This window comes from Marmota monax, unplaced genomic scaffold (genome assembly GCF_021218885.2).
Source record: "Marmota monax isolate L192 unplaced genomic scaffold, Marmota_monax_Labrador192_F-V1.1 WCK01_AAM20220418_F8-fsc00151, whole genome shotgun sequence".
Classification (NCBI taxonomy): domain Eukaryota; kingdom Metazoa; phylum Chordata; class Mammalia; order Rodentia; family Sciuridae; genus Marmota; species Marmota monax.
The window spans coordinates 1,590,877-1,662,965 of record NW_026694226.1 but is presented as its reverse complement, the minus strand read 5'-3'; the positions used below and the strand labels follow the sequence as shown (position 1 = coordinate 1,662,965).

The 72,089-nt window shown below is 38.1% G+C and overlaps 1 protein-coding gene and 1 long non-coding RNA gene across 4 annotated transcripts; one reads left to right on the top strand and one right to left on the bottom strand.

Annotated features, from left to right (window-relative positions):
• Positions 1 to 11,608: 11,608 nt before the first annotated feature.
• Positions 11,609 to 17,304, bottom strand: LOC124108315 (uncharacterized). Its single transcript, XR_006856645.2, has 3 exons — positions 16,966 to 17,304; positions 16,571 to 16,637; positions 11,609 to 11,735 (listed from the first exon to the last, which is right to left on the bottom strand). It is a non-coding gene; the product is annotated as an uncharacterized LOC124108315 (long non-coding RNA).
• A 3,468-nt stretch (positions 17,305 to 20,772) lies between these two features.
• Atp23 (ATP23 metallopeptidase and ATP synthase assembly factor homolog) lies at positions 20,773 to 35,139 on the top strand. Of its 3 annotated transcripts, XR_006856644.2 has the most exons (7): positions 20,773 to 21,124; positions 24,074 to 24,119; positions 25,234 to 25,315; positions 29,775 to 29,912; positions 31,609 to 31,692; positions 31,910 to 32,048; positions 34,456 to 34,593. XR_006856644.2 is itself a non-coding variant. In XM_046466790.2 (6 exons), exons 1-6 carry the CDS (start codon positions 20,938 to 20,940, stop codon positions 34,657 to 34,659), a joined length of 741 nt encoding a protein of 246 aa, XP_046322746.1. In that variant the 5' UTR covers positions 20,777 to 20,937; the 3' UTR covers positions 34,660 to 35,139. The 3 variants fall into 3 exon arrangements, 2 of the variants coding, with proteins under 2 accessions (XP_046322746.1, XP_046322747.1); XM_046466790.2 differs by lacking the exon at positions 31,910 to 32,048 and having other exon boundaries at positions 20,777 to 21,124; positions 34,456 to 35,139; XM_046466791.2 differs by lacking the exons at positions 20,773 to 21,124; positions 24,074 to 24,119; positions 25,234 to 25,315; positions 31,910 to 32,048 and adding an exon at positions 28,852 to 29,677 and having other exon boundaries at positions 34,456 to 35,139.
• Positions 35,140 to 72,089: the final 36,950 nt, after the last annotated feature.

Genomic DNA, 72,089 nt, shown 5'->3' with positions numbered 1-72,089 from the left:
GATGATGGGAACAAAACAATGGGCCTGTATTCTTAAAAAATGTCACTGTCACAGTCAGGTTTAGTGATGCATGCCTGTAATCCTAGCTACTAGGGAGGCTGAGGTAGGAGGACTGCAAGTTTGAAGCCAACCTCAGCAACTTAGAAAGACCCTTAGAGACACCCTGTCTCAAAATAATATATAAAAAGGACTGGGATGTAGCTCAGTGGTGCTTTCACCCTTGGGTTCAATCCCCAGTACCAAAAATAAATAGATAAATAAATAATAGGATTTTCTAAATATTTCCTAATTTTGTGGTTAGTTAAGAGAATGTTCTTGTTCCTAGGATATACATGCCAAGGTGATATGCCAGTTAGTTTGTTTGATGCTCAGCACCACGTATAAATAAGTAAATAAATGTCCATCATTAAAAAAATAATTAAAAAATAAAATAGAAATATAAGGCAAATATTATGCTTTTAAGGCTAAAAGTAACAAGTTCCATATCTTTTTACAGAAAGTGGGATATATGAGTCCAAATTGCTCTAGTTGGACTCATTTATTTATATAAAAAAATAGATTCATTCTAGCTACTTCAAACTAAAGATGATGATAATAACAAGAGTGTTATGATTTGGATCTGAAATGTCTCCCAATGGCCACGTGCTAAAAAGCTTGAGTGCCAGCATATGGCAATATTACGAGGTAGTAAAAACCATGAGGTAGGGTCTTGTTGTTGGAAGTAGGTCATGGGAGTGTGATTTGAAGAGCATATTTTGTTCCTGATCTGTTCCTCTCTCTCACCTCAGGTCCAGAAACAATGGAGCCCAGTAGTCATAAACTGAAATCTCTGAAATTAGGAGCCAAAGTAAATATTTACTTCCCTTAAGCTATTTGTGTCAGGTATTTTGTCACAGGGATGGAAAACTGACTAACACAGAAACTCGGTATTGAAAAGTGGGGTCATTACTGTAACTACATCTAACAATATGGTTCAGAAGCCTTTGGAGTTGGTGTTTGAAAATGTTGGAGAAGAAAGCTAGAGAAAGCTTAGAATGATGTTAGAGGAAGTTATTAGGTAATCAGGTGGGAACTAAGAAGACCAGAATGCTGATAGAAATGTGAGAATAAAGGTCAGTCTTGTAAGGTTTCAGACAGAAATGAAGACTCTATTAGAAATTGGACTACAGCCCATTTGTATTACATTCATGCCAAGAACTTGTTTAAAAATTATTCATGCCCTGAGACTTTGTGGGAGGTTGAATTTAAAAGTGATGGACTAGTTTATCTGTCAGGGGAACTTTCAAGACAGTACAGTGGCCCAGCTGTGGCATGATTTATTATTGGCTGTTTTTAGCTAAATTTACAGTGAAAATTGGGAGTAAGAGGCAGGGCAGAAAAATTTGAAAATCTTGTAGCTGGGCCAGAAAAGAAGTTGTGGCTAAGGAAGGCATGGTTGTTAAAGAGATTAGCACCATCAAAAAGAAGCCAAGTATTTTTCATTGGGACAATAGGAAAGATGTCTTGAGGGTATTTTAGGTATCAGCAAGACCCCATCCCTCCCAGGCTCAAAGATGCAAAAATATAAAGATTTCATTTTAGAAGAGAGCTTCTGGATGACCTGCTTCCACAGGGCCACTTTGGAAGTTGTTTCCCCAAGATTTGTTTCACATGTTCAACCATTCGGGCAGTCAGAGGCTGCTGCAGCAGTGGTCCAAGTGGCCCTCACTACTGCTTGAACTGAAGGCAGACTCTGGTGTTGTCCCTGAGGTGCATAGGCACACAGAATGAAAGATTTGTGGGGTCATAGAGGCTTTCACCAAGATTTCAAAGGAAGGCCTACAAGGCCAAGCAGTATGTGGCTGGGTTAAAGTCCCTGCCAGCAGTCTCTGAGGGGTGGGGCAAAGTTCCAGGCAGTAAGGCCATGGAGTGGGGCTGCCCAGGCCCTTTGAAGCTGATGTTCTACCATTACCATTATGTGACCCAGATGCTGAATATGGAGCTATAGGACTTTTTTTTTTCTTCTTTTTTTTGTGGTACTGGGAATTGAAACCAGAGGGCACTCTTACCACTGAGCTATATCCCCAGCCTTTTGTAATTTTGAGACAGGGTCTTGCTAAATTGCAGAGGCTAGCTTCAACTTGTTATCCTCCTGCCTCTGCCTTCCGAGTGGCTGGGATGACAAGTATGCATCACTGTACCTGGCCAGAGCTACGGGATTTAATGTTTTCCCTCCTGGGTTTTGGTTTTGCATTAGTCCAATACTTCCTTGCTCTTCTCCTTTTCCTTACTTTTGGAATGGAAATGTTTACCAAGTGCTATTGAATGTTGGAAGTATATAACTTTTGTTTTACTTTTTATTGTTATAGGGGCTCACAGCTAAGAATCATATTGAGTCTCAGAGGAAACTGGATTTGAATTTTTGATCAATGCCAGCACTGCTAACTTTGGGGACTCATGGAGATGGACTGATTTTGCATTATGATATGGAAATGTACTTTTGGGGATCTGTGGCATAATGTTGTGGTTTGGACCTGAAATGTTCTCAAAAGACCATGTTCTAAAGGCTTGGTCACCAACTCATGGTGCTATTAGGAGGTGATGAAACCTTTGGGAGGTGGGGCCTAGTTGGATGATGTCAGTCAGTCCCTGGGGTTGGTCTTTGAAGGGTACATTTTTCCCCCTGGATACTTCCCCTTGCTCTGTCTCTCTTTCTGCTTCCTGGCTGCCATTAAGTGAGCAGCTTGCTCTACCATATCCTCCCCACCATGATCTTCTGCCTCACCACAGGCCCAGAAACAACAGAACCCAGTGACCATGAAATGAAACCTCTGAAACAATAAGCCCCAAATACATTTTTCCTTCTCTTGTTTATGTCAGATATTTTGTCAGAGTAATAGAAAACTGACTACAAAGAGGGACAAATAGACAACATACTGGGATTATACCTCAGAGAGACTCTAGCTGGAGAATGGTTCTGGATTTAAGCAGATATGTGTTGGCCTTGGCTCCATGCTTTGGCATTAATGTGATTGGGGGATGCTGTACTTTTCTGAGTCCAACTGTTCAGCCTAGTGATTGGCTGCTCTTGAGTAAGGTTATCTGATTATATTGATGTGATGCTCTTGGCTAAAAGAAATAGAAAACCTGATTCAAAGTTGTGTAAACATTATCATATATACCATTAATCTGGAGATGGGGCATGTCCCCTTTGACCTCATCAAGGGCTCAGGTTCTTTCCATCTTTCTGTTTGCCATTCTTAGCCTGTTGGCTTTTTCTCTGAAGTTGGCTTCTTTGATGATTCCAAATTGGCTGGTACAGCTTCAGAAATCACAGGATTGACAATACTGAGAGACAAAGTTAACTGTCTCTATCATGTGTTCCTTTTAGAGAGCAAAGGCTTCCAACAGATTTACGCTTGTATCTTATTGGCAGACTGGGCAAGGGAAATGGTACTTATCATGACTGACTTAGACTAATCAAGATTCATCCTTTTGGGCTGAAGAGGTTATCAGGCTGGCATAATGCATTTGATTAAAATAACAAGGAAAGTTCCCACTAGAAGAAAGAAGGGAAAGAATACTATTAGATGTAGTGCCACACTCCCTGGCTAATCATTGATGGTGATGATAAATGGTGACATGGTCCAATAAATTGCCCTTTAGGGAAAAAATATGTGCACAAAAAGTTCCCTTAGAAGAAAATGTGGGTTGCCAGATGTCCATAAAAGAGAATATATGAACAAATTATGGTATACACATATAGGATTCTATGTAAGCAACAAAAAGGGAAAAAACCATAGGACATTTTAAAAAACATTTTAAGTTAAAACAATTAGACACAAAATGGTACATACTGTAAGTATGAGCACATTTACATTAAGTCCAAGAATAGGTAAAACTATCAGAGGGCTGCCTAACCCTTCCATCTTTTTTGCCACATGAAGACACAGTGTTTGTCCCTTCCACCATTTGAGGACATAGCAAACAGGTGCCATTCTTGGAAGCAGTGAACCTCTGATAGGCATTGAATCTGCCAGTGTCTTGTTCTTGGACTTTCCAGTCTCCATAACTCTGATAAATAAACTTTTATTATTTAGAAAGTACCCAGTTAAGTTATATTGTTATTGCAGCATGAATAGACTAAGTCACTATCTATGGGGATGGCAGTGAGAAAGTAGTTGATTCTAGGGGTGAAGGGGAACTGACTGTAGAGACTCATGATAGAACTTTCTGGGGTGACAGAAATATTCTATATCTTATTTTGGGAGGAAACTACATGAGTATACACAATTGTTAAAATTAATCAATCACTTATCATCTTTGCATTTTAAATTTTCATTATAACTTAATGAAAAAGGTAAATAGAATTTATATATCTCTTGGTGGGTGCATACAACATTGACTTACCTATAAAAGATTGCCAGAAATGTTGAATCTGAATCTGATAAAGTTTCTAGATCTATGCTTCAATTTACAGGAAACAGAGAGGAAAAAAAATTAATGACACCTTGGGGTTGTGATTGGCAAAACTCAGACTGTGGGTAATTTTACTGCAGTACTTTACTGCAGGAAAACACCCCCTGCTCAGGGCCTCCTCTGGCTGTGCCTCTTCAGATGGGGAGAGATGTCCATGGGACATATCCATTTAGAATTGGTGCCTCTTCTTTCAGACCATGGTCTAGTACCTAGAACCTGAACTTCCTGGTCTACACACACTCCGTGCCTATTTCCAGGACCTGCACGGGCCCATTCCGAAGTTTGTTCTCCCAAAGGTGGACTGTCTACAGAGTCCTCTCTGTTTGCAGAGGTTGTTGACTGAGCTTGGACATGTCCTTTTTTTAAAAAAATTTTTTTGTGGTGCTGGGGATGGAACTCATGGCCTTATACATGCTGGGAAAGCCTTTATTGCTGAGCTAAATCCCCAACTTAAAAAAAAATTTGAGAAACTGGAAATCCATATGTAACAAAATGAAATTAAACCCCTATCTCTCACCATGCACAAAACTTAACTAAAAATGGATCAAGGACCTTGGAATTTTGGAATTAAACCAGAGACTCTGCATCTGATAGAAAAAAAGTAGGCCCTAATCTTCATCATGTAGGATTAGGCCCCAACTTCCTTAATAAGACTCCTATAGTGCAAGAATTAAAACCAAGAATCAATAAATGGGATGGACTCAAACTAAAAAGTTTCTTCTCAGCAAAATAAACAATCTGTGAGGTGAACAGAGAGCCTACATCCTTGGAGCAAATTTTTACCCCTCACACATCAGATAGAGCACTAACGAAAGGATAAAGAACTCAAAAAGCTAAGCACCAAAAAAAACAAATAACCCAATCAACAAATGGGCCAAGGACCTGAACAGACACTTCTCAGAAGAGGGTACACAATCAATCAACAAATGTATGAAAAAATGCTCAGCATCTCTAACAATTAGAGAAATGCAAATCAAAACTACTCTAAGATATCATCTCACTCCAGTCAGAATGGCAGCTATTGTGAAGACAAACAACAATAAATATTGGCGAGGATGTGGGGGAAAAGGTACATTCATACATTGCTGGTGGGACTGCAAACTGGTGTAGCCAGTATAGAAAGCATTATGGAGATTCCTTGGAAATCTGGGAATGGAACCACCATTTGACCCAGCTATTCCTCTCCTTGGACTATACCCAAAGGACTTAAAAACAGCATACTACAGGGACACAGCCACATCAATGTTTATAGCAGCACAATTCACAATAGCTAAACTGTGGAGTCAACCTAGATGCCCTTCAGTGGATGAATGGATAAAAAAAAATGTGGAATATATATACAATGGAATTTTACTCAGCATTAAGAGATCAAAATCATGACATTTGAAGGTAAATGGATGGCGTCGGAGAAGATAATGCTAAGTGAAGTTAGCCAATCCCCCCAAAAAAAACAAATGCCGAATGTTTTTCTGATATAAGGAGGCTGACTCATAGTGGGGTAGGGAGGGGGAGCATCAGAGGAATAGATGAATTCTAGATAGGGAAGAGGGGTTGGAGGGCAAGGGAGGGGGCAGGGGATTAGCAAGGATGGTGGAATGTGATAGATATCATTATCCAAAGTACATGTATGAAGACCCAAATTGGGTGTCAAAATACTTTATATACAAACAGATATATGAAAAATTGTGGTATATATGTGTAATACGAATCATAATGCATTCCGCTGTCATTTATCTTCTTTAAAAAAAAAAATCAAAAAAATTTTTGAGGCAGTGTCTTTCTAAGTTGCCAGGGCTGGCTTGGAACTTTCCTAACTCTTGCCTCAGCCTCCCCAGTCTCTGGAATTACAGGTACGTACATCACTGTGCCTGGCTTGGGGTATTCTTGGAATCAGGATAGGGTCAGGGGTGGGAAGAAAATGAGGACATTCTGTGGGCCATGTGCCAGCTCTCTGGGCAACCACAATCTAAAGAGGAACTCCAAAGAGACTAGATTCTAAATTTAAACCTGGTCTTCCGGGTCATAAAGAATACATTTGTCAAGGTAGAAATCCAGAACGTATTATAATGTTAGCTTGAGTTATAACTTTAATATATTTAGATATGTAGTATTTGGGCTTCCTTTGTACTGTTGTTGTCCTAGGCCAGTCAATGTTAGGAGTCAGCCAACTCCTGAGTTACATGAAAAAAAGGACACATAACCTAGATCTTAAAAATATATGAAAAATTTTAATATATGAAACTCAAATATGTAAAACAATTCAAAAGACAATCAGGAAACTGTAAATCCTGATCAGAAGTAATTGATTTTACTAAGGCATTGTTAAGAATTTTTCTAGGTACCATAATGGTATTGTGTTAAAAAGCATCCTTATCTTTTAGAAGGATATATTAAACTGTTTACAGATAAAATGTATTGGATTTGCTTAAAAATTAGGGTAAGGAGGCAGTAGCTGGGAATACAGATGAAATAGGATTGTGTATGAATTGAAGCTAACTGAGAGTACATGGGAGTTTATATATCTCCCCCACCTCCCCCCAACACCCACCTGCAGTGATGGGGATTGAACCAGGGCTTTGCATGTAAGAAGAAAGAGAACAGTCAGGAGGGACATATGGGCAAGTTTTCTCCCACTGAGACATATCCATAGCCCTTTAAAATTGTTTTTTAAATTTCAAAACAGGATATAAGTTGCTCAGGGCCTTGCTAACTTGCTGAGGCTGGCCTCAAATTTGTGATCCTCTGTCTCAGCCTCCCGAGTTGCTGAGATTACATAAATGCTCCACTATGCCTGGCTTCCATTATTAACATATTGATAAATATTATGTGTAAGTAATCACAGAAGTAATTTACATAAATAAGATCACTGTAAAAGTCAATGGATGGATAATTTATAAAAAGAAAGGTTTATTTTGACTCATAATTCTGGGCCAAGATTGAGGGTCTGCATCTGGTGACTGCCTTTGTGCTGGCAGTCTCAAGATGGCATAGTGCATCATATGTCCCTCCTGACTGCTCTTTCTATTTTACATAACCACTAGTATTCGTTCAATCATGGGAGCTTTACCCTGATGATCTTTTCTAATTCTAATCATATCCCTAAAACCTTACCTCTAAACACCACTGTTGGATTGAGTTTCTATTCTCTTAATACCTCACAATGGAGATTTAATTTCAACACAGGAATCCTTGGGGGACATACACATACCATATTCAAACCATAGCAACAAACAAACAAAACCCGAAAACTCCCCAAACCAAAAAACCCCATGTTTTTTCACACAAAAGTTCTTATTTATAAGCCTGTTAAGTCATTTCCAATTTTAAACTAATATTGTAATGAACATTTTACATTTTGTGATTCTGCCTTTGGATAAATTCCTAGGTGTATCTCTGCTGTTCAAAGGTATGTATATTTAACATTTTGATATATGTTGTTAAATTGTACTTCAGAAAGACTGAATCTATTTTTGTTTTTGAAAGTTAAATCCAGGGACACTCTATTACCAGGCAACACCCCAGGCTCTCCGTCTTAAAAAAAAAATTTTTTTTAAATCCTCCTTCCTTAGTCTCCTAAACTGCTGGGATTATAGGTGTGTGCTACTGTGCTCAGCCAGCCTCATTTATTATTTTTTATTATTAAAGTGCTATTTTAAAAATGTAGCTTGGTGCAGGCCTGTAATCTGAAGTCTTGGGAGGCTGAGACAGGAAGATCTCAGCAACTTAGCAAAACCCTAAGCAATTTAGTGAGACTCTGCCTCAAAATAAAAAAAAAAAATAAAAATGGCTGGTGATGTGGTTCAGTGGTTAAGTACCCTGGGTTAAATCCCCAGTACCCTCCACTTCAGATGTAAACATTATACACAGAATTGAACATTTTTGTAATTATTTTTTTGTACTGAGGATTGAATCCAGGCTATATCTCCAGCCCATTTTAAAAATTTGATTTTGATACAATCTATCAACAAATATATGAAAAAATGTTCAACATCACTAGCAATTAGAGAAATGCAAATCAAAACTACATTGAGATTCCATCTTACTCCAGTCAGAATGGCAATTATCAAGAATACAAGCAACAACAAGATTTGGCGAGGATGTGGGGAAAAAAGGTACACTCATACACTGCTGGTGGAACTGCAAATTGATGAAACCACTCTGGAAAGCAGTATGGAGATTCCTCAGAAAACTTGAAATGAACCCACCATTTGACCCAGTTATCCCACTCCTCAGTTTATCCCAAAGAACTTAAAATCAGCATACTTTGCTGACAGTCACATCAATGTTTATAGCAGCTCAATTCACAATAGCTAAACTATGGAGCCAACCTAGGTGCCCTTCAACAGATGGATAAAGAAACTGTGGTATATATACAAAATGAAATATTACTCATCCTTAAAAATGAAATTATGGTATTTGCTGATAATTGGGTGGAACTGGAGAATGTTATGCTAAGTGAAATAAACCAATCCCAAAGAACCAAAGGCTAAATGTTTCCTCTGGTATGCAGATGCTAATTCACAATAAGGGGCAGGTGGGAAACAGAGGTAATTTGAATAGAGGGGAGTGAAGGGAGGATAAGGGGCACGGGGTGTGTGTGTGTGTGTGTGTGTGTGTGTGTGTGTGTAGAAATGATAGTAGAAGGTATTGGACATTATTACCCTATGCGCATGTATGATTACATGACCTGTGTAACTTTACATCATGTATAACAAGATAAATAAGAAGTTATACTCCATTTATGTATGATGTGTCAAAATGCATTCTACTCTCATGTACAACTAATTAGAACAAATGAAAAATAAAAACAAAAAAAAATTTTATTTTGAGACAGGGTCTTGTGAATTGCCTGCTGGCCTTAAACTTGCAATTCTCCTACCTCAGTCTCCTGAGTAGCTGGGATTACAGGCGCACCATTGCACCCAGCCATTTTTTGTAATTTTAACCCCAAAGAAAAATACCATTAATCCTTTTGTTTGTACTAACATATACTATACAAAGGAATTATATTATGCATTTTTTAAAGAATTGTTTTCTTAAAACTTAATGCATCTTACGTATTCTCTCTTGTAAATATACAGAATTCTACCACATTTTTTTAACAGTTGTTGGTACTGAACTACATGTATCAGTTTTTCTCAGGCTGTTTTATTATTTTTATCTCCATAAGGAGAATTTTTAGATGTTTCTTCCTTAATCACTTCCCTATAAAGTTCAAATACCACATACATACTGTTTATGTTTATGTACTTTATGAATACTTATGCTTTATAAAAAAACAAGTTGTTTTTTTGTTTCAAGAATCAATTTTCACCCCTGAACATTATATCTATGATATAGATGTTTCAAACCTTAAGTTTTTCCACATGTACTATGTTTGATATTCTAATGCTATATTGTTAATACTTATCTTTATAAATATTTTGTTTCTGTAGGATAAATTTCTAGAATTGAAAATTGTATTAAAAGATATTTAAAAATTTCTTCAATACTGCTAAGTATTCTAATACTATTTTTCAGCATAGCAAAAGTTATCTTGGGGTCATAAAGATAAATATAAAAATAAAATAGGTTATTGAACATGAAAACATATTGAGAGAGATTAAATAACTGGCATTGAACAACATTGAGAATCAGACTTCAACTTTTACATTTAAGTAATAAATCCATTCACAATTTATTCTGTAATGATGACTAAAGTGAGGATTTAATTATTTTCTCTCTTAAATCTAGCTAATTGGCCTTAAACACTTAATTTACCGTATATTAAATATGGTGAGCTAGGCATGGTGGCACACATCTGTTATCCTAGTTACTTGGGAGGCTAAGGCAGGACAATTCTAAGATTGAGGCCAGACATGGATTAATACAGTGAGAACTGAAGAATATAGAGTACATTACAGAGTAATACATTTAAGACAAGACACAGCAGAAAAAGAAATGATTTAATAATGCACAGCTCTGTTTTCAGATGTTTTGAGTAGTAAATGACAAAAAACTATGTAAAATCTAAGTTTAAGTATAAAAGAGAGTTTATTGGCTCATTTAATTGGGAAGTCCAGTGGTAAAGCTAGTTTTTAGGCATGTGTGGATCCTTGGGCTCAGACAATAGGTTATTGAACATGAAAACATATTGAGAGAGATTAAATAAATATCTGGCATTGAACAGCATTTATGAGATAATGCTGATTCTTGACAAATGACTTCCTTCAGTTTTTTGGATTTCATTGATGTTGAATTCTCTAAAATCTTGCTTTATAAATTCATTATGTTTTACACATAATCTCTCCTAGCTTTTCCCCCTAAAAAAAAATCAATAAGCCTCTCAGTACTGCTCTTTTCAGCTCCTCTCCTAATATTCATTGAACAACTAAAAATTGTTTAAAGTTATGATTGTCTTAATCACTAAATGCAGTGGTCTTGGATCCTCCTTGATGACTTGTTGTTTCTGTAGTATTAGTGCTGACTGACCTTTCCCTCTTGTCACCTGGATTCTTAGTTGCTGTGAAATTCATTCTTCTGATGTTTCTCTTTCTGATGACTTCTTCCCTGTTTACTTTGTCCATTCCTCCTTACCTTCTTTATATGGGGGTGATTCTCAAGGTTCTGGCTTCAAACTGTTTCTCTATTCATTCTTCTTGGCAATCTCAAATACTTCTCTCTCTTTTTTTTTGATGCATGGTAGGGGGATTAAATCCAAGAGATCTCTACCACTGAGCCATATCATCAGCCCTTTTTAATATTTTATTTATAGACAGAGTCTCACTAAGTTACTAAGTGCCTTGCTAAATTGCTGAGGCTGGCTTCAGCCTCCTGAGCTACTGGGATTACAGGCATGCACCACCACGCCCAGCCAGCCCTTTTTATTTTTTGAGACAGAGTCTTGCTAAATTACCCATGGTGGTCTTGAATTCAGAAGCTCCTGCCTAGGCCTCCTGAGAAGCTGGGATTATAGGTAAGTACCACCACACCCAGCATTATAAGCTTCTCTAATTAAATCCTGCATTTCCTATACTACAAAGCACTTTGTCTTGTATTTTCATTTGTTAATTCAACATACATCAAGTACCAGATGCTGGGTAAGTGGTGAAAAAATGTGTTTTCTGCTCTCATAGGGTTTTAAATTCCATAAAATAACAAATTCATAATGTGATATATGTCTAATAAAACTTTATTGAAAGAGTGAGTCTTACATCTTTGAATTTTCTTTCATCTTTTCTTTCCAGACTTCTGTTTTACATTCTTGTATCCGTTCTCCAGATAAATCCCACAGAGTTCTGAAATTCAATAGTTAAATTTGGACACACAAATTAAATTTGTGGACACACATTAATGATAAATTTTCCCCATGCTCAACATATCCTCATTACCTAGGGTATATCTTGGTCCTTTTTAATTTTTTCCTCTCTCTTCATATTTAATTCTTTTAACTTAAACACTTATCACTCTTGTTTAGGCCTTTTCACCTTTGGTAAAAGTTTAAAATTTGTTTGTTCTGTACAATATTCTTTAAAATATGACTTTCCTGTTTCTCCTGAAAAATCAGAAAATCTGACAAATACTATGTCTTTCTGTGAGAATGGACTGAAGTTTTAGATGGAACATTTAAACTCAGCCATAATCCTATCACTCCTTATTTTTCTTATATGTAGTCCATTTCCTCATTTATGAAACCTTTTTAGTCCCTAATTTAGGGACATGCAGTTTCTGGTCTAGATGATCACAGAATTAGTTCTGAAAGGGATATTAAGAGTTATAATCTTATGCCCTTTACCCAATCATTTTTTTGGGGGGTGAAACTAGGGGTTGAACCCAGTGGTGCTTTACCACTGAGCTACATTCTCATCCTTATTTTTTGAGACAGGCTATCACTAAGTTGCCTGGGCTGCCCTCAAACTTGCAATCCTCCTGCCTCAGCCTCCTGAGTTACTGGGATTACAGACAGGCATGGCCACCATGCCTGGTTTACTCAGTTTTATAAAGGATTCTATTATATGCAATTGGACCTCCCACTCCACCTGGCTGGGTTAAGACTCCAGTCTAGTTTCACTGTCAAATCTGTCACCCATAGCTTTCATATAGAATTTTCAGGTTCAAGATCTTTGTGCTTAAAACTCTGCTTTTTAGGTACCATATGCCTAAAGAATGAGGTGTTTATCAGGTAAGCTATACCCTACACAAGCCAACTTTCTGTGAAGTTCTGGATTATGGTTCTTTTTTTGGGGGTGGGTTGGAATGGTGGCTGGGGATTGAACCCAGGGGCACTCTACCACCAGGCTATACCCCCAGTCCTTTTTTATTTTTTTGACAGGGTCTCTATAAATTGCTTAGGTGGGCCTTGAATTTGTGAGCATACTGTCTCAGCCCTACAAGATTATGATTCTTTCTTTTTTTTTTTTCAGTTAGATAAACAAAAGTTTATAATATACTTTGCCACCTACCACGTACTTATACTTAGGGCTTATATCATCCACTTTATTTCTTTTAAGGAACACCTAGGGAATGTTAATAAGATTTCTTTAAAATACATAGAAATATGCATAGGAGAAAAGTGCACCTTAAAATATTGGGAAAATATCTAATATTTAATGTGTTTGAAAAATCATCTTGAGTCAAAAATAGTCCTGTGATTGAAAAGATTAGTAAATATTGGTACATTTCAAGGAAATGTACCTACAATACTTGAAATTTAAGGTAGGAAAAAAACCTACAATACTTGAAAATTACATAATATCTAATAATTCTTATGCAGTATTATTTAAAAATAAAAAAAGACAAACAATAAAATATTAAATAGTCTCAAGAATAGAAAGTTCATACAAATGCATGCGTGCACACACACACACACGACATAAATGGAAGTTCCTAATAGTGATGAATTCTGATTTTTTGGGGAAGTACTGGGGATTGAACTCAGGAGCACTTGACCACTGAGCCACATCCCCAGCCCTATTCTGTATTTTATTTAGAGACAGGGTCTCACTGAGTTGCTTATCATATTGCTTTTGCTAAGACTGGCTTTGAACTCAAAATCCTCCTGCCTCAGCCTCCTGATCTGCTAGGATTACAGGCCTGTGCCATTGCATCTGGCTGAATTCTGATTTTAATAAGTGTTGTGCATAATTAAATATTCTAAGAAACAATTTTTCTATTAAATTGGTAAAAAATCCAATGACTTTATAGTATATTCTGCCAAAGATTATGATTCTTTTTTTTTTTTTTTGTGGAACCAGGTATTAAACCCAGGGCTCTCAACCACTGAACCACATCCCCAGCCCTTTTTATATTTTATTTTTGAGACAGGGTCTTGCTAAGTTAATTAGGGTGTTGCTAAGGCTGGCTTTGAACTTGAGATCCTTCTGCCTCAGCCTCTGGAGTTGGTAGGATTACAGGTATGTGCTACCATGCCCAGCTGATTATGATTCTTAATAGCTTAAACCAATAAGTCTGTGTGAGAAAGATTACTAGGTTGACATTGTTACAATGTCCTTAAAAATATGTCCCCAATCTTTTTAGCTTTATTCTCCTGTGTTCACCTGCATATATGCCATATTACTGAGATTTTTGTGAGGATATGTGTGCTGTATCCAAAACATAACCTATGCTTTTCCCAGTTTTTGATTCCATTTACTGCTCTTTTCTCTACCTCAGTTATCTTTCCCCAGTCTCTACTTGGCAAATCTACTGGAATGCTATCTCTTAAAAATAGTAGTTAAGAAAGTGGTGGATGGAATAGACTTGCTTAGAAATCTTGGTTCTTTCCTTTAGCAACCAGCTGATCTTGGACAATTTATCTAATCTTGGTAAATGTCTAGTTCTTCATCTGTAAAATGGGATAGTATCCCCATTTTACAAATGGTTGTTTTGAGAATTAAAATGAACTAATGAATTAAAGAGCTGAGCATTGTATAGGCATATTACATGCAAGAAATGACAACCATAAATATTACCTTACTGATTGAAAGTTTTTATGTACTGTAAAATCCCATCTCACTTTTTTTGACTAAAATACTGTTATTCAAATTAGTTACTCTAGTATTTATCATACTACCTATTCATCATATTATACATATAATAGTTGACATCAGGGACTTTGTCTTACATGTGTTTTAATTTTTCACAGTACTTGCAATTACTTAGTTAATTGATGATTGTAACCTTTCTTGAGATGTTCCTAAGTTACAACAGTAACAGATGAATCTTGTATTACTTCCTTATGAGAACCTTGTGATTTTTTTTTAAGTGCTAGAGACTGAACCCACGGCCTTGCACACAATACACAAATACTCTACCATTGAACTATGCCCCCGGCCTCTGGGAGAAAAATTTTGCAAAAAAGAAAAACCTTATGGGCCACATCAAAGTATATTTTCCTTTTGTTTTAGCTGTTAGGATCCTTAAGAGTTCAATTTGTGCTACCCCTTTGGTACTTACACAGGAACTTTTGGCATGAGTTTTTGGGAGTATAATATATGCCTGGCTTTATTTTGTTTTCCAATTATCTTCTGTCAATCATTTTCTCCTATTTTAGTGTATATCTTTTTCTAAGCATGTCAGTCTTTTGTGAGAGACATGGGTCATCAACAAATAATACAGATCCATAAAACATTTATAATAGTTATTAGAGCTGGTTAAAGCTTTTTATTTCATTTGATTTCCTGTTTCATAGAAAGTCTGTCATCTATTTCAAGGCAGGATCAATTCCCAACTTTCTGCCCCAAAATGCTTATCTGCATCTTTTAAAGAACATTATTTGTCCTAACAAAATATATTCATTGATTAAAACACAGATAAACAAAAAGCAGAAGAGCTATAAGACACTGTGTGGTAAGAACCATTCTACACACTGATTTCATACCCACTTTTCTCTCTAATCAGTGTATCTCATAAGCCTTTTCTTATAGTCTTCTACATCATCATTTCTAAAAAATATTTTTTAGTTATAGGTGGACACAGTATCTTTATTTTTATGTGGTGCTGAGGATCGAACCCAGTGCCTCATGCATACTAGGCAAGTGCTCTACCTCTGAGCCACAACCCTAGCCCTACATCATCATTTTTCCATGGTTCAAAGCATCCCACTGACTGTGTACTAGAGTAGCAATGAGATTGCATCTCCACAGAAATATCAAGGATACTCTTACTTAAACTAATGTGAGTGAACTTCTCTTATCTGAAACTATCATGTTTAAGGAGTATGGGTATAAAATATTTAATCTGTCTTTTGTTGGCAGACAATGCTGCAATGAACTCTACACAGCTCAATATATATTTTCAATTTTGATTATTTTGAGAAGTTCCTACAAGTATACTTACTTGTCTCAGTATGTACACATTTTAAGGATTTTGATAGCTCTAAAATTCCTGGGGGTATCAATTTCTGTTCCCACCTGCAATGCCTGTTCCACTGAATCCTTGCCCAATACACATTTTCTTTTTAATCTCTGACAATTTAACAGGCACTTAATGTGACATTTACATTTACTAATAATTCAGCTTGATATGTGCATCTATAGCTCTTGTGTGTGCATATTTGTGTTTCTTTTTTGAGACAAGGTCTTACTATGTTGACCAGTGCCCTGTTGGTCTCAAACTTGTGGAATCAAGTGATCCTGACTCTCATCCTCCCAAGTAGCTGGGACTACACCACTACACCAGACTATATTTTGATATATTTTTGTTACTCTTTTGCCAATTTGTAATAGTTCTTTAATTCTGAACAGTCATGCCCACTTTGACATCCTCCTACCAAGTTCTATCTCCAATCAATTTATGTACTTGATCTATGGATCTCATTTCCTCTTGTTTATATATATATTTAGTTGTTAATGGACCTTTATTTTATTTGCTTATTTATATGTGATGCTGGGAATCAAACCCATTGCCTCACACATATGAGGCAAGCTCTCTACCGCTGAGCTACAACTCCAGCTCCTCCTCTTGTTTCTTTAGGGAGTTAGTCAGTCAGTTATCCTCCTTTTTGGCAGTATCTAATCTCTTCCAGGTTACCAATTTTTTTCCTCTTGTATTAATACACATCAGTAAGTCTCTTTCCTATTCGGGAAAATTTCAACTTCTTTCTTTCACTTGCCATTCTCCTCTGGCTACTAACCTTCTCTCTTTTCCTTTACAGCCAAACTTCTTGAAAGAATTGTCTTCACATTCTGCATCCAAACTCACTGCGAACAGATTTACATTAAGGCCTCAATACCTTCTTGTTGCTAAGATTTTTAACATCACAATTAATATCATTCATAGATTGAAAAAAGCAAAATGGTTTTCGCCAAGTCAATTTGACTATGTAAAAAAACAAACAAACAAAAAACAAACCTTAGGCAGAAAACAAAAATTGACAGGTAATACATTAAAAATTTAAGCTACTTCTGATAGCTGGATTACTGATAAATTATTTTTTTCTTTTTAAAAATTTCCATAGTTACAAAAACAAGAATAACTTACTTTCACATTAAAACACATTATGATGTAGTTTAGAAATTCTCAACTCACTTTCTAAAAGGAAGCGGAAAACTAGAGAAAGGACAGGGAGAAGCCACTGGACTGCACTTCATTTCGCCTCAATACTCAAAAGAGGGCGCGACCCAGATTCCCACGTCCAGCACTCCCGCGGTGAAACGCGACCCGGTAACCTCCCGATTGGATGATCTTCTTTGAGGAGGGCTCTCTTGGCCCTTTTGCTCATCCCTAAAGACCTCTGAGCATCCCAACCTTTTCTGCCAAACGCTCCAAACCGCAGACAACTGTCAGTTGCCTCCGGTTGCCCTGGTAACACCCACAACCCCACTCCCGCCTTCTTAACTTTTCCCAGAATGCCGCACGCCTTCTCGCTCACTCACTTCCGGGGTCGGAGGCGTGACTTCTTCCGGAAGTAGATGCCTGTTGGTCTTCCGGGGGCGATTCCTGGAGGGCTGGGGTTATTATAAGGTGGAGTCGTGGCGTATTCGTAGGAAGGGCGGCGGGGTATGTTTTCTTTCCTGACGTTGAAAGTGACTGGAAAGATAAGGAAACGTAATAATCTTTCGGAATTTTGTTGACTCAAGTGGGTTAGGTGTTAGTTATTTTTAAAAAGTGCATATTTTAATTAGTTTGATTTAACCATTCCAAAGTGCATATTTTAATTAGTTTGATTTAACCATTCCACAGTGTATGTATATTTCAAAATATGTCGAACACTATATGTGCACTTTTTGTCAATTGAAAATGAGTTGAAACAGCATTAAATGTTAAAAAGCTGGAAGAGGGTAAACACTTTAAAACTATATGTAACTTCATTTGTTAATGAGATAGAATTGAACAACTTAATTTCCTATAAAAAGCATTTATTTTTGCTTTAGAAAATGAGGACCAAATAAACACTGAATTGTACTGAATATGCCATGCTTTTCCCAGCAGTTTTACGACATCATAAATATTTTTGTGTCTTATATTACTAATGAGTTCCATAAAAGAATTTTTAGTCCACAAACATCATTTGTTCAGCATTCTCCTTTTGGCAACAGTAATTAGAATTTTTATAGGACTTTGCTAAAGTACTTCATGGTTGAATAGCTATTTTTAAAATATTAAAACAAACAAACAAACAAATGAGGGCAAGCACTGGCGCCATGGTGGTGCACTCCTGTACACCCAGCTACTCGGGAGGCTGAACTGGATGGCCAGCCTGTGTAATTTAGCTAGACCTATTTTGAAATAAAAAGAAATGGCCAGGGGATATAGCTCAGTGAGAGAGTCCCTGGGTTCAATCCCCCAGTACTTGGCGGGGGGGGGGGGGGGGGGTGGTCAGATAAGAAAATGAAGACAACAAAACAAAACAAAAACCCTAACACAAGACCTTTAAATCTCATCAACTTAGAGACAACCGCTGCAAACACTATGGAGTTTTCCACTACTATGCATATAGTAACTAAAAATTGAAAAGGCAATCACACTGTATGTACTGTTTGTAACTTGAAAAGCTTTTAATGACCGTATTTTATTAAAAGGCACTCGTTTACATTATACTTCTTATTGGACATTTGAGCATTTCTGTCCTTTTTTTTGTTTTACTTAGTGCTACCATGGAGAAATGAAAAGTTTTATAGCTAAATCTGCCCACACTCTCATTTCTTAGTGGTAATTATTTTTGTCTTTTAAACTCATTTGTAATTTGTACTTTCTTCTCTGATGCCTTCTCATTCCACCTGTGTGTCCTTTTACTGTATGTGGATGAAGCTGGACATTTGGCATCCAAAGCCCACTCAAGTCTGGCACGGTGGCTCAGGCCTGTAATCCCAGTGACTCAGAAGGCTAAGGCAGGAGGACCACAAGTTGGAGGCCAACCTCAGCAGTTTGGGCCCTAAGCAACCCTATCTAAAAAAAATAAAAAGGGCTGGGGATATGGCTCAGTGGTAAAGTGCCTCTGGGTTGAATCCCCAGTACCAAAGCAAACAAACAAAAACCAAAACCACCAACACCCCCCCCCCCCACTAATTAGAAAAACATTTTTATGCTTATAATAGAATTGAGGAAAATTCAGAATAATATAATAAAAATTTTAATACTTATATGACCACTGGTATTTTGGTATAATTTTTTACTCTGTTACTTTAGCAGTGAGTATTGAAAAGTGCTAATTTGGTAGGGAAATTTAGTGGCTCTTAATTTGCATGTTTTGCTTATTCATGTAGCTGGATAATCTTTTAAATAGTATTTCAAATGTTTACAGCTATAGTCCATTTTAGGCCCTACATTCTCTTTCCTTCAATATTCCAGGTTAATCACACTGAATTGTAATGATTTAATTTTCTGTATGTGTGTGTTTTAGTTCTATAACAGGATTGAAAAGTGGTTGTGTGGTCCTAGATAAATTATTTTATTTTACAAAGGGAAGTACCCTTACCTGCAAATTAGAGATAATATTACATATTTTTGAAGAGTTGTAGCGAGAATTAGAAATAATGTATCCAAGGTGAGCTCAATAAACAGTATCTACTTTTTCTTTTTACTTATAGCTTCAGAAGTCTGTTCATAAGCGGTGTTCATGTTTTTATAATATTTTAAATGTGAGTAATGTTAGCATCCCACTAAATTTAGATATTCACTGAGCAACTATGACACAAGGCACTGTTTATAATTCTCAAGGCCTTGTGACCCTATATTATTTAGATATATTTCCTGTGTAAGTCTTAAACTGCTCCTCACTTTCACCAGTTTTATTCATCTTTGTTTCCTTAGGGGGATCCTCTCCTCTCTCCTTCCCTCCTTTCTCCTCCCCTCTCTTCTCTTCTACCTTGGGTAGCTTACCATGGGGTGCTTTCCTACTGAGTTACATCCCCATCCTTTTATTTTGACACAGGGCCTCATAGAGTTGCCCCAGCTGGCCTCTATTTGCAGTCCTCCTGCCTCGGGCTCCAGAATACCTAGGATTACAGAAGTGTGCTCCTACACCCAGGTTGTTTCCTCAGGCTCTCCATTCTGCCAGGACCATTGTAGTGGCGTTGAATAAATGTGTGAGCTGAGCTGAATAATTTAACGGGAAAAGAAAAACACACAAATTAGATAAAACCTGGCTTGTTGTGATGAAAGCAGTAACAGTATGAAGTACTTTGTACTTTGGGAGTTCTGGAGACATTAACTTAGATTAATGTCTAAGACATGTTTTGACCTGGGCTTTAAATCATGGGGACTTAAAAAAAAAAAGGGCTTAAAAATAGGAGTAACAAGATGAGTTCGGGCTTGGAGGTAGAAGTAAACAGCGTTTTGTTATCGCAGAGTTATTTGGGGTGGCGAGAGAGTAGGGTAGACGAATGGGTCCAGATGAGCCAGAAAAAAAGGAGTTGGGTTCCATATCTTGAGACTTTTGATGTGACAAATCATTCTTTGGAATCAAATGTTTGAAAATCAAGATTTTCAAACGCTCCTGAAAGGCACTGTTTTCAATATGGTCTGGGCATAGTTTGGTAGAGTGGATCAGAGGGACCGCAGGAGTCAGAAAACGTGGACAAGAGATAGCAACTGGCCTTTCCTTGGGCAAGGTAGGGAGTGGGAGGATTCGTAGAGGCCTTCAGCGGTAGAAAGGGACTTAGTGACCAGTGTTGGCCAGGAAGAGAGGAAGGAGGCAACAGAAAACTTCATAAAGGTGCTTTTGGGGACCAGCCACCTACACCGAGGGGCAACTGCGAATCGTGAATATCCCGAGTGCTGCCTGGGAGGGCAGCAGTCAGTCCCAGCTCCGCCCACCTGTACTAACCTCTGGCCGTGCGTAGGGCCTCTCGCCCCGCCCAGAGGCTGTAGCCACGCCCCGCTCGGCGTCCCTATCCGGGCTCAGCAACCCTGCAGCCCAACGTCCACCGTCCTGCTTAGCTGCTGGTTGGCTCTGGGGAGGAGGGGCCCGGACCGTGGGGTTGGTGGGAGCGAGGTTACCTTTTCCTGTATCACACCGGAGTTGGATCTGGAGGAAGCTGCTGCAAAGTCTGCAGCGGCATGGCGGGAGCTCCGGACCAGCGCCAAACTGGCCCCGCAGCAGGGGAGCAGCTGCAGCAGCCCCAAGTCTCGTGCCAAGTCTTCCCGGAACGGCTGGCCCAGGGGAATCCCCAACAAGGGTTCTTTTCCAGCTTCATCACTCATAACCAGAAGTGCCAGCAAATGCTCCTGAAGACGGTGGAAACAAGTAGGAGCAGTAACCTGGAGGCTGGGGGTCTGCGGGGTGGTGTCTGACACCGGTGGGCGAGGAGGGGCCTGGACCCTTCTCAGCCGGGGAGCTCTGGTTCAGCCTCAGTCGCTGCCGGTTTCAGGCACCTCTGCGCAGAGTTTAGGAAGATCTAGCATCTTGAGGGCGGAGACGGGGGCCCAGACCTTAATTTCCACATCAGAGGAGGTGCTGAGTGAGGCCTCGTTTAGCACTACTGTTGCTTGTGGGATGAACAAAAAGTTGGGCTAGGAGTTTGCCCTTTTTGGTCAAGTTCAGTGATTTCTTATATAAGTTATGAAGTAACAGGGAGACTTTATGGTCAGGGTGAGGTGGGGTTTAAAAGAGCCCCGTTAATTAAGGCATTCTTTTTAAAAAAATTTTTTTTTTATTATTGGTTGTTCAAAACATTACAAAGTTCTTGACATATCATATTTCATACATTTGATTCAAGTGGGTTATGAACTCCCATTTTTACCCTGTATACAGATTGTTGTTGGCAGTGCAAAACCAGTTTTGCAAACCTGCTCTTCATTGTGAGGGTTTCTTAACTTCATGCATTGGTGGGCTACCACGCATAGAAACCTTGAAAAATTGTGTGTATATACACCTACATGAAGTTTTTTCGGGAGAAAGTTCATAGTTTCATCACATTCTCAAAGAGGCTCATGGATTCAAAAAGATTAAGAACTACTGCTGTGGATTAAATAGGGAGACCCACTGATGCATGTCTCTCAGTCCCAGAGATATTGCACTAGAGAAGATTTCTTAACTCCTTTGCATTGAAATAGACTTCCTAAGTCTACTTAAGATAGGTTTAGTAAAGTTTTAAACATACTTGTCCTATAGCAAGGTTACTGTTAAACAGCTGGCCAGTCAAAAGTAGACTTCCCAAAGATTTTCCAGCCTTTGGATTACTTGCATATAGTGAATCAAAGGAGATGGGAGGATGAAAGGAAGGGAATGATAATGACATTATATTTACTTTATAAATGTGAACTGAATGCTTCCTAGGATGTGTGGGAAGAAATACAAAGATGAGTAAGTTCCCTACCTTTAAGACATTTACAAGTGGAATATAGTGGAAAGAACCTGGGCAGTAAAGTTAAATATGAGTTCAAATTCTGGTCTTTCTTTTTAGTTTGTATGGAAGAGTGACTTAACCTGTCTTATCCGTAACAAAACAAAACAAAATAAAAAAAACAAAAGGGATGAACAGATAATCACACCTCTTTTAGGGTTGTGAGGAATAGATTTGAAGAAGGTAAAGTGCCAGCATATTAGGAGCTGAATAAAGGGTAGCTTTCTTACAGCAGAAGAGCCAAATAGTGGAGGACAATTTGGGATAGGATGTGAGGAAGTTGGGGTGCTGACCATGATTCCGTGCACCTCAGCCTTCCAAAGAGAAAGCCCTTAGTTGCTTGAATAATCACTTAAATATGATGCCTGGCATCTGGTATATACTTATTTAGTAATACTTATTATTAGTAGTAATATTTCTGTTAACACTGAGAAGAACCAAGTTAGTAAAGCAGTAAGCTATACCTTGCTACTTTTACTCACCTATTTTTGCATTAAACATTTTTACTCCGCCCCCCCCCCCCCCAGTCTTCCTGTACATTTATACTCAGACAAGATACGTGCTTGCAAAGTGTATATTAGAGGCATCTGGGTTCATTGTATTTTCCAGGAGTAGTCACAGGCTCAAGTCTTAAAAGTGGACAGGCCCTCAGGAATCATTTAGGATTCCCACCCCCATATAGGAAAACCTCTGTGCCATCACTGTCCAGATATCTATATATCTCTCCTGGAACAGGTTACCTGTTTTGGGGGGCACTCTCAGGCTACTTGTCTGTTGTTTCCAACTTTAATTGTTGGAAAAATCCTTTCTCATGAGTTGAAATCTGTCACATGTGACTTTGGTCCTCATGCCACTTTTTGAAGCATATTGACTGAATCATCTCCACATGACACCCTTTCAATACTTGAACCTCTTGTGGTCCTAATTAACTCTTTTTTTCTCTTTCCAAACCCTCAAATCCTTTAGTGCTTCTTGGCAAGCACAGCCCCCCACTATTTTAGTTGCCTTCCCCCATGGGAGAGCTTCAACTGGTGAGTCCCATTTGGAGTGTGGAACTTGGAATGGGACCTGTGTTACCAGTGCTGTCTGGTCAGCACAGAAATAGTGTAGCTATGTCATTCTTCATATCTGGAAATTATGCAATTGATTCTTTCTATGAATGTGGCTTAAGATTCCTCCATTCTTTTGGTATACACTGTAATTCTAAATGTTTGATCATTTAACGGAAAATGACTTTTTTTTTTTTTTTTGGTACCAGGGATTAACTCAGGGGCATTCGACCACTGAGCCATATCCCTAGCCCTAGTTTGTATTTTATTAGAGACAGGGTTTCACTGAGTTGCTTAGTGCCTCACTAAATTACTGAGGCTAGCTTTGAACCCGCGATCCTCCTGCCTCCACCTCCCGAGCTGCTGGGATTACATGTGTGCGCCACCATGCCTGGCCTACAAATGACTTTTGACACTGTTTAAGATGCTTGCTGGTACCACCTTCATGTTTGTATTAGTGTTTTATTTAATTAAAAGTTTGCTTTGAAGTTAATTTAAGTTCACATTCCTATGCTCATTTTTTTTGCCAATTTTCAGATGGTATGATTTCCTTGTGATTTGTGAATTACTTTTTTTTTTAAAAATATTTTTTAATCGTTGTCAGACCTTTATTTTATTTATTTATTTTTATGTGGTGCTGAGAATCGAACCCAGTGCTTCACACATGGGAGGCAACTGCTCTACCACTGAGCCCCAGCCCCAGCCCTGTGAATTACTTTTTGATAATCTATTTCTATTTGGATAATTTAATTGGTGCTACTTTTCCAATTAGCATACTTAATTGAACCAATATCTTTTTAGATCCATATGTCAAACTTCTACTTGATGCCATGAAGCGCTCCGGTTGGTAAGTAATTCTTGTTTACTTTAAAAAAATTTTTAAAAATTTTGAGACTAGGTTTTACTGTGTTGTCCAAGTTGTCATCCAGGTTGTCCTCAAACTCATGATCCTCTTGCCTCAGCTTCCCAAGTAGCTGGGATTATAGACATGTACCACTGTGCCTGGGTAATTAAATCTTTTAAAAGTGCTGTTCTATATTCTGACTGCCAAAATAAAAAAACCCGAAAAGCTTTGAGCTACTTCAGATTTCTGACTTCAGATCATGAAGTCAGATCACTTTTTCATGGATAGTGATTGCTGTATTCTCTCAAAGCAAGCCTGGCTCTTCAGCTGTTTTTTAACCTAACTCAGTCTCTGGTTCTATTATTCACCTTGGAGATTTAGTAAATACAATGTTCAAATCTTTCATTCTTTCTTTGGTACTAAGGATTGAACCCAGAGATGTTCAATTATGAGCCACATCCCCAACCCTTTTTAAATATTTGTTATTTAGAGACAGAATCTTGCTGAGTTGCTGAGGCTGGTTTGAACTTGTGGTCCTCCTATCTCAGCTTCCCAAGCTGCTGGGATTACAGGAGTGTGCCACCACACCCAGCCAAATCTTTCTTGTTAGTAATCTTTCTGGCCTTTTCATTCCACCAGCCTAGGCATTGTCCTTAATGGAGGACAGAGTGTTCAGAGTGTTATGTAGGAGTCTTTTATAGGTTTAACTTTGAGGGGATTAGAAGAAGTAACTTCTGACTTCCACTTAACATTCCAACCAAAGGCAGGAACTTCAGCATATTTCCAATAGTCTTTTTTTTTTTTTTAAAGTGAAAAGGTTTACTTTCTTTATTTTATATTAAAATAGGAAATACATCACGTATCACACTGTCCAATTCAGTCAACCAAATGCTTTATGGAATCACATAGAATTTGAATGAGGATCAGTTTGGCAGAGATAATCTCCCTATTTTACAGGTCAGAAAATTGAGTTCTGTAGGTATTAAATTGCTTTCCCAAGGTTTCACATCTGTTGGTAGCAGAGGGGATTTCCTGTATTTTGGAGGTTTCTCCAAACTTCTGGTCCAGGGCTATTTCCCACATATAAACTTCTCTTTTATCTGTTCTTGCCTTTTAGTGCTGTAAACAAAGAAAGACACTTTTCTTGTGAAGATTGTAATGGAAATGTTAGTGGAGGTTTTGATGCTTCAACATCTCAGGTTGGTATCTTTGTTTTCTCTCCTTTAATCCTTTCTTATGATATTTTTCTGAGCACTTTCTACATTCTGGATATTCTGTTTCATAGATTTTGTGTAGGTTTTTTAAAAAAGTTTAAGTCATGGTCCTTCCTCTTAAGGAGCTTATATTCTCTCAGAAGAGATAAGACACAAAGAGATGATTATAAAATTTTAGGCAGATTCAACTATTTCAGGTAGGCCTGCTGTGTTAGTCAGCTTTCCATCACTATGATAAATACCTGAGACGATCATCTTATAAGAAGGAAAGGGTTATTTGGTTCACAGTTTCAGAAGTTTTAGTCCATACTTGCTTGGCTCCCCATACCTTTGGATTTATGGCAAGGCAAGGCAGTACATCATGGCAAGAGTGCATGACAGGAAAATGCTCATCTCATGGTGGAGTGGAAGTAAGAAAGAGAGACAGTGAAGGGTCAGGATCCCAATATCCTGTTCAGGTGCACAGTCACAAAGACTTAACTTCTTTCCCCCATGCCCCATATCCTAAAGGTTCCACCACCTCCCAATAGTACATCAGGTTAGAACCAAACCTTCAACATGTGGGCCCTTGAGAGACATTTCAGATCCAGGCTGCAGCACTTGGTACCACAATGGAAAGTGATGTGATTGGCTGAAAAATACCAAGGGATTGCTACAGGATATAAAGCTTCTTCAGGGGCAAAGACTCAGAGTCGTAGTAGCCTGAGCATAAGTGGTGTGCTGTGAAATCAGCAGGCATGTTGGGCAATGGCATGTGGTCTAGTTTAGGTGGAAGGCAGGAACGTGGGCGTGGGGAGAAAGGGGAAATAGAATTGGAAAGAATGGTGAGCTAAGTAAAAGGGTTACACCTTAACATGGTGAGAAGTGATAACTACCTATGGAAGTTTCTGATCCGAAGTAAGTTTTCTTAAAGTTGCTTTTCATGGTGCCTGGCCCATAGTGAGTATTTAATGTTTCATTGTTAGTTTTAAGTCCTTGAAGAGTTTTGACAGAGTCTTGAAGGTGGTAAATGGGTTATGTCATGTGATGATTGTAGGTAAAGGTGTTATAAAAGTAACTATTTCCAATTGTATCTGTAATCCTCATTTAACTACACTTAACTGTTTTGCTGGTGAATTTCATATGTATTTTGGTTATTTGTAATTGTTGTATAGTAATCGTGGGAAAAGGCAGAATAGTTCAAGGGTGAGAATTTTGGGTTTTGGCAAGTTATTTTTATTGTTCTTGGGCAAGTTTTTTCTTATTCTCAGTTTTCTCATTTGTAATTTGGTATTCACAATACTGACAAGTTTCAAAATGGCTCTTGGTGAGTTCATCTGTTGCTTCACTCTGGGGGTTAAATAGTGTGGACCTTTTGAACTTTCACATTAACTTTTTTTTTTTTTTGTACCAGGGGTTGAACCCAGGGGTACTTAACCACTGAGCAACATCCCCAGCCCTTTTTATTTTTTAATTTTGAGGCAGGTCTCACTAAGTTGCTTAGGACCTCACTAAATTGCTGAGGATGGCTTTGAATTTGCGACCCTCCTGCCTCAGCCTCCCCAGCCACTGGGGATTATAGGCACAGGCTGCCACACCCGGCTTCCCTTTTTGTTTTTTAAATTAAGTTTTTCATTCATACAGAAGAGTAAAAAACCTGTATGTCCACTTTCATTAATAAAAGAAACAGCTGTACAACTGCAACCCAGATTTGAGAAGCGGGACATCACCAGGATTTTAGAAGCCTGTGTGCTCATCTTTAACCACATCCCTTTATTCCTTACCCTGAGTTTTGGAAATCATTACTTTTCTGAGTGTTTTACCATGTACATATACAGATCAGAAATGTACTGTTCTAGATGCTGCTTTTGTGCTTTGTATCTAGAATGCTTTGAGTTCTACGTAATACTTTGTAGTTTTTTTTCCCCCCCAGTACTGGTGTTTGAAACCAGGGGTGTTCTTACTACCAAGGCTACACCCCTGGCACTTTGATTTTTGAAACAGATTTTGGGTAAGTTGCTGAGATGGTATATGTACATGGTAAAACACTCAGAGAAAAATAGTGATTTCCAAAACTCAGGGTAAGGAACTTGTGGTCCTCTTGCCTCAGCCTTCCGAGTTGCTGGGATTTAAGGCATGTGCCACCACACCCAGCTTTATGAAATCTTACAGTAGATTGTCTTCTGTAAATCAATCCTTTAGTTTAACATTGTGAGATTCTTCCACGCTAAATAAACCTCTCTGGTTTATTTTATTATCTGTAAAATATGGGTAATTATTATATCTATCTTATAGAATGATTTTGAGAATTAAATATCTCTAGTAAAGTTGCTTATCATGGTGCGTGGCCCATAGTGAGCATTTAGTGTTTCAATGTTAGTTTTAAGTCACTTTTATATAGTATTCCACTGTGTGAGTGTTACAGTTTATCCTAATATTGATTGTTTCCAGTTTTGTTGTTATGAATGATGCTGCTATGAACATTTTTACCTTCTGTCCTAATGCACATCTGCAAGAGTTTCTCCAAGATACAAGCCTTAGAGCAGAATTTATGGGTCTCGGAATATATATACACTGGACTTTAGCTGGTCATGTCAAATACTTTCTTCTCAGGGTTTCATATACATAATACTCTTTGGTTACTCCTTTGATACGAAACTCTTCTTCTAGTCATTAACTATTGAAGTCCTTTTATCCTTTGTGTACTTACTTTTTCTTACTCTGTATTCTGCCAACGGTATCTCATTAATTTTTCTAGGTTAAAATCTCTTTTGAACTCCACATTCATGTATCTAAGTGCCCATTGGACACCTCTCCTTGGATGTCTTAAAGGCAAATTAGACCTGACATGTCCAAGTCCAAATTCATGATTTTTGCATTCTTTGTCACCAACCAACCTAATTTTTAAAATTTTGCATATTTCATTTGTTTGGTCTTTTAGCTTTTCATATTTCAGTGAATGGTTCTACCATCCATCTTATTACTTAAGCCAGAAATATATGGATACTTTTTATTCCTTCCTCATCTTCTACCCATCACCAAATTTTGTCCAGTTTGCCTCCTAAATTCCTCTTTTAGTCTTACCATTCTAACTCAAATACCCCATTCTCTGACTCTTGCCTAGAATATTTCATTAGCCTAGAAGTAATTTCTCTGCATCCAGTTTTGTCATCTTCTGCTGCTTCATCCAAGTATAGTAAAAAGGATAAAAACAACATAAAACAAAAGCAGTGGTCTATGTCAGCTCTCCCCCTCAGTGGCTTCCCATTGTTCTCAAGATAAGACAGGGAAGTCTTTTGATCTCTGCCTTCCTCACCAGCCTCATCTCAGGCCTGCCATGCCAGACTCTGGGCTTCAGCTCTTTGCCCTGCTTTCAGTTTTCAAATATTCTGTGCCTTTAAACAGACTAGATCACCGTATGTTCTTTCTTACTGTATGTTCTCAGAACAACCTGAGTTTTTCTTGATGACAAATTGTCATTCATGTTTTTAAACATTTTGGTAAGTATTTATTAATTTCTGTGTATTAGTAGACTGCGAATCTACTATTAGGTCTTTTTTTTTTTAAAGATTTATTTTTTTTTAAAGAGAGAGTGAGAGAGAGAGAATTTTAATATTTATTTTTTAGTTTTTGGCAGACACAACATCTTTGTTTGTATGTGGTGCTGAGGATCGAACCCAGGCCTCACGCATGTCAGGCGAGCGCGCTACCGCTTGAGCCACATCCCCAGCCCCTACTATTAGGTCTTAATAAATAAATTGAATAAATAAATTTTAAATGAATATATAAAATTTCTGGTACATATACTAGTGTCTAGTATTTAGGAAGTGCACAATAAATGGTGTGTCATTATTGGCTCTCTTGTGTCTTATTCTTACAGAGTCCTGCTCAGCGTGCTATTTGTGAAGATCTTTTTGGGAATTTTTCCTGGCATTTTTTTCTTATTCTAATAGAATGAGGACAACGGTGTTCATTTATTGTTCAGAAATGTGCTAAAACTATTTTAGATATATTCTTGTTTAATTCTCACAATTCAATGAGGCAGGTACTGTAAATGATCTCCTTTTTATAGTTGAGTAAATTTGCCCCAGTTTACCAAGTTAGCAAGGACTGGAGTTGGAATTTGAATCTGTCTCTTTCATTCCAAAGTCCAGTCGTAACCACAGAGCTATGAAATACAAGATAGCTCAGTGAGGACTCTTACGGGAATAAATGTCCTTGACCCAAGTGCCATTGTGATCCTGAGAAAGGAGAAGGGAGAAAATAGTTATAGGGAAGGCTAATAGAGCATGCACGTTGAGGATTGGGACTTGACAAGGAGCAGGTGTGGGGTTGGTGAAGAAGAGTAGCCAGAGGCATTCCAAGCAGGTGAGTTCACAGGATCATGTGGGAGGTAAGGTAGAATCTGTGGAACGAAAGCAGATTTTAGAAATACGTGAACTTCTTTTATTTTGGTGTCTTCTAGATTGTTTTGTGCCAGAATAACATCCGTAACCAGGCCCACATGAGCAGAGTGGTCACCCACGAGCTCATTCACGCATTTGATCATTGTCGTGCTCATGTCCACTGGTTCACTAATGTCAGGCATTTGGCCTGCTCAGAGGTGAGTTTCACTGAAGAAGACACATTTTTTCCCCAGAATACTCTGTGCTTTACATTTTATTCAGTATAATTTGCTTAAACTTACTGCTTTTCTTATTGTCACAGTTCTACTTTAGTCTTGAATTTCTATATTTATATATAGAATATACATATAATCTATATTTAACTAATAACTATAATTTTTGAGGTACAACTAGAGAAATTTTAAGTATATTTTAAAGTGGTATTAAATATAACTTTTAAGGCCCAATAATAATGATGACTGACTTTAATTATAACAATAAACCATTTTTTCCTATGGAATAAGTTATATAACATTAAAAAAATATAATATTTAACATTTACTGAGGGCTACATGCCAAACACTAGTCTGTTTGAATGGATTCTTATTTAATCTTCGCAACAACCTATCAAGGAAGATATTCTTATTATCCTTGCTTTATATAAGTGGAAATGAAGCATTTGTTTAGATTCGTGGTTAGGAAGTGGCAGAGGCAGCGTTTCAACCAGGGTTCTTAATTAGTTTGCCGTGTTGTCTTCCATAGGTAAAGTCCTTGCTTGACCTAGAATAAAACATTTAGTCTAACATAAAATATATTTATTCATAAGCACTTTGGATTCCTTTCACATGTATACACACATATGTTCCTAGAGAGATGTGTATTCCATACTGCTATTTTATTAACTGAAGAGAGCATTGTAATGAAAAATTAAAAAAAAAACTCATATAAATATCAAGTTTACACTTTACAACTTAGATTATTTTTCTTTCCCATGAAATTAATAAGTGACCCCACTGCATCTAATTATATATAATTCATATTATTTGGAGAGTAGATTGAAACCTGAGTTTTTAAATAGCTCTCTATCTTGGGCATTTAATGCCTATTAGCTAGTTAAGTATGTTAAGCTCCTTGGGGAATGAAGCCATTCTCTTTGCAATGAATTAGCAAAAATGTTGCCAGAGGGTGTGGAACCTATGTGGGTAGTTCCAAGACTTTTAAAAAAAAATCTATTGAAATGTAGCAAATTAGAAAATATGTTCTAACTGCAGTCTGTCATTTTCATAGCATGACTGCTTTTGAATGTTCTTGGTTCTTTGTATAAAGAATGTTTTTAATTCTTTGTATTAATCTTTCATAGTTAAGTCAAGGCCCTGGAGAAATGTCATGATAGGGGATCTAGGGAAAGTCTAAGAGAGTTTTCCTCCATGTGGACTGGGGCTGGGAGGAGTCCTATGCCCAAAGTGTCTTAGATACCAGTGTGTCCAGTTTTGAGCTCACTTTGCAATTTGGTTCGTAGATCAAAATACTCTCTTGAAGTCCTTTTGGTAGTTTCTAGAAGTGCTTATATCTTGTAGAGATATGGACTTTAACTTTGAGGTCCAACTCTTTGAATTTTGGTTTAAAAAAATTAGTTTTGTCTTAAGGCTATGGGGTAAAATTTAGAAAATTCCCTTTGGTAAGCGAATGAACTTTTCTCCAACCTCAGTGTATTTGGTGTTGTCTACTATAGGACACAAATGTGTGCTTTTGTTGTTAATAAAGAAAATTCTTTAAAAGAAAGATTTAACTCTATTCCTAGAAAAACATGCTAATTTTATATTCTTTCTCAGTTTTAAAAAATTGTTTGCTATCATAAAAACACAGGGCATGAGCATTTATTTTCTTTTTGTTTGCCTTTTTTCTTTGTGATAGGTTCGAGCTGCTAACCTTAGTGGGGACTGTTCACTTGTAAATGAAATATTCAGGTTACGGTTTGGATTAAAACAACACCATCAGGTAAAAACTAACATGAAATCACCTACCCTCAAGAGTATTAGGATTGGAAATAATGAATGAAAAAATGAAGTACATTTAGTATTTGAAATTTGAAAGAACTCCTTATTGAAAAGCCCATTTAACTGAGTAGATGGAATTTACTTCTGCTTTACAATTACAGACAAACTATGTGTCTAGGAGATATTGGTAGTGAAAAGGGCTTTGCTTTTGCCTCTAGGATACTTTTGGATGGGGGTAGATGAAGAATAGAAGGAAACCACAGCCTGTCTTTCATTCTAAAGTCCTGCACTTACATTTGGAAGCTAACACAGTATTCTGGAGACAAATTGTAATTCCTTTCAGAACAGACTGCATGGGTAAGGATCAGTGCCCCTGATAGTTAAGTCAAGGCCCTGGAGAAATGTCATGATAGGGGATCTAGGGAAAGTCTATTTTTAAAATCGTGTGACGAGGCAGTATAGAGCTCAAGGATTGATAATGGAGGTGAGAAGTTCTGCCCACAGCTCTCAAGGCTGTGTCCATGCTGGGGAGAAAGACTGGTTAGAGGTTTTCTGTGAGAAGAGCTTGTTGGGCTGATTTGTGAAGTTAGACTCATCAGGATAGCAGTTTCAACCAGATATAAGGCGGATAGGCTTGAAATGACAGAGAGGCCTTTGGTTTCCAGAGGAAAGAGCAACTCAACTCTGGGGTGGAGGGGTGGAAAGTCATGGCGAATTATTAATAGAAATTGTGAACTCAGTGAGCTGGAAGGCAAGCCTGATGCTTGGAGAGAGCAGTTATTCTGATTGGACCATTAGGCTTCCAGTCAGTGCCAAGTCAACCCAGTGTACCTACTAACTGGTCATGCACCACATGTCTCTTACCCACTTCCCTGGCAAATTCTCTGTGTCACTGTCAGTGGAGAGAATGGAAGCAGGGTGTACATTAGCATATCCTAGAACTAATAAGAAGATAATGTGATTAAAGCATGAGCTCTGGGTCCACGGTCTTTGAAAGAGAAGTCTCTCCCACTTTTTACCATTGAATAAAAGAAAATAAACAGAAAATAAGTAAAACTAGCAACAGGTTGGGAGACAAGTGGAAGTAGTAGACCCTGGTTGAGGGAGAATGGAATCTCTGCTTCTGAACCCAAGAAATGGAAACAGTAGGTCCTGTAACTGACTGTAAGATTGCACAGTTATACTTTTATTTTGATAGAAATTTATTACATGTAGAAAGAAGTAAAGCTAAATTGTGGTTTACATTTGTGTCTTCCAACCATTTGGCTTCAGGAGACAGATTTTTTTTTTCTTTTGGTTCTGGGGATTGAACTCAGGGGCACTTGATAACTGAGCTGCATCCTTGCCGTATTTGTATTTTATTTAGAGACAGGGTCTCACTGAGTTGCTTAGCACCTTGCCATTGCTGAGGCTGGCATTCTACTCCTGAATCCTCCTCCCTCAGCCTCCCAAGCTGCTGGGATTACAGGCGTGCACCACCATGCCTGGAAGGAGTCAGATTTTTAGTTCTTTTTTTTTTTCCCTCTAGAAAGAGAAATTTCCTCTCTCTGGCAATTGCTGTTGTGGCTTCATATGGTTCGTTTGTTTTCTTGTTCTTTTATGCATGGCATTTATTTTTAAAATCAGTGTTTGCTGGATGCAGTGGCACAGGCCTGTAATCCTAACTACTTGAGAGGTTGAGGCAAAAGGATTCCAAGTTTAAAGCCAGCTTGGGCAACTTAGTGAGACACTGTCTCAGTATAAAAAATAAAAAGGGTTGGGGATGTAGTTCACTAGTAAAGTGTCTCTCAGTTCAATCCCCAGTAACACCAAAACATCATCAATAACAAAAACAAACAAACAAATCAGTGTTTGGTGTAACTTGGGTTGAGAAGCACTGGTTTATATTCCAGTGCTAATTCCAGTTTAAGCATGTAGACCAAGTTAAATTAGAACTGGGAAAACACAGAGAAAATTGGTGATTGTCATGATGCACAGCCATCAAATCATGTTTTGATTATTTTTTTAGGAAATGATCCAAAGCTATTCTTTTAGTTTTGGACTGGGGTAGAAAAAGGTGAATTAAAAGCTCTCCAAGAACTGGAACAGCAGGCTCTTATATTTCTTAAAATATTTAAGTTAGAAGGTTGAAAAATTCCAGTCACTTACTGTGTAACATTAGGTAAATTATTTTCTTGGGACTAGAACTTTAATACTTATGCAAAGAACAGTCAGGGAAAAAATGTTTTGTTTAATTTTTGTTTCTGTCTAAAAATTAAGGCACTTTCCAAGTTTGGATGTATATGTGTGTGATTTTCTATTGCAGCCAGGGAAGAGAGTGCCCTTCTTGAAGGAAAAGTTAGCTAGCATTGGTCAACTGAGAAGGAAGAGAGGTGAAGATGTGAAGTATATTTTAAATATAATTAAATTTTATGGAAATCAATTAGGACCTTGCTTGTAGATATTTTTTTTTATGTGTGTGATTTTGAAAATTGGGAATTACCATTTAGCACATGTTGCCTAAAACTTCAGAGAATGACATCTGCTTTTATTATTGGAAAACATGAGAACATCAAGGTCTGTCTTATGCCTAGAAGATTTAAGTCGGGCTAAACATTTTCCATAATTTGAATTACATTTCTGTGTTTTCTTCTTTTGAATGACAAATTAATAAAGTAATATGTGAGTAAATTAATTTTAATTGTGGTTCAGACATTATATAAATTGATATTTCATGATTAAATTTCACAGAAAATGAAGGCCACATACTTTTCTTTTTCCTTAGACTTGTGTGCGAGACAGAGCAATTCTTTCTATCCTGGCTGTTAGGAATATCAGCAAAGAAGTAGCTGAGAAGGCTGTTGATGAAGTTTTTGAATCTTGCTTCAATGACCATGAACCTTTTGGAAGGATCCCACATAATGAGAAATATGCAAGATATGCTCATAGAGACTTTCAAAACCGGGATCGATATTACTCAAATATATGAATGACATTTTATATTACAGAGCTTCAGTCAGCATGAAGAAAAAAATATGGTTCTCAAGAAAACAAATGTACAAAAAAAAATGATCAATTAAATACAGATAAAATGCAGAAGATACTTTAATATATGGTCAGAAAGAGTAACAGGCAAAAAATGAAATTGTTTTAAGCCACAAGGTTAAAATTATGTCTTTGGAGCTAATCATTTGCTAATTAGGATGAATAAATTACATTTTGTATTTTCTACTGTATATTTGTATTTTTTAATATTTTATTTATTATTTTGATTTATTTTTATTACATGAGATTATTTTAAAATCTGATTATGAAACCTATGAAGTATGCCCTTGTCTGATGTTGATAGGGGATCAAAGTTGATATTTACATTAAATGTAAAGAAAAATGAACTGATCTCATTGTAGGACGTTTTAAAAAATGTTGTCATAATTAAAACATGTAAAGAATTAAAGTTGATAATAACTCATTCAATGGTCACGCCATTTTCTCTCCACTGTTTCAGTATGTATGTGAATTACCATGTGGCTTAATTTTCGGAGGACAGTCTTTTTTCAGTAAGGTAATGCATTAAATTTATAATGCAGTCTAGTTTTCATATGATCCTTTTCAAATCTTGTCAGGCCCTGTGTCTGAATTTTGGATTCAGAAGACACTGTCAGCTTATCTAAAACCCTTACCAAAGGCATCACATGCATATTTCACCTGCTCCTGGCAAATATCACTTAGATTTCACTTAGATTATGTGCAGACTGAAAAGATGGTGATGCTTATGTGTAGATGTGGCTTGAAGAGAGTGAAATAAGCAGGATTCTATTTTTTTTTGTTTTAGAATTTAAAATCTGTTTAGATACAAATTTTAACAGTGCATCAGTGTTCTGAGCGTGCTCCAAAGATGGAAGGTTCCTTAAGCTGAAACATGGGGTTTCTTTAGTTTGAAGAAGGTAGTATCTGAAGGAGGTAGCTATGGGTGGAGTTTTCTGTCACCCAAGAAGGAGTGATAGTTTGTCACTCAAGAGGGAGTGAGTCCTTCATCCTCCTACTCATGTCTTTCTATGTTCCTACTCTAACAAAAGGAGCAGTGTTTTTTTTTGTTGTTGTTGTTACTGAAGTGAATGTAGTGTAAATTCAAATCAGAGTGTTATAATTTTAGGATGCTAATGTAATCTCCATGGTAACCACAAAAATAGCTAAATATATACAAAAAAGGAAATGTAAAGGGAGTTCAAATATTTCACTTAAAAAATCAAACACAAAAGAAGTAATGTAGGAATTGAGACATAAAAATGTGATGCAGCATATAGAAAACAAAGAGGAAAGTGAGAGAAGCCTCTCCTTATCAGCTACTTTTAATGTAAATGGATTAAACTCTTCCATTGTAGAAGGAAAAAAAAAATGATCCAACTATATGCTGTCTATAAGGGACTCATTTTAGATCCAAAGACACATGTTGGTTGAAAATGAAAGGATGAAAAAGGATATTCCATCAAAGTAGTAAACATAAGAGAGCAGGGGTGGCTATAGCAATATCAGATAAAGCAGACTTAAAAAACAAAAAGCTAGATGTGACCTGTAATCCCAGTGATTTGGGAAGCTGAGATAGGAGGATCACAAGTTTCAGGCCAGTGTTGGTAACTAGTGAGACTCTGTCTCAAAATAAAAAGAAGTACTGTGTTTAATTCCCAGTGCCAAAAATAAAAGTAAATTTAAAAAAGACCAAGAAGGATATTGTAAATTAGTGAAAGTTTCAATACAGCAAGAGATAAAATGATTATTAATGTTTATGCACCTAATGACAGGCTATCAAAATATGTGCAGCAAAAATTGACAGAATTGAGAGTAAATAATTCAATGAGAATAGTTGGAAAGTTCAATAATGAACAGCCAGACAGAAAATAAGTAAGGAAGTAGAGGGCTTGAGCAACACAACAAATTCATCAGATCTAACTTGTGTGCTGGCCCCCGCCTCACCCAGCATGCTCAACCCCAAAGCAAAAATATACATATTTTTCTCAAGTGCACATGGGGCATTTTCCAGGTTGGACCACATGGTAAGTTTCAATATATTTAATAATATAAGTCTATAATGGATGTTCTCTGACCATAGTGGTGAGGTAGAAAAGGATAGGCAGTCAAGAGTAGCGAAGAGACAGTAAAGATGGACAAGAGGACAAGCACAGAGCAGCTGTGTTAACATGCCCCCGGCGTATAATAACACCGTTCCTGTTTCTCTAAGGGTGTAAATTTCCATCTGGAGGAGAGGGACTGTGTAATCCAGCATGCCCCCGACCCCAGGACAACTGAAATATCAAGAACCGATTAACAAAGGGCACATCCCTAGTTAACAGTGAAGAACCAATCAGGAGGAGTTTATCAATTTTTCCAATGTGTGTTCGAAAGAAGGAATACTGCAGGACTTAAATGGCTCTCTGGTTCCTCCCAACTGCTTTCAGGAGTTCTGAGTCTTCCTTTCACCTTCCTATTAGTCAAGTCCCTGCTTACTTGCTTACCTTGGCGTTCATGGTGTTCATTCTTGCACTCCATGGAACACGAACCCGTTCCAAATTCCTGCGGGTGACAATGGGATAAAACTAAAAATCAGTAACAAGGAAAACTAGATTTGTGGAAGCTAAACAATCAATGAACCAAAGAAGAAACCATAAGAGCAATCAGAAAAACCTTTGGTGAATGAAAGTGAGGACACTATATAGGAGTATTTATGGGACACAGCAAAAACAGTGCTCAGGGGGGATATTTAGAGGTATAAACACATTAGAAAGAGAACTAGAAAAAGAAGAACCAATTAATCCTAACACTGACAGAAGAAAGGAAATAATAAAGATTAGAGAAGAGTTATGGCAGTCCTCGAAAAGTTAAAAACAGAATGAATATGTGATCCAGCGATTCCACTTCTGGATGTATACTCGAAACAATTGAAAGGAGGGTCTTGAAGAAATATTTGTACACCCTTTTCATAGCAGTGAGACCTGGGCAAAGGACAGGTAGCTGATAATCAAAGGGAAGGAAATGGGTAGATAGCACTTTCCCATCAATTGGTTGCTAACACCTTCAGGAAAGGGAAAGAATTGCACTTTCCAACACAAGCGATTACCCCCCTGGACAGCTAGGCATGAGAAGAAAGGAAACCTAAAATCTATAAAGAGGCTAGACACCTCCATACCTATGGGCACCAGCTCTGGGTCCTCTCTTCTCCGGAGGAGAGGACTCAGAGAGAGCTCTCTCTTTTCGGTTTTGAACATAAAATTTACTTTCTGCTCTTGCCTCTGTGAATCTCGGGTATTTAACTTCAACACCAGGGGAACAAGAACCCAGTCCTGATTTTCAAGACTGGTGTCATCACTGAAAGGCAAGTGACTCACCCCAGAGGGAGATTCAACCAAGAAATTTTATTGGGGGGGCTGCCTGAAGGGGAAGAAAAGGAGAGGAGGAGAGCAGAGAGAAAGAGAAGAGAGCAGAGAGAGGAGAGAAAGAAGAGGAAGAGGGCAGAGAGCGTGAGCTTGCAAGCTTCGGATTAAGAAGGGCTGCTTAGGCGACTTGGCGTGTGCTGATTGGCCAGGTGACTCAGGAACAGCAAGTGAACACTGTGCCCTCCAGGGATTGGTTGGGAAAACCTTTGAATTTGGCGCTCTTCTGAGAGGAGTGATGTTCTCCCTAGACAGAAACTTAACTTCAATGGGGAGTCTCCCACACACCCAACAATCACCAAGGTAAGCTCCTTCATACCTCACATCTTTTAAGGTGCGTGTTTCTGTCTTTTTCTTTCTATCGGACAATAACTGGGCACTCATCGGCACTTATTAGATGTGTGGAGAGAGGAACAAAGGGTTGAAAAAACTGAAAGATTCTGAAAAGTGGCAACTCCCCCGTGAATTACAAAACCCAAGGCCCCCCCCCCCCCCCCCAGTATCTTATGGTGACTGGTCGATCAAGCATTGCTGAGTGAATGCTCCAGTAATACATACACCTCCGGTACTGCACTCTCGTGTGCTTCCTCCTCCCAAGCACACCCCTCCCCTTACTGATCAGACTCTAGCTGTTCAAAAAGGGACATTTTACATGGAGTGGTTCATAAGGAAATACTTGGGTTCCCTTTGTTCACATATTAAGCCGGTACAAGCCTGTAGGGATTCTCCCCAAATTGTTGTTCTGTACTCCTGTGTGCTCTGCTAGCTTCTTTGACTTGAAATAGGAAGATTTATATCCACACCCTTTTCAATTCACCTTTGCCTAGATTCCTCCCGGGAAAAGGGAGTTAAATGTTTAACAACCACTAGATGTCTCTCTCTGGACATTCCTTTTGTCCCCAGGGAGTGTTATCTCTTTATTCCAGCCTTTATCACTAATGTTTTTCTGCTGTCAATCATGGTCTCAATACAAACTCTGATAGAGAATCATGGCCATCAAAGGGAAATATAAATTTTAAGACCATTCTATAGTTTAGCCTTTGTTATGTTAATAAAACCCCAAATTGCACCTAAAATATAAATCAGATTCAACTTTGATCCTTTATTCTAAGTGAGGCAGAATCCACCCCCCCTTAAAAAAAAGTTCATTAACTAATGATAGCCTCAATGCAGACAGATCAAAACTCATTACAAGAAAGACTTGTAATAAAAACTACCAGGGTTACAAGTCACATGACAAGGGTGAATAATCTGAAGTCTTGAGTTTTTTTTCATGGCCGCCTATGAAAAAGCACAGGGGTCGTGACCACACTGGTAAAATAGCAATTAAATCCAGAAGTCATGCATGGAAGGATGGGTGGAAACTGCTGGGTGAGAGAGGCTCCAACAGGGGAGAGACATTCTCTAGCCAAAGAGACAGTTCCTTGGTGCAGACACCTAAGTTCTGGTCTCTTCTTTATTTAATTTTGTTGTTCAGAGGGGAGCTCATCCTCAAAAGTATTAGTGGGAAATGACGTCTCCATAATTTTCTGCATGCAAACCTGGCATGATTACCAATTGGAGGAATGAAAAATGGTCTCCAGTGCCGCAGTCTGGCTGGGCACAATTCAGGAGCCACTTGTCAAAAGAAACGAATTTTATTTTTAGAACACACACACCACACCACACAGCTCCTCAGGAAAAACCCTCAGAACCCAACTGCCACCACTGGCTTCCCACAAGCCTCTCAACCTCCCCCACTCCTCCTGCTCTTGAGGTCGATTGGCTGGGTCGTGTAGGTGGAGCCAAAAAAAGTCCCCCAATGAGCAGCTCCGTGGTCTGAAAGGGCTGGGAAACAGCCCAATGAGCATCACCGCAGAGGAGCCAATCAGTTGGCAGCTAGAAGTTTGCTGGGGCCCGCTGTGAGCCAATCATCAGCTGGCAGCTGGAAGTTTGCTGGGGCCCCTTCGGCTGTGGCTCTCAACATCTCCCCCTCTCTGTTTAAACAACAAGCATGTGGCTTAGGGACTGTGCCTGCCTTAGGTTGTCCAATAGTACATATGGTCCTTACCCGTTATCGGATAAGCTGACCGTTATCGGATGAGGCCTCAGCCTCCTGTCTTAGGTTGGTACCATTGCAATTGGATCTTACCCGTCACTGACTACCGGTCCAGCATACAGCCACATCTGTGGATAGGTCTTTGTACCAGTGGTGGGGGTGTGTGTGAGGTTCTTTGCCTCACCTCTGTTGGCCCCCAAATTTTAGCTGAACGACCATGACAAGCAGAAGGGAGGAAGATACACCAAGCCAATTGATGGCTTCTTTTGGAAAAATTGTACCACCGATGACACCATCAGCAAAAATACCCCAACACTACCACAAGTCGCTGCACCAATAGATAGTTCACAATGCATACAAGTGAGTTCACAATGCATACAAGTGATATATAGTCCAGGCAAGTTCTGCAAGCAGTTCAGTGATGGCTATTTCAGAAGCTGTAGATTGGTTTTATCTTTGTCCTCACCGGCACTGGGATGAAGATAGGAATTCTGGCAATAATGGCTAAAGAAAAAATTATGTAACATTCCAGAAGGCACTAAAAGAAAACAATTTTCTTAACAATTTACATTATCTTGAACAGAATTATTAAATATAATGAAAAGGAAAGGCTAAAGTAAACAAACAGATCTGTTAACCTCCTTTTTTGTTCACATATTAAAACAATCCTCAACAGCTGTTTACCCAATTTAAATTAAACCATTTAAATCACTTGAATAAAAAAATATTTGGATCCATTTTTTCATGAGCGCTCATCATATATGATATATGGACATATGTACATACAAACATACAACATAAAACACAAGTGTGCACACATAATATAATACATACAACACAAAACATAATAGTAAAGGCCTTATAACTTTTTACAGGTGAAGTCTCCATTGCAATGTTTAAAAACTCTATAGTCAAAAAATAGAACTGATCAGCAAAACATTAACCTAGGTCTGTATGAGCTCAAAAAACAAAATAGAACTTCATGATGTGGGAAAGGGTAATAATAAGATATTGAAAAAAGCATCCTGGTTCTGTCACAGATGTAAGGATAGCCAAACTGGAGTTTTGGATATCAGCTATTATGGATTTGAGCCAAATCATCTTCTTTTTGGTCTGTAGAAATCGCTTTAGTTAATTTCTCTGGAATCCAAATCGGCTGCTGTTCTCCCTGTGGAAACACACAAACAGACCCCCGACTCCAGACAATCACTGGGTCAGGACCTTTCCATTGTCCTGTTAGAATATCCTTCCAAAGTACCTTGGGCTTATGTACTTTTTTTGGACACATATGCCTTTCTGCAGCACTAAGTCCTGTGAATCCAAATTTAAAAAGTTTAGAGTAAAAAGGGTTATTTTAAGTTTATCTTTGGGGAATATATACCCCATCCCAATTCCCTCTTTTTACTTTAATAAGTACATTTTAATAGTTTGATGAGCTCTTTCAACTATGCCTTGTCCCTGTGGATTGTATGGGATTCCTGTTATATGAATAATGCCAAATGATGAGCAAAATTGTTTAAAAGAGGTAGAAGTATAACCAGGGGCATTATCTGTTTTTAACTGTTTTGGAATGCTCACAGTGGCAAAATTTTGTAAGCAATGAGCTATAATATCTTTAGTTTTTTCTCCGGCATGAAGGGAGCCCATCAAAAATCCAGAAGAAGTATCAACTGTAACATGCAAATATTTTAATTTTCCAAATCCTGGCAAGTGTGTGACGTCCATCTGCCAAATATGGTTAGGTATCAGTCCTCTAGGATTGACTCTAAGATTAACTTGTGGTAAAAAGGTCACACAATTTTGACATTGTTTTATTATATGTCTAGCTTGTTCCTTAGTTATTTTAAAATGCTTTTGTAAAGTATTAGCATTGACATGGAACTTTTTATGAAAATTTGTAGCTTCTTCTAGTGTAGAGAAAATATGTATGTCATGTGTAGTTTTATCGGCTAAATCATTGCCCAAACTAAGGGCTCCAGGCAATCCTATATGTGCCCTGATATGTCCTATAAAGAACAGATCTTTTCTGTCCCAGATTAGACTTTGTATAGTGGAAAGCAAAGAGAAAACAGTAGAGGAAGGGGAAATCCTATCAGCATCTTCAAGGGATACTCTAGCATTAACTATATATTAACTATCGGAAAATAAATTAAATACAGAATCTTTAAACATCACAAAAGCTTGTAATACTGCATTAAGCTCTACCTTTTGAGCTGATTGTTTGGGTACTAAAAATGTAAAAGTTTGATCAGGTGTAACTATTGCTGCTGTACCATTATTTGATCCATCAGTGAATATATTTGGAGCATTCATGATAGGTGTTTTTCTTGTCATTTTTGGAAAAATTACAGGATACGATGACCAAAAAGACAATAAAGGATTAGATGGTAAGTGGTTATCAAATGAAACATTAGATTTGCACATGATTATTGCCCAAGTATTTAACTCATTAGCTAACTCATCAATTTGATTCATAGTATATGGAGTAATAATTTTATTGGGAGAAATTCCAAACACTCCCTTTGCTGCTTTTATTCCTTTGAGTATTAATTGTCCTACAGCCTCAGGATACCTAGTAAGAATAGTGTTAGGAGAATAAGATAAATGTATCCATAATAATGGACCTTCTTGCCAAAATACTCCTGTAGGAATATTTATTGTTGGTAGTACAATAAATAATAAAAGCAAACTTATATCAATTCTATCCAAATGCATATTTTCCATATATGTTTCAATGATTTTTAATGCCTTTCTTGTTTCAGGCGTTAACATTTGGGGTGAATTTGGATCTGATGGACCTTTTAGGATATCAAATAAAGGTCCCAACTCTCCTGTTGGTATACCTAGATAAGGCCTTATCCAATTTATGTCTCCTAATAACTTTTGAAAGTCGTTAAGTGATTTGAGTTGATCTACTCGTATTTGAATTTTTGGTGGACGGACCATGGTTGAGGATAATAGAACTCCTAAATAATTAATTGGAATATTTAATTGTACTTTATCTATTTCTATCTCTAGATTATAATTTTTTAAATAAATTTGTAAGTATGGCATAACATTCTAGCAATGTGTTTTTATCTTTGTGTGCTAATAATGCATCATCCATATAGTGAAATATTTGTAGTTCAGGATTTTGTTTTCTAAGTGGCTGGATTACTTTGTTAACATAAATTTGACACATAGTTGGGCTGTTAGCCATCCCTTGAGGGAGTACTTTCCATTCATATCTCTGATCAGGACCTTCATGATTCAGTGCAGGGATAGTAAATGCAAAACGTGGACTATCCTCAGGATGAATTGGAATTGAAAAAAAACAATCTTTAATATCTATAACTAAAACATACCAGGTTTTTGGCAAAGCAGACAATTGAGGAATCCCCAACTCAGCAGGTCCCATGATAACCATGTTGTTACGAATGGCTCTTAAATCTTGCAATAATCTCCATTTACCAGATTTCTTTTTGATGACAAAAATGGGAATATTATGGGGAGATACAGAAGGTTGTATATGTCCTTCTGCTAATTGTTGTTTGACCAGGTCATGGGCTGCTTGTATCTTTGCTTTAGTCAGGGGCCACTGGGGAAACCATACTGGTCTTTCTGATTTCCAAGTAATTTTTATTGTCTCAGTGGCCCCTTCTGAAAAACCAACCCATGTCTTTCTGTTCCTTGATCTATTTGTATTGGTGCTGCTATACCTTGTTCTTATTCTCCTAATCTTTTTCCTTTCCTAAAACCTTGTCTAGTCATAATAGTGGGTGCATTTTGGTTGATGTTATTTGTTAATGTCAAACCTAATTGATCTAGGACATCTCGTCCCCATAAATTTATAGGAAGATGATCCAATACATATGGCTGTATAGTTCCTTCACATCCTTCAGGATCCTTCCAATCTAATACCATTGCACTTCTATGGGGATTAGTCGCCACTCCTAGGCCTCGAAGCGTTTGAGTGGCTTGTTGTAATGGCCAATGTTTTGGCCATTCTTGAAGAGATATGATGCTAAGGTCTGCACCTGTATCCAGTAGTTCATTAAATTCATGTCCTTGAATACTTAGTTTTAGCATTGGACGAGAATCTAAATTTAAAGACAGCATAGCCCAATCTAAACCTGTGGAGCCTAATCCCCTGGAACCTTTTTCTATAGTACTACTGGAAAATTTATCATGTAGGCTGGGTATTATTAATAACTGTGCTATTCTATCTCCTGGTGAAATTACTGATATACTCTTTGGAGAACTAGCTATAATTTTTATTTCACCTTCATAATCGGGATCAATCACCCCAGGACTTATCATATGTCCTTTTAGAGTAGAAGAACTGTTTCCTAACAATAAGCCTACTGTGCCTGGGGAAGAGGTCCTTTTATTCCTGTGGGAATGATTTGAACTCCCATCTCTGGAGTTAGTACTGTTCTGGCGGAGGCGCAGATGTCCAACCCTGCGCTCCCTCTGGTTTGTCTGATGAGGGATCTAATGGACCATGTGTCCTGGGCACTACCCTGATGGGGTTGCTGGGTTCCTCCAGTGTTCCGTATATTTGTGGTCTTAAGCCCCGGAGCATTGGGCCCCCCTGTCCATTTTTTGGCAATGGAGCCCGATGCCTTTCTCCACGATATCGTGGATAAACACCTGGTCCTTGTTCATTTTTTGATAATGGAGTACCCTCTATGGTGGTTTGAGAACAGCATTCATTAGCCCAATGTCTCCCTCTATGGCATCGTGGGCAAATACCCGGTATTCTACTCCTTTGATACCTAGTTTTGTTAAACCCTCCTCCTATGGGGCAATTCCTTTTAAAATGTCCTGTTTGTTCACAATTGTAGCATGTTCTTGGCCTGGCATCTAAAGCCTGTTTTACTACAGCTGCCACAACTTGCCCTTGTTAATTAATGTCTCTGGCATCTAAAACCTGTTGTACTGCAGCTGCCACGACTTGCCCTTGTTCATTAATGTCTCTACATAATTTAATATATGTGTTTATATCTTCATGTTTCCATGGTCTAATGACTTCTCTGCACCAACGATTTGCTTGCTCATAAGCCAGTTGTTTTATTAATGGCATTGATTGTTCTGTATTCCCCAAAACTCTGGTAGCTGTTTGAATAAGCCTATCTACAAATTCAGTGCAAGATTCATTAGCTCCTTGTATTACCTTAGATAATTGACCTTGTAAACCTCCATGTCCTTGTAAAGTCTTCCATGCCCTAACCGCATCTGCAGCAATTTGTGCGTATACGTCAGGATCATATGCAATTTGTTGCTGCTGATCCTCATAAGGTCCCTTTCCTAACAACATATCTAGATTTCTCTGAGGATAACCAGCAGCTGCATTTCGCCTAGCTGTCTCCGTGCAAAATTCTTCGTTGGCAACCTTCCATAACAGGTATTGTCCTCCATTTAGCACAGCTTTACACATATTAGCCCAATCTGCTGGCGTCATGTTCAAGTTGTTAAAGGATTCGATCGTGCTTACAGTGAAGGGTGCTTGAGGACCATAGGTTGTTACAGCCTCTTTTAGCTGCTTCACTGTTTTGAAATTTAAAGCATTGTGAATTCGCTGCCCTCCTGCCTCAAATACAGGGCATGTTAATATTTGAGATCCTGTCTCAGGATCCCATCTATCAACTGTGGGGGTTGGGGGCCTCCCAGCATATGGAGGTGGCCTTGTTGGTTGGACACTTACGCCCTCTGGTGATAGAAAGGTGTTAGTAGCAGTCTCCTGTTGTAACTTTCCCCCTGATGGCTTTTTCTGCTCTAAACTTTCTTTCTCTGTCTGACTAGCTTGAGAGACCTTCTCTTTTACTTGAATTTTTCTACTATAACTATAATACAACCCAACAAGATAACGCCTAACAAAACTGAAACAGAGTGAAACAAAATTGGAACAACAAAAAATCATTATAATAGCCTCCTGAAATGTCCATCCATCCTTTCTCCCTATCTGTTCCTCAGATGTGAGCAGTTTTTCTTCCATCTTACACATCTCCAGGGACAGGCAACTTAAAACAAAAGTGAAGCAAAACAAAAGAAGAATCTTAAAATGGCTACCCATCCTCTCGCCCTGCCCTCAGGGGCGAGCAGTTTACCTTATCACTTACCCTCAGTCGTTCCCGTGTGAGCCACCAAATGCCGCAGTCTGGCTGGGCACAATTCAGGAGCCACTTCTCAAAAGAAACGAACTTTATTTTTAGAACACACACACCATATAAGAGGTTGTGAGGGGAATGGGAAAATAAACAAGGAGAGAAATGAATTACAGTAGATGGGGTAGAGAGAGAAGATGGGAGGGGAGGGGAGCGGGGATAGTAGAGGATAGGAAAGGTAGCAGAATACAACAGTTACTAATAGGGCATTATGTAAAAATGTGGATGTGTAACCTATGTGATTCTGCAATCTGTATTTGGGGTAAAATTGGGAGTTCATAACCAACTTGAATCTAATGTATGAAATGTGATATGTCAAGAGCTTTGTAATGTTTTGAACAACCAATAAAAAAAATAGATAGCCAAAAAAAAAAAAAAAAAGAACACACACACCACACCACACAGTTCCTCAGGAAAAACCCTCAGAGCGCAACTGCCACCACCGGCTTCCCGCAACCCTCTCAACCTCCCCCACTCCTCCTGCTCTTGAGGTCAATTGGCTGGGTCGTGTAGGTGGAGCCAAAAAAGTCCCCCAATGAGCAGCTCCGTGGTCTGAAAGGGCGGGGAAACAGCCCAATGAGCATCACCATAGAGGATCCAATCAGTTGGCAGCTAGAAGTTTGCTGGGGCCGCTGTGAGCCAATCATCAGCTGGCAGCTGGAAGTTTGCTGGGGCCCCTTTGGCTGTGGCTCTCAACACTCCAGAGGAAACAAATTATAACACCACACCTGAAGAGACTGATTTTTACATAAGAAAAAATGCCCTATGTATGAGGTTTTGCCTCTAAAGTTCATAATAGTAGCTTTTTTTTTTTTTTAACTTGTTAGCCTTCTGCCAGATCTGTCTCTCTTCAAGGCTTGCATCTGAAATGTAAGCTGCAGAGGTGATTGTCCAAAACCAGTTTGAGGGGAAAAAAAGGTGTCACTTTTATATTAAAGCTTCTCTGGGACCTAATTAGATGCTTATATTATCTGTTCTTATATTCTATCACCCTGCTTTCTTAACAAGTTTCTCCCTAAACACTATAGCACAGAGAGGAAAAATGGAATGATCTCATATACACAAGTCTTCTCTACCATGAAAATCTTTACCTGAATATTTCAGGACTCACAGATTTGAATATCTGAACTGACTCTTAATCTAACCCAAAAGTGCACTCTGATCTGATAAAGATGTTCTGCATGTTCCTTTACTAGAGTAATTATGGCTGTGTCAATTTTTTAGAAACTGTTTTTTAAAAAAATTTTCTATATTTTTGACCTCATGGTTTTATGATGAATTTACATTTGATCTTGCACACGTAAATTGATATGTTTTTCTGATCAGTCTTATTTTATCTAACTATAGAGGTTTTTACTCTGTCTTTGTTGAGGCCAAATTTTCAAGGGTTAGCTCTTAAGTACTTTGGAAAATTTCCTTTTATAGAATCTTAAGGAAGACATAGACATGGTGGGATTTTTGGGAATAAATGTGATAGCCATTGATGACAAGTGGCTACCTGAACCTTTGATTTCAGTGTTCAACATGGTGTCAGACTTTACACCTGATATTGCCAATTGCACAGGCCTGCCCTATATTTAAGTCATGATGTAAAAGTTTTATAGGCTGTATTTTAATTTCTAACAGGTAAAATATAATAGAGTCTCTAATAAACTTCAGTAGTGTTGTCTCCTACCTGTGGAGAGCTACTTACAAAAAACTACAAGATTGACCCACACTGGAGCCCAGACCCAGGCCTAGGACCACCCATCGACCCATGCAAGAACCCAGGCCCAGGTTAGGCCCAGGACTGCTCCACTGACTGACAGTCCCACGCCAAAGTCCAGGCCCCAGCCCAGGATCAGTGCAACCAACCAGCAGACCCATGCTGGAGCCCAGGCCTAGCCCACCTCCATCTTGGGATGGGATACTGCAGCTATCACCATAACCCTTCTCACACAGTAGCCTCCACCTTGGGACAACAAACAGGGCCTGGAGGCAGCTGCATCTCTGATCAGGCAGCCTACAGTTTCAGCCCCATCTCTGAAAATGATCCATCCATTTTGAGACACCCCTGCTGCTATCTTGAATTACCTCTGCTATTGCCGCCACCACCTTTAGTTTCACTAGCATCCATTGTGGGACACCGACCAGGAACAGGAAGCCCAACACCAAGGTGAGGCACAGGTTATCTGCAGGGACACTACAAGATTATAAGGTAGAAACTGTAATAACTCAGATATGAACTGCAAGAAAAGAAGACACATAAACAACATGAAAAAACAAGGGAAGAAAGTGCCCTAAACAAACCAAGATACTATAATAATAGAATCCATGGATAGTGCAGTTGATGAAATGTCAGAGAAGAACTCAGAATGTACATAATTAAAATTATCTGCAAATTAAAGTGAGCAAATACAGGCAAAAATTGATCACTTTAACAAAGAGATAAGGGAGCAAATACAGGTAGGAAAATGTTACATCAAGAAAGAGATGGAGGAAGGGAAGATGGCGGCGAGGGGAGTGCAATGCCCCCGTGAGCTGCTTCACTGTGCGGGAGTATGACAAGTCAGGACAGCTAAAGGATATCTTGTTAGGAATTTCCAGCAATAGTGGGGTGCTCCGGAACCTGGAGGAAGGATTTCCATTGCACGAGGATCGGCTACGGGGACTCAAACGCGAGAGGTTTGTCGCACGGAGGGTAACACTGCTTATTTAGCAAATCGCCCCGCGGCTAGAGTCTGCAGCGCGCGCTGGGATAGAGAGGCAGGGTTACAGCGCTGCAGTTTCTGCCAGCCGCGCAAGCACCGTACTCAGGGCTGAATTCTGGGTTCGAGACGGGGGAAGGAAGTGGTCCATCTCGGTTCTCCACACCGGTCAGACCACAGAGGAGGCCAGCAGCCACCATGTTGGTAAACTTACGTCACCTTCCCTGTTTTCGACTGACCGCAGCTCATTCAGCCATAGAACAGGTAATTTCAGGCTGCAATTCGCCTGCAGCTTTCAGACAGATTGCTAGGGTTCAGTGCCTGGGTGCTTCTTAGAATCTGATCTTATCGGAGCGAACACTGAGCGCGGGGCGGCCGAGTTCTGGCTCCCGGAACCGTCCCGGAACCGTCCCGGAACCGCCCTGGCCCAGGGCTGGGGAGCCTGCGGAGGCTGCTTCTTGGACCCTGCTACTATCAGAGCATACACCAAGCACTAAGCAGCCGAATTCCGGCTCCCGGAACTGAGCCCGCGGGGACTGCTTCTTGGAGCTTACACTTATAGGAGCTTACACCGAGCACGGAGCGGCCGAGTTCCGGCTCCCGGAACTTCCCTGGACCGGGGCTAGGATCCCGCGGAAACTGCGTCTCGGTCCGGGTCTTGCTGAGGGCCGGTCAGGACTCACCCGTTGTTTTGGTTGTCCGGCAAGGGGAATGAAATGCTGCCATTCGCATAGGATACCAACATGGCAGAGATCTGATGTCAGCAGAAAGCGGCGGAGGAGAGAACTTCATCAATACCAGCGGTGACATAAGCAGTTGGTCTCCTGGTAGGGGGGGTGAGGCACAGTCACCCGAGTCTCCTCAATTTGTCCTCGAGCCAGAGGGGAGGAGCCGGGCCGCTGCCAGCGCCCGGAGCAGGCCCAGCGGCTCGCCAGCGTGGTGACCGCATGACCCCAATTGGGGAGGGGGCGGAGCGGAGCCGCCACCCACACCCACAAGGTGGGCAGACCCGCGACCAGTGGTACATGGGCATGGTAGGAGGGGCAGGGCAGAGCCGCCGTTCATGCTTGCAAGGTAAACAGACCTGTGACAGCCTGGCGGGTCAGGCCCAGTGGCCTGCCAGTGTGGTACACACGTCACCCCAACTGGAGTAGGAGCAGAGCAGATCCTTCTCCCATGCCCGGATCAGGCCCTGCCGGTGTGGTGGTCACGTGACCCCAATTGGAGTGGGGGAGGAGTGGAACCGCCACCCGTGCCCCCAGGGTGAGCAGACCAGTGATCAACCTGCAGATCAGGCCCAGGGGTCTGCAGGCGAGGTAGGAGGGGCAGGGCAGATCCACCGCCCGCGCCTCCAAGGTAGGCAGACCTACAACAGACCTGCGGATCAGGCCCAGGAGCCTGCCGGCGTGGTACAAACACCACCCTAATTGGAGTAGTGACAGAGCAGAGTCGCCGCCCGTGCCAGGAACAGGCCCAGCGTCCTGCAGGCGGGGTAGTCACGACACCCCAATTGGAGTAGGGGCAGAGCAGAGCCTCCACCCGTGCCCGAAAGGTGGGCAGATCTGCGACCGACCAGCGGGACAGGCCCAGTGGCCTGCCGGTACGACAGACACGTCACCCCATTTGGAGTAGGGGCAGAGTAGAGCCGCCGCCCGCGCCTGCAGGGTAGGCAAACCTGCAACCGACCGGCGGATCAGGCCCGGTGGCCTGCCGGCGTGGTACACTCGTCACCCCAATTGGAGTAGGGGCAGAACAGAGCCGCCGCCAGCTCCCAGAACAGGCCCAGTGACCTGGCGGCATGGTAGCCACAACACCCCAATTGGAATAAGGAGAGAGCAGAGCCGCCGCCCGCACCTGCAGGAAAGATACGCAAGCAGTATGAAAAGACAAGGAAAGAAAGGACCACAAGCAATGCAGGTCAACGCAACTTTAGAAGAGGTAACAGCTGCAGCAGATGGAATGTCAGATAAAGAATTCAGGATATACATGCTTCAGATGATCTGGAGTATCAAGGAAGACATTAAACAGCAAAATCAGACAATGAAAGATCACTTCGACAACGAATTACGCAAACAAATCCAGGAAGCAAAGGATCAACTATACAGGGAGATAGAGGTTATAAAAAACAAACAAACAGAAATCCTAGAAATGCAGGAAGCAATAAACCAACTTAAAAACTCAATGGAGAATACTACCAGCAGAGTAGAACACTTAGAAGATAGAACATCAGACAATGAAGACAAAGTATTTCAACTGGAAAAGAACATAGACAGCTCAGCAAGACTGTTAAGAAACCATGAGCAGAACATCCAAGAAATATGGGATAGCATTAAGAGACCAAACTTAAGAGTCATTGGGATACAGGAAGGTACAGAGCTCCAAACCAAAGGAATGAGCAGTCTATTCAATGAAATAATACAAGAAAACTTCCCAGACTTGAAGAATGAGACAGAATCCCAAATCCTAGAAGCCTACAGGACGCCGAATGTGCAAAATCATAAGAGATCCACACCTAGACACATTATAATGAAGATGCCCAACATACAGAATAAGGAGAGAATTTTAAAAGCTACAAGAGAAAGGAAGCAGATTACATTTAGGGGTAAGCCAATCAGGATAACAGCTGATCTTTCAACACAGACTCTGAAAGCTAGAAGATCCTGGAATAACATATTTCAAACACTGAAAGAAAATGGGTTCCAACCAAGAATTGTGTATCCAGCGAAATTAAGCTTCAGGATGGAAGATGAAATTAAAACCTTCCACGATAAACAAAAGTTTAAAGAATTCGCAGCTAGAAAACCATCTCTTCAAAACATCCTCGCCAAAGCATTACAGGAAGAGGAAATGGAAAATAACAATGAAAACCAACAGTGGGAGGTAGGACAGTAAAGGGGGGGGGAATAATCAAAGAGGAAAACAAACCATGTTTAGTAACAGAAATAAACAAATATGGCTGGAAGAACAACCCATATCTCAATAATAACCCTAAATGTTAATGGCTTAAACTCACCAATTAAGAGACACAGGCTAGTAGAATGGATCACAAAACAAGACCCAACAATATGCTGCCTACAGGAGACGCATTTGATAGGAAAAGACATACATAGGCTGAAGGTGAAAGGTTGGGAAAAATCATATCACTCATATGGACTTCGGAAACAAGCAGGAGTGTCCATACTCATATCAAATAAAATAGATTTCAAGCCAAAGTTAATCAAAAGAGATAAAGAGGGACACTACATACTGCTTAAGGGAACCATACACCAACAAGACATAACAATCATAAATATTTATGCCCCAAACAATGGTGCAGCTATGTTCATCAAACAAACTCTTCTCAAGTTCAAGAGTCTAATAGACCACCACACCATAATCATGGGAGACTTCAACACACCTCTCTCGCCACTGGACAGATCTTCCAAACAAAAGTTGAATAAGGAAACTATAGAACTCAATAACACAATTAATAACCTAGACCTAATTGACATATATAGAATATACCATCCAACATCAAGCAGTTACACTTTTTTCTCAGCAGCACATGGATCCTTCTCAAAAATAGATCATATATTATGTCACAGGGCAACTCTTAGACAATATAAAGGAGTAGAGATAATACCATGCATCTTATCTGATCATAATGGAATGAAACTGGAAATCAAGGATAAAAGAAAGAAGGAAAAATCATGAATCACTTGGAGAATGAACAATAGGTTACTGAATGATCAATGGGTTATAGAAGACATCAAGGAGGAAATTAAAAAATTCTTAGAGATAAATGAAAACACAGACACAACATATCGGAATCCATGGGACACATTGAAAGCAGTTCTAAGAGGAAAATTCATTGCTTGGAGTTCATTCCTTAAAAAAAGAAAAAACCAACAAATAAATGATCTCATACTTCATCTCAAAATCCTAGAAAAAGAAGAGCAAAACAACAGCAAAAGAAGTAGAAGGCAAGAAATAATTAAAATCAGAGCTGAAATTAATGAAATTGAAACAAAAGAAACAATTGAAAAAATTGACAAAACTAAAAGTTGGTTCTTTGAAAAAATAAACAAAATCGATAGACCCTTAGCGATGCTAGCGAAGAGAAGAAGAGAGAGAACTCAAATTACTAGCATTCGGGATGAAAAAGGCAATACCACAACAGACACTTCAGAAATACAGAAGATAATCAAAAACTATTTTGAATCCTTATACTCCAATAAATTAGAAGATAGTGAAGGCATAGATAAATTTCTTAAGTCATATGATCTTCCCAGATTGAGTCAGGAGGATATAGACAACCTAAACAGACCAATAGCAATTGAGGAAATAGAAGAAACCATCAAAAGACTACCAACTAAGAAAAGCCCAGGACCGGATGGGTATACAGCAGAATTTTACAAAACCTTTAAAAAAGAACTAATACCAATACTTTTCAAGCTACTTCAGGAAATAGAAAAGGAGGGAGAACTTCCAAATTCATTCTATGAGGCCAACATCACCCTGATACCTAAACCAGACAAAGATACTTCAAAGAAAGAAAACTACAGACCAATATCTCTAATGACCCTAGATGCAAAAATCCTCAATAAAATTCTGGCGAATCGGATACAAAAACATATCAAAAATATTGTACACCATGATCAAGTAGGATTCATCCCTGGGATGCAAGGCTGGTTCAATATACGGAAATCAATAAATGTTATTCACCACATCAATAGACTTAAAAATAAGAACCATATGATCATCTCGATAGATGCGGAAAAAGCATTCGACAAAGTACAGCATCCCTTTATGTTCAAAACTCTAGAAAAACTAGGGATAACAGGAACATACCTCAATATTGTAAAAGCAATCTATGCTAAGCCTCAGGCTAGCATCATTCTGAATGGAGAAAAATTGAAGGCATTCCCTCTAAAATCTGGAACAAGACAGGGATCCCTGTCTCTCCACTTCTCTTCAACATAGTTCTCGAAACACTGGCCAGAGCAATTAGACAGACGAAAGAAATTAAAGGCATCAAAATAGGAAAAGAAGAACTTAAATTATCACTATTTGCAGATGATATGATTCTATACCTAGCAGACCCAAAAGGCTCTACAAAGAAACTATTAGAGCTAATAAATGAATTCAGTAAAGTGGCAGGATATAAAATCAACACACATAAATCAAAGGCATTCCTGTAATTCAGCGACAAATCCTCTGAAATGGAAATGAGGACAACCACTCCATTCACAATATCTTCAAAAAAAAATAAAATACTTGGGAATCAACCTAACAAAAGAGGTGAAAGACTTATACAATGAAAACTACAGAACCCTAAAGAGAGAAATAGAAGAAGATCTTAGAAGATGGAAAAATATACCCTGTTCATGGATAGGCAGAACTAACATCATCAAAATGGCGATATTACCAAAAGTTCTCTATAGGTTTAATGCAATGCCAATCAAAATCCCAACGGCATTTCTTGTAGAAATAGAGAAAGTAATCATGAAATTCATATGGAAAAATAAAAGACCCAGAATAGCAAAGACAATGCTAAGCAAGAAGTGTGAATCAGGCGGTATAGCGATACCAGACTTCAAACTATACTACAGAGCAATAGTAACAAAAACAGCATGGTCCTGGTACCAAAACAGGAGGGTGGACCAATGGTACAGAATAGAGGACACAGAAACCAATCCACAAAACTACAACTGTCTTATATTTGATAAAGGGGCTAAAAGCATGCAATGGAGGAAGGATAGCATCTTCAACAAATGGTGGTGGGAAAACTGGAAATCCATATGCAACAAAATGAAACTGAATCCCTTTCTCTCGCCATGCACAAAAGTGAATTCAAAATGGATCAAGGAGCTTGATATCAAATCAGAGACGCCCCGTCTGATAGAAGAAAAAGTTGGCTACGATCTACAGTCGGTGGGGTCGGGCTCCAAATTCCTCAATAGGACACCCATAGCACAAAAGTTAATAACTAGAATCAACAAATGGGACTTACTCAAACTAAAAAGTTTTTTCTCAGCAAAAGAAACAATAAGAGAGGTAAATAGGGAGCATACACCCTGGGAACAAATCTTTACTCCTCACACTTCAGATAGAGCCCTAATATCCAGAGTATACAAAGAACTCAAAAAATTAGACAATAAGAGAACAAACAACCCAATCAACAAATGGGCCAAGGACCTGAACAGACACTTCTCAGAGGAGGACATACAGTCAATCAACAAGTACATGAAAAAATGCTCACCATCTCTAGCAGTCAGAGAAATGCAAATCAAAACCACCCTAAGATACCATCTCACTCCAGTAAGATTGGCAGCCATTATGAAGTCAAACAACAACAAGTGCTGGCGAGGATGTGGGGAAAAGGGTACACTTGTACATTGCTGGTGGGACTGCAGATTGGTGCAGCCAATTTGGAAAGCAGTATGGAGATTTCTTGGAAAGCTGGGAATGGAGCCACCATTTGACCCAGCTATTCCCCTTCTCGGTCTATTCCCTAAAGACCTAAAAAGAGCATGCTACAGGGATACTGCTACATCGATGTTCATAGCAGCACAGTTCACAATAGCAAGACTGTGGAACCAACCTAGATGTCCTTCAATAGACGAATGGATAAAAAAAATGTGGCATTTTTACACAATGGAGTATTACTCTGCATTAAAAAATGACAAAATCATAGAATTTGCAGGGAAATGGATGGCATTAGAGCAGATTATGCTAAGTGAAGCTAGCCAATCCCTAAAAAACAAATGCCAAATGTCTTCTTTGATATAAGGAGAGTAACTAAGAACAGAGTAGGGACGAAGAGCAGGAGAAGAAGATTAACATTTAACAGGGATGAGAGGTGGGAGGGAAAGGGAGAGAGAAGGGAAATTGCATGGTAATGGAAGGAGACCCTCAGGGTTATACAGTGGAGGAGGTAGAGAGAGAGGAGGGGAGGGGAGGGGAGGGGAGGGGAGAGGTGGGGAGGGGGGAGGGTGGAGGATGGGAAAGGCAGCGGAGCACAACAGACACTAGTATGGCAATTTGTAAATCAATGGACGTGTAACTGATGTGATTCTGCAATCTGTGTATGGGGTGAAGGTTGGAGTTCATAACCCACTTGAATCAAAGTGTGGAATATGATATATCAAGAAATTTGTAATGTTTTGAACAACCCACAATAAAAAATTAAAAAAAAAAAAGACAGAACTCAAAAAAAAAAAAAAACCAAAAAAAAAAAAAAAAAGAGAAAGAGATGGAGATTCTGGAAAAAAAAGAAATAAAAACTCAATAGAAAGCATCACCAATAGACTAGATCACTTGGAAGACAGAACATCAGATAATGAGGACAAAATATAATCTTTTTTTTGGTTGTCATGGACCTTTATTTTATTATTTATTTATATGCAGTGCTGAGAATCGAACCCAGGGCCTCACATATGCTAGGCAAGCTCTCTACCATTGGGCTATAACCCCAGTCCAGAATACAATCTTGAAAATAAAGTTGACCTTACAGTGAAGATGGTAAGAAACCATAGATAGAATCCAAGAATTGTGGGACAGCATCAAAAGACCAAATCTAAGATTTATTGGGATAGAGAAAGGCACAGAGATTCAAACCAAAGGAATGCACAATCTCTTCAATAAAATAATATCAGAAAATTTCCCAAACTTAAGGAAATCACATTATAATGAAAATGCCTAGCATACAGAATAAGGATAGAATCTTAAAGGCTGCAAAAGAGAGAAATAAGATTTCATATAGGGGGAGACCAAAAACAAAAAGCTGGTTCTTTGAAAAAATAGATAAAATTGACAAACCCTTATCTACCCTAATGAAAAGAAGGAGAGAGAAAGCTCAAATTATTAAAATTTGTGATGGAAGAGGAAATATCATGACAGACACTATTGAAATACAGAATACTACTAGAAACTATTTTGAAACTTTATACTCCAGTAAAATAGAAAACCTTGAAGACACCAGCAAATTTCTAGAGTCATATGATCAACCCAAACTGAGTCAAGAGGTCATACACAATTTAAACAGATCAATTTCAAGCAAGGAAATAGAAGACACCATCAAAAGCCTACCAACAAAGAAAAGCCCAAGATCAGATGGATTCACAGCTGAATTCTATAAGACTTACAAAGAATAATTAATATTAATACTCTTAAAATTATTCCATGAAATAGAAAAGGAGGAAACCCTTTAAAACTCATTCTATGAAGCTAGTATCATTCTGATACCAAAACCAGGCAGAGGCACATCAAGAAAAGAAAATTTCAGACCAATATCCCTGATGAACATTGTTGCAAAAATTCTCAATAAAATTCTGGCAAATTACATAAAAAAACATATTAAAAAAATAGTGCACCATGATCAAGTGGGGTTCATTCCAGGGATGCAAGTTTGGTTCATAAATAAGTGTAATTTATCGTATCAATAGACTGAAAGATAAGAATCATATGATCATATCAATTGATGCAGAGAAAGCATTTGACAAATACAGCACCCATTCATGTTCAAAAAATTAGAAAAACTAGGGATAGTAGAAACATACCTCAACATTGTAAAAGCTATCTATGCTAAATCCAAGGCCAACATCATTCTAAATGGAAATAAAATTGGAAGCATTCCCTGTAAAAACTGGAATAAAAAAGAGATGCCCTCTTTCACCAATTCCATTCAACATAATCCTTGAAATCTAGCCAGAGCAATTAGACAGACAAAAGAAATTAAAGGTATATGAATAGGAAAAGAAGAACTCAAACTATCATTGTTTGCTGACATGATTCTATACTTAGAGGATCCAAAAAACTTCACCAGAAAACTTCTAGAATTAATAAATGAATTCAGCAAAGTAGCAGGATATAAAATCAATACCCATAAATAAAATTCATTTCTATACATCAGTGATGAATCTTCTGAAAGATAAAATTAGAAAAACTACCTCATTCACAATAGCCTGAAAACAAACAAACACACAAACAAACAAACAAACAAACAAATTACCACAAAACTTGGGAATCAATCTAACAATAGATGTGAAAGACCTCTACAGTGAAAACTACAGAACACTAAACAAAGAAATTGGAGAAGATCTCAGAAGAAGGAAAGATCTCCTATGCTCTTAGATAGGCAAAATTAACATTGTCAAAATGGTCATACTACTCACAGTGCTATACAGATTCAATGCAATTCCAACTAAAATCCCAACATCATTCCTTATATAAATAGAAAAAACAATCATGAAATTCATTTGGAAAAATAAGAGCCCCAGAATAGCGAAAGCAATCCTTACCAAGAAGAGTGAAGCAGGAGGCATCACAATACCAGACCTTAAACTATACTACAAATCTATAGTAAGAAAAACAGAATGGTATTGGCACAAAAATAGACATGTAGCCCAATGGTATAGAGTAGAAAACATGGAGAAAACCCCACGTAAATACAGTTATCTTATACTAGACAAAGTTGCCAAAAACATACATTGGAGAAAAGATAGCCTTTTTAACAAATGGTGCTGGGAGAACTGAAAATCCATATGCAGAAAAATGAAACTAAACCCCTATCTCTCATCACACACAAAACTCAACTCAAAGTGGATCAAAGACCTAGGAATTAGACAAGAGACCTTGTGCCTAATGAGGAAAAAGTAGGCCCTGAAGTGTAAGAAATAAATTCAAGAATCAATAAATAGGATAGATTCAAACTAAAAAGCTTCTTCTCAGCAAAATAAACAACCAATGAGGTGAAGAGAGAGCCTACATTTGGGAACACATTTTTGCCACATGTACATCAGATATAGCACTAATCTCCAGGATATATAAAGAACTCAAAAAACTTAACACCCCAAAAAACAAAACAAAACAAAAACCAAAAAACAAAACAACAACAACAAAAACCAACCTAATCAACAAACGAGCTAAGGAGCTGAATAGACACTTCTCAGAAGAAGTGTCAAAAAATCAATCAAAAAATCTATGAAAAAATGTTCAACATCTCTAGTAATTAGAGAAATGCAAATCAAAACTAAGAGTTCATCTCATTCCAGTCAGAATGGCAGTTATCAAGAATACAAACAACACTAAGTGTTGACAAGGATGTGGGGGAAAAGGCACAATTGTTGCAGTAATTCACTTGCAGGTCAGCATGGGAAAAGAAAAAAGAAGCAGAGCAAGTGAAGCAGCAGCAGAAAAAAAATCCTTTATTGTGTACAAGCAATCTTTTTATAGTATTGAAAAAGAAGGCAGCCTTCCAACATTAATAAATCAGGTCTTTCAGCTAATTAAACATAACATACAGAAGTTTTATTTTCTAATCAGAAGTGACCCACTTCTCATGGTTAATCTATTCTTGGCCCGGAGTATGTTGAGCTCTGCTCTTTGTTAAGAACAGATAATAAATTTTTTCTTAGCGCCCTCCTAGCCCACTTGGCAGAACATCCCGTTTGCAGGCAAGTCCTCCCAAGGACAGCAGACACCTCGTTTTCAAGCATGTCCGTTGTTACCTTATCTAAACCTTGAAGGAGCCTCTCGTTTGCAAGTAGGCCCTCCCAAAGACAGCAGACACCTCATTTCCAAGCATGTCCGCTGTTACCTATCTATACCTTGACAGAATATCCCGTTTGCAGGCAGACTCCATCAAGGACAATAATAGTAACACAGTTACATCTGATTCTCTACACACAATTATACATTGCTGGCAAGACTGCAAATTGGTGCAACCAATCTGGAAAGCAGTCTGAGATTTCTTAGAAAACTTGGAATGGAACCTCCATTTGACCCAGCTATTCCACTCCTCAGTTTATACCCAAACGACCTAAAATCAGCATGCTATAGTAATGCAGCCACTTCAATGTTTACAGGAGCTCAATTCACAATAGGTAGATTGTGGAACCAACCTAGATGCCCTTCAATAGATGAATGGATAAAGAAAATGTGGTATATATACACAATGGAATATTATTCAGCATTAAAAGAGAATAAAATTATGTCATTTGCAGGTAAATGGATGGAGTTGGAGAATATTATGCTAAGCGAAGTAAGCCAATACCAAAAAACCAAAGGCTGAATGTTCTCCTGATAAGTGGATGCTGATCCATAATGGGGGAGGGCACAGGAAATATAGAGGAACTTTGGGCAAAGTGGGGAAGGGGGTAGAAGGGGGCATGGGGGCAGGAAAGATGGTGAAATAAGATGGATATCATTACCTTAAGTACAAGTACAACTGCATGTATGGTGCGATGCTACATTGTGTACAACCAGAGAAATGAAAAATTGTGCTGCAATTGTATATAATGAATCAAAATGCATTATGCTGTCATATAATAACTAATTAGAATAAATAAATTAATTCATTAAAAAAATTAGCTATAAAATCTTTGTTTCCTATCTGTTTTATGTATGTGTGCACACCTGTGTATTGTATTGGTGTGTTTACATATGTGCTTATGTCCAGATATCATGTACATGGTATCAAAATTGGCATAGATAAATGAGCACTCATAAATTAAAATTTAAGTGAAAAATAGATACAAATACCTTTTAGTTCACACGGCTTAAAAAAGTAATTTAATTTAAATTAGGTAAATAGATGAGAGTAAAGATGTCTTTAAAATTACTAACTCACAAGTTTTTCTAGGTGGTCAGACAATTAATAGAGTATTGGTTTCTATAAAATGTCTAGAATATAATATCCATTGCTTCTGGGATTTTTCTTCAACAAGGAAGAGATGGGTATAACTGTTAACTACACTTGTCTGATATCTTGGTTTTACAGTTAAAAATGAGCAAATTCGATTTAACATCAATGCGATTCATCTTTATAAATGTGTTTTTTAGAGGAGACATCTGATTATTTTGCAAATTTAAAATGCTAAAACACCAACTTCTAAATATAAAATCAAATACTTGTGATTATAAATTCCATAAGGTAATATATTTAAACACTTAATGTGTTTTCATAAATAGGTAGATGGAAAAAGGTTTGAGATTGCTTTGTTTCTGTGTCATCACTAAAAACAAGGTTACTAAGAGTTAAGATTCTATCAGGGGTAATTCTATATACAAAGAATACAAGAGGTTTAATTTGGGTTTCAGTTCAAGTGTATAAAAACAAAGTATTTTATTTTATTAAAGTGGAGTAATTTGTCTAAATTCAGAATTTCATAATGATTATTTCAAAATTTCTTAAAACATTAGCCTGCTCTTTATCCAACAAGATAATTTCTTGTATCTGTTAAGTTTTATTCTTTTGAGAAACTAGTCTTAAATGAATTAGGGTTTGGGGACTGGGATTGTGGCTCAGCAGTAGAGCGCCCACCTAGCACGTGCGAGGCCCTGGGTTCAATCCTTAGCACCACATAAAAATAAATAAATGAAATAAAGGTATCATGTTCAACTACAACTAAAAAATAATTTTTTTTAAAAAAGGAATTAGGGTTTGTACAACTCTGTAGTTAAACAACAACTGTTATTTTCAAGTATTATACTATACTACAGATTCTGAATTTTTCTTTTAAGAGCTAAAATTTTTTAATATAAGAGCATCAGTGTAATTTTGGTGCCATTACTGGCTTCTTTGAAAACTAGATGTATTCATATCTTCCAAGTATACAAATATTTAAAATATAAGGTTTAAAATAGCATTTTCCCAAGCTGGTGTTCATTAAACTAAAGTTTGAAGTAAAGATTTGGGGTTATAAAAATTATGTTTATTGGTTCATAGCTATTATATAAACTCAATGTTTTCATTCTTGTTAATTTCATTTTATATTTTTCTTGTAAACTTTATAATTATTGTCTGTTAGTGTCTTATAAAAGTGCAACTTCTAATATAACAACCTCAATTAATATGAGATAGCAGGCCATCATCACCCATAGGACAGACAGACTATAAGGCTGACCTCCAGTACTAATAATGACCCCAATTAAATGAAAGGGATCAATAACTAAAGTTATAGACATTAAAGTTAAACTCCAGTACTTTTACTTTAAGACTGGTGAAACTTTGGAGACCAAAGGTAGGAAAAGGGCCAAGAAGAAAATAGCCAATATTTGGCTCTTGCTCTCTGAGGGAATGAGGGGACTTCTCTAAGGGCTTTGCAACTCTGGGCCACATGACCTCCTAATAAGGGAGATTAATGAAATTCTAGAGAACAGAAAGCTGACCATTGCACATGTACAAAAAGGAGGGTCATTGGAGAGAGGAACATCCCTGATGCTTCTGAGGGAAGGCACACATGGTCAACAAGACCTTGACTCATGGCACTAAATCTGTTAAGAGGCTGCTCACAATTTTCCAAGAGTGACCCCTTGAGGAAACTCTGCTGACTCTTCACAATAGATAGGAACAAGGTCAATTTGACCAGCTTGGTCTTAAACACCTGGCAAAAATGGTTATAACTAAAGCACAGCCGTATCTGGGCATTTAAAAGGAAAGACAGTAGTTCTTTTAATGTAACTTAAGATGTACACTTGTGTCAGCCCCACCAGGAGTAAAGAAAGCTGGAGTCTATGAAAGAAGAATTATTTTATAGGAGTGCCTAGTAACTATCAAAAGAGACTATCAGATCAGAAGTTTTTAAAGTCAACTTAAGGCCTAAAAATCTTTTTAACATCCTACATAGGCAGACTTGACAAAATCAGATGACATCAGATATCTTAACTACATCTTATGGGGGCATCAGTGACACTATAAAAATAAGTGTTGTATTTACATTCCTAATAACTCTGGCAATATAACTAATATACTTAAAAACTTATATTCCCAAATAGAGGCCATGTCGCACTGGCTTTGTCATGGGAACAACTTCTTAGCTCTTGCAATTCCTGGTAAAAAATTACTGGTTTCTATCATCACCATGATATTCATGGATATGTTCTAGATGCTGTGACATTTATTTTGTATTTCAATATTCATGTCTTCTTCTCCCATAGAAGCATCCACCTCCCAGATGAGTTTACAACCTGTTCTTTCCAAACCAGACTTTTACCATGGACCTCTCAACACACACTAAACATTCCTAAAAGGGAAACCCAAACTGCTTGCCCCACTCTGCCTCCTTTTAGCCTGAAGCAGCCAGAGTGGTCATCACCCATTTCCTGTTGTGGCTCTAAGGGTTCCCTTAATTAGAGTGGGGAATGAGAACAAGGCAAAGGAAAGGTAGCTGATAATCAAAGAGAAGGAAATGGGTAGGTCACACTTCCCTATCAACTAGTTGCTTACACCTCCGGGGGACATTATTACTAGAATTTATGACTCTTACTCCTTTAATATATTTTTAAAATATTTATTTTTTAGTTACAAGTGGACACAATATCTTTATTTTTTATTTTATGTGGTGCTGAGGATTGAACCCAGTGCCTCACTCATGCTAGGCAAGTGCTCTACCTCCGAGCCACAACCCCAGCCCACTACTTCAATATTTTAAATTCAGAAAAAAGTTAAAAAACTTCTAGTGCAACATTTATTAATTGTACACTCAGTATATTTCTCTGAAATGAGTTTAATAAACAAATAACTAGGTTTGGTAATATCTTGGCTGGATATGTCTATCCCCTTGAGAAGGAGAAGTTGAGTAATTGAAATACTGTGGTCTGATGATTGCACACTAAGGTTATTCTGTTTCATTATTCACTCTTTCTTTCTCCCAAGGCAGAAATAAACAAAACAATATTTTTCCTAATTCTTCAGTACTCAAACTTCTGCTTAGCAAAGACTCTGTGGTTATACCAGTTCTCATATGATTTTAGTTAAAAAATGATTGCATTTACAATTCAGTGTATGTTAATCTTAAACTCATTCCACCAGCTAAAAAAACTTTATTGAAGGAAATTTCAAACATTTAGAAAGTAGAGAAGTGTAGTATAATGAATATCCTTGCACCTATCACTCAGGTTTGACCATGATCCACATTCTGTCCTTTTATTTAATCTCTATTTCTTTATTTCCCACCCCCTTCTATTATTTTTTAAGGTAAATCTTGCATGTATTGAGATGCTCAAATATTAACTATATAGCTTGACAATGGATGTGCTCATGTAACTCCCAACATAATGAAGAATAGGAAATGCCCATCATCCTAGAAAATTCCTTCCTCTTTCTTCCTAGTCAAGTTGTCCTTTTCTCCCACCTTCTATGTAACCACTGTTTTGATTTTTTTACTATAGATTAATTTTGCTTACTTTAGAATTTTAGATACATGGAATCATCAGAATGCTCTTTTTGTATTAGATTCCTCTCATTTATAATGTGTATAAACTTACTCCATATCAGGGATTCTTTCCCTTTTATTGCTGAGAAGTGTTCCCTGGTCTACATAGAACACAATTTGTTTATTCATTTTTAGATATTGGATTGTTTCTAGGTTTTAGGTATTACAAATAAACCTGTTATTTCCACAAATACCTTAAGTAAAATTCCTATGATGGAATAACAGAGTCAAAGTATAGGTGTACTTTTAACTTTTTATGAAACTGAAAACTTTTTCCTAAGTGGTTGTATTCTTATATTCCTACCAGTAGTGCATAAGAGTTCTATTTGTTTTATATCCTATTTATATTGTCATTGGCCTTTTAGCTTTATATCCTTTATATTCTTTTGTTATCCTATTTATATTGTCATTGGTCTTTTAGCTTTACTTCTCTGCACTATTTATTTTTAATGATTGCTGTAAGGATTACAATATGCATCCTCCAGTGATTATAATCTATTTGAATGAGAGTGTACTATTACATGTAAAATATGGGAAACTTGTAATAACATAATTCCATTTACATTTCTTTCAGGTTCTTGGTGCATTGTCATTTATCTTTTTTTTTTTTGGGAGGGGCTACTGGGGACTGAACTCGGGCACTTGACTACTGAGCCACATCACCAGCTCTATTTTGTATTTTATTTAGAGACAGGGTCTCACTAAGTTGCTTAGTGCCTCACTGTTGCTGAGGCTGGCTTTGAACTTGAGATCCTCTTGCCTCAGCCTCCTGACCACTGGGATTACAGATGTGTGCCACTGCACCTGGCTGTCATTTATCTTATCCAAATACATTATAAACACTAAACTATAGTGTTTAAACAGTCATACAAGTCGTGTTTTTTATTTAAATTTTTTTTTGTGGTCCTGGTGATTGAACCCAGGGCTGCTTCACCACTGAGCTACATCCCCAGTCCTTTTTACTTTTAATTTTGAGACAGGGTCTCACAAAATTTCCCAGGCTGGTCATAGCACTGGGGTTAGATGTGCATTCTATGTTACCTGCCTCATACTTATCTTTTAAACACAGAGAAGAAAATAGTATGATATTTTGTATTTACACACATATTTATTATTTCTAATGTTCTTCTTTTGTTTTAAATCTTTGCAAGTTAGTTTTATTTTGTGTTTATGTGTACTACATATGTGTTTTTTTTTGCACAGGTAAACATTTGGGTATTAGGTAAAAGTGAACTGTTTCTATAACAACATAATAAAATAAAATGTTTCTCCTGCAAAATTAGCACAGTAGTTTTGTCTGCTGTCTATGCTAAAATTAAAATCTGACATGGATTTCCTCACTCCACCATTATTTATCCCTTTTCTACTTCACTGTTATGTACCATTGGCATCTGGGACTCCTACAATGTGTTGTAGTTCTGAGTATATCAGTTTGTAAATACAATGGACTTCAGTTAGTCATAAAGGCATTTTTTAACTTTATAATTCTTTGTTCTAATTAGTTATACATGAGAGTAGAATATATTTATGCACTCTGATATATCACACATAAATGCGGTATAATTTCTCTCTCTCTCTTTTTATTGTATGGTGTTCTTCTTTCAGTCCTAGAGCCTGAGTTACTCTCTGGTGTTGGTTCCCTTTAGCCAGAATAACTTTCTTTTTAAAAATTAATTAATTAATTGATTAATTTTTTGGTACCCAGGATTGAGCCCAGGGGTGCTTAACCATTGGACCACATCCCCAGCCCTTTTTATCTTTTATTTAGAGACAGGATCTTTATTAGTTGCTTAGGTCCTTCCTAAGTTGCTGGCTGGCTTTGAACTTGCAATCCTCCTGATTTAGCCTCCTGAGCTGCTGGGATTACAGGTGTGCACCACTGTACCCCAGAATAACTTTCTTCAGGATTTCTTTTGTGCAGATTTGCTGATGAATTTTCTCAGCTTTTGTTTATCTGAAAATAGGTTATTTTTCCATCATTTTGAATGGTCATCTCTTTGGATACAAAATTCTGGATTGAAAGTTTTTATTTTTTCAGGGTTTTAAAATGGCCCCACCTATATAATCCAGGACATCATTGTCTGGACCCCATCATTTCGGATGAAAAGTCAGCCATATTAAAAATAATTTCCCTCTGTGCAATGGGCTATTTTTTTCCATTTTTTAAAAGATTCTCTCATTTCAGTTGTTTGCTTATGATGTGCTTAGGCTCCCACCAATCCCTTTATTGCTTGCCCCCACTTTTTACATTACTTTGTTTGGAATTTGTTGAGCTTCATGGAACTATAAATTTATGTTTAATCAATAAATTTGTGAAATTTCTTCATCATTTCTCTCCTGGTCATTTTTTGTCCCATTTTCTCTTTCTCTTCCGGAATGCAAAATTTACATATATTAACTCCTACATACACATAAGTCTCTAGGGCTTCATTTATTTTTCTTTAGAATTTTCTCTTTATTCTTCAAATTGGATAATTCCTACTGATCTATGTTCAAGTTACTGACTTTTTCACTTTTGTTAAAGCTCATACAGTGAACTTTTCATTTCAGTTGTTATGCTTTTCAACACCGGATTTTTTTTGGTAGTTCTGGGGATCAAACCATGGTTGTTTTATAGTTTTAAATTTTCTATTGAGAATTTTCATCTGCTTATTCATTCTTAGCATATTTTTCTTTAAGTTCTTGAATCTTTTTTTAGTAGCTATATTTGTAGTTCATTAGTTGTACCATTTATGTCATATTGAGCTTTGCTTCTACTGAGTTTGTATTCTCCTGAGTATGGACTATATTTACTGTTTCCTTGCATGTCTAGTCATTTTTAATTTTATTTAAAAATGTACATTATGAGTCATGGTTTAGAGACTCCAGATTATGTTCTGTTGCTCTGCAGAGTGTTTATTTTAATCCTAGTAGACAATTTTTTCTGTACTCCAAATCTGGTCTCCTCTGGATTGGGCAGCAACTTCCAGGTGATATTTTTCACCTCTCCCTTGGGGTGTCTCTACTATATCTGTAGTGCAGCAGCCAGCCAAGAGTTTGAGCAGGGTTTATTTGTAGTGTTCACCCAGTCTGCTCATACTTTTCGTATTAGACTTCCCTCTAACAATATAGTTACTTTTCTAGTCCCAACATTCTGTCACAAAATATCAACAAGGCTGTGGCTTTCTGTTATTCTTGTTTGCTTTCAAGAAGAGGCTGTAAATTCTCAAATTCTCTTACTAGATACACTTTCTGTCTTTCAAGATCCCTTCTAGTTTCTGCCTGCTTTTGACAACTCTTCTGTGCCTCCAGACAATTTTTTAAATTTTTCCCAGATTTTATAATTGTTATTTGAGGGAGAGTTAGTTTGTCATTAATTTCCCCCAACATTTGAGTGCTGGCTCAGAATGGTGAGATTTAATAGGCTCCCCCACAAAGATGTTCACATCCTAATTCCTGGGGCATGTGGATATGTTACTTTTATGTAACAAGGTTGAGGATCTTAAGATGAGAGTATTGTCCTGGATTATATAGGTGGGTCCATTCGAATTAAGTAACAGTGAGGAAGAATATATATGGCAGGAGGAGAGGGGAGGGTGGAAGCAACAGTTGGAGTGATGTTCTTTAAAGATAAAGAGGCCAGAAGCCAAGGAATGCAGGCAACCTTAGAAACTAGGCAAGACAAGGAATGGATTCTCTCATAGAGCCTCCAGAAGAAACAGCATTGCCTACACCTTGAGGCTAGCACCATGAATCATTTTGGGCTTCTGATTTCCTGAACTGTAAGATAATTGATTTGTGTTGTTTTCATCCACTGTTTATGGTAATTTTGTTACAGTGGCAATGAGAAACTAACTCATGAAGCAAAAATGGTACAAAATCATACATGCTTGTTAGTTACTCCATGGACATCAGTCTTCCTTACTGTATCCCATACATATGAAAATTTTATATCCAACAAACTTGCTTAGAAACTTGCTCGAACAGAATGGGTGATGATCTCAATATGGTGGTGAGGGAAGAGAGAAGGGAAATTCTGAGGTTACCATCTGTAATAGGGCATTAACTGAGACAAGGAGGCACAGGATGGGTTGTTTAGGAGTGAGGAAAGTGGAAGATAAGGTTGTAACTATCTTTGGATGTGATAAGTTTCAGGTGTCTCTAGGATACCAGGTAGACAGCTAGAAATAAAAAAAATTCATATACCTTCTAGGCAGTTTGTATAGTGGTTAGGGACATGGCCTCTGAACAATGCTCAACCTCTTGGTTTCCTCAATAGTAAAATGAGGAGACTAATAATGATTCTTACGTTAGAATCTTGTTGCTTCCTGATTCCATTCAAGATCCTTCCTCCTGCATGCACTCCTGCCATGATGTGATATCATGTACTGCCCTCACTAGATGCCAGATCAATGGGCTACTCCCACCCATTTCCATCCAATCTTGACCTCTGAACCTTCAAAACTGTGAGCTAATAAACCCCTTATTAATAAGTAAGCTGTGCCAGGTTTTCACAGTAGTGACGCAAAGATAGCTAATACATTCAATAATTAAATATTGCTAGTATATACCTTACTGGAGAATTCAGTTAAAGAATATTTCCTCTCATCACAAAAAGTTCTACTTGACAGTACTACCTAGATAATGGTAACTGATACTCACATAGCATTTGCTATATACTGGGCACTGATAATTTTTTCTTTATAAGTCTTCTCTGTTTTCTATCTATCTCAGAAGATGGGAGGAGCCAGTTTCACTCCTTTATAATAACCGTCTAGTAAGAACGAAAGGCTTATATGAAAAATACCTCATGCCCCCAATGACTGAAGAACTTCCCACTAATCCTCCCTTGCAAGAGGTTTCACCACCTCCTAATACCACTGCCCTGTCGGACCAATCCCTCAGTCACAATGGATTCTTGGGGACACTGAAACCACACCCAAACTATAGCATTGCATACTGGAATATGGAAGGAATAAAATTTTAAATTTTATTTAATTTTGACTAATTTAATTTTAGTTAGCTACCCTGTTTGACAGCATGTCTCTAGGGCTTGGAGAGGCCAGGCCAGGAGTTATAAATGGAGTTATCCCACTTTATGGTTGAAAAGTGAGCATAAGAATAAAGGGGCAATGAATAGAATGGGAAAGGAAGAGGGCCAAGGATTAGAAACTGGGAATACCAGCATTTAAGGGCTTGTCAGAGACCTTAGGTCTAACAGTTGAAAAAAAAATGTGATCAAAGAGGTCAAATGGAGGAGTGATGTTCTATAAGAAAACATGGAAGAGAGTTCCAAGAAGAGAAGGAGTGGTTGCTCGTGTTACATACAACAGACTAATTTATTAAGATGAAAATTGAAAATGAGTTCTTGACATTGACCATGACTATGTGCTTCAAGGAGGTCTCATAACTTTGAAGGTGAGGATATTGGCTTCCCATTGGAACCTGATGCAGTTTGTAACTCCTCACTTTTTCTGGCAAATACATGCAAAAGACTTTGTAAAGGCACTGATTTTGAGGTGAAATATGAGTGCTTAAGGCAAGAAAACTAAATGCAAATCTCATGACTAATTCTGGAAAGTTTTAAAGACAACACTATACTACTGTGCTGCTTTCTGTTCCTATAAATCATTGTTAGAAGGCATTGGAGGAATTATGGTGGCTGTTTCCATATTAAAATGTTAATGTATCAGTCAAGTTGATGGTTTTTGAACCTGAAAGATCAAATACTTGCATTTAATTGTATTAACCAAATTGATTTTAATCAGCAGAATTATTTGCAGGGCTTAAGAAGTCATTATTCTCCAACCAAGCAAGATAAATGGGTCACCTTGGGATTTGCAGCTGAAGTTTTCCTTTATGACAATACATTGGGAACGAAGTCATTTGTCCTAGAGAGACTCTCTCAGCAAAGGTTCACCAAACCTGTCTTGATTAATTTTTCAAAATCACATGAGGAGATTTACCAATTACACTTTCAAGGGTTGATTTGATCAGCTTCACATGGATGCACAATCTGCATATTGCTACTTTCAGCTCCAAACAGAACAAAATGGTTAAAAAGGTCTGATGGAAATGGTCTATGAACTAAATTCTAATATGATCTAAACTTGTATAACTTAAATTACTGCATATTTGAGATGCCACATATAAAATGAATTAGTGAAAATTCTCAAAACTATTTTTGAAAAAGTAGTCAGGGAACAAATACTAACTCCTTTTTGCTGATGAGAGATAACTGTGACAGAAAACAGGGAAGTCACTGAAGATAATAAGTAAACCCACTGGAAATCTATTAAATTTTTCTTTCATTCTAATTCCTGCCCTTCATTTCTATGGAAGTTATCCTTACACTAAGGCAATAATGTGATTATAAGTAATTCACATTTTCAGTTCACATAGACTTTATGTTTCCATATTGAAACGAATTACCTTTTTCTTTCTTTCTTTCTTTTTTCTCTTTCCTAAAATCTTGCTGTCCAAGTCTGGTCCTTGATCCAGCAGCACAGTATCAATTAACAGTTAGAAATATCCAGATTCTACTAAATCAATCTGCATTGACTCAAGTGCACATCAAAACCAAGAAGCATTTCCAAATGATACTTAACAAAGATGATGGTTTTCCACCCTGGCTGCATATTTAAATCTGCCTTGGTCACTTTTTTTTTTAATATTTATTTATTTTTTTAGTTCTCGGTGGACACAACATCTTTGTTTGTATGTGGTGCTGAGGATCGAACCCGGGCCGCACGCATGACAGGCGAGCGCGCTACCGCTTGAGCCACATCCCCAGCCCTGCCTTGGTCACTTTTAAGCCCAAGTTTCCTTAGGGGTTCCAACATTAGGAGTTCTGATTTAATTGGTCTACAGGTGAGGCTTGTCCTTTGAGTTTTAAGACTTCCATAGGTGTTTCAGGTGTGTGGGCTTGGGACTCACTGCTTTAGGATAATGTTGCATCTGGGTACCTCTTCTTTCTAGCTTATCATTCTTAAAACAACAACAACAACAAAAGTTTTTAGTACCCAGGATTGAATCCAGGGTACTTAAACACTGAACCACACCCCCAGACCTTTGTATTTGAGATGGGGTCTCACTAAGTTGCTCAGGGACTCGCTAAGTTGCTGAGACTGGCCTTGAACTTGCAATCCTCCTGGGTTGCTAAAATTATGGGCATGCGCCATTGCACCTGTTAAAAACAAAACTTTCAATATGTGTTTTATATAGTATCTTTGTTGTTGAATAAAGAAAGTTGAGGAATTCAGAATTTTTCTCATTCCACTCATCCATTAATTGTATAGCTTTTAAGAACAAATGTTTTTAATCTCATGCGTAGGTGACCCTAATTCAGCATTTTTAAAAATTTAAGCTTTAAATTTAAGAAATAGATCATGTAAGATGAGGAATAAACTACATATATAGTTAATGAAAACTTGAGATTGTTTGATATGCTATCAGGATACATACATTAATTACCTTTAATGGAATATTTTACAGTTTAAAGAGGAGTGACATATACTCCATGATTGTAGCTCAATTTCTAAGCATTTTTGACCAGAAAATCAGTTTGAGATTAACACAAAATAATTCTATGTATTCTCATTATCATTCTACTAATAATTTTAAACTTATATACAAAATGCTGATCCAAAACAAAGATTTGCAATATTCTTAAAAAGAGTAAAAAAAAAAAAAAAAAAAAAAAAAAAAAAAAAGCAGCATGTACTGAAAAATCCAAGCTGTTAGAAAAGCTAAAAGCAGCAGAGGGCGCTGGTGTATCACTTATAAATTTCAAGTCAAAATGGCCCAAACATTTCTGTACGCTTTGTGCAACTTAGATTTTGTTTAAATATTTATTTGAATCAACTTTGCAATGCAGTGGTGCAAAAACAGATTAGAAACTAAATGCAGGTTTAGTGTACTCTTCAGCATTTGCATTTCCCTAAATGA

Coding starts and splice junctions, on each gene's coding strand:
- Atp23 (XM_046466790.2), top strand. CDS start 20,938: ATGGCGGGAGCTCCGGACCAGCGCCAAACTGGCCCCGCAGCAGGGGAG. Junction 24,120..25,233: donor GCCATGAAGCGCTCCGGTTG/GTAAGTAATTCT, acceptor CTTGCCTTTTAG/TGCTGTAAACAAAGAAAGAC. Junction 29,913..31,608: donor GGCATTTGGCCTGCTCAGAG/GTGAGTTTCACT, acceptor TCTTTGTGATAG/GTTCGAGCTGCTAACCTTAG.